This window comes from Arachis stenosperma, chromosome 6, assembly GCF_014773155.1.
Source record: "Arachis stenosperma cultivar V10309 chromosome 6, arast.V10309.gnm1.PFL2, whole genome shotgun sequence".
Classification (NCBI taxonomy): Eukaryota; Viridiplantae; Streptophyta; class Magnoliopsida; order Fabales; family Fabaceae; genus Arachis; species Arachis stenosperma.
This window is the reverse complement of record NC_080382.1, coordinates 109,819,716-109,891,804: the sequence shown is the minus strand read 5'-3', so window position 1 is coordinate 109,891,804 and position 72,089 is coordinate 109,819,716. Positions and strand designations below refer to the sequence as shown.

General features: G+C 36.0%; 2 protein-coding genes across 3 annotated transcripts; both read left to right on the top strand.

The window, feature by feature from the left end:
- Window positions 1-43,978: 43,978 nt before the first annotated feature.
- On the top strand, window positions 43,979-48,357 carry LOC130934397 (uncharacterized). Its single transcript, XM_057863973.1, has 3 exons — window positions 43,979-44,192; window positions 44,452-44,585; window positions 48,293-48,357. Exons 1-3 carry the CDS (start codon window positions 43,979-43,981, stop codon window positions 48,332-48,334), a joined length of 390 nt encoding a protein of 129 aa, XP_057719956.1. The 3' UTR covers window positions 48,335-48,357.
- Window positions 48,358-65,501: 17,144 nt separating this feature from the next.
- LOC130936116 (uncharacterized) lies at window positions 65,502-71,077 on the top strand. 2 transcript variants are annotated; one of them, XM_057866113.1, is made up of 4 exons: window positions 65,502-66,185; window positions 67,932-68,303; window positions 68,874-69,386; window positions 70,362-71,077. In XM_057866113.1, exons 2-4 carry the CDS (start codon window positions 68,034-68,036, stop codon window positions 70,596-70,598), a joined length of 1,020 nt encoding a protein of 339 aa, XP_057722096.1. In that variant the 5' UTR covers window positions 65,502-66,185; window positions 67,932-68,033; the 3' UTR covers window positions 70,599-71,077. The 2 variants fall into 2 exon arrangements, with proteins under 2 accessions (XP_057722096.1, XP_057722097.1); XM_057866114.1 differs by lacking the exon at window positions 70,362-71,077 and adding an exon at window positions 69,956-70,319.
- Window positions 71,078-72,089: the final 1,012 nt, after the last annotated feature.

Sequence of the window (72,089 nt, the reverse complement as noted above, 5' to 3'; positions counted from 1 at the left end):
ATACTTATGTAAATCAATAGTGGGAATTTCAGATAGGCGTATGGAGATGCTGTGCTCCTCTTGAATCTCTACTTTCTTATTACATTCATCCAATCCTTCTTACTCCTTTCCATGGCAAGCTGTATGTAGGGCATCACCGTCGTCAATGGCTACTTTTCATCCTCTCGGGAAAATGGTCCTATGCGCTGTCACTGCATGGCTAATCGTCTGGAGGCATCACCCTTGTCGATGGCTACATCCCATCCTCTCAGTGAAAATGGTCCAAATGCTCTGTCACAGCACGGCTAATCATCTGTCGGTTCTCAATCAGGTTGGAATAGAATCTCTTGATTCTTTTGCGTCTGTCACTAACGCCCAGCCTTTAGGAGTTTGAAGCTTGTCACAGTCATTCAATTCCGGAATCCTACTCAGAATACCACAGACAAGGTTAGACTTTCCGAATTCCCATGAATGCCGCCATCAATTCTAGCTTATACCACGAAGATTCTATTGGGGAATCTAAGAGATATGCGCCCGGCCTAAAGTAGAACGGAAGTGGTTGTCAGTCACGCGCGTTCATAGGTGAGAATGATGATGAGTGTCACAGATCATCACATTCATCAAGTTGAAGTGCAACGTATATCTTGGAATAAGAATAAAAGAGAATTGAATAGAAAGTAATGGTAATTGTATTGAAACTTGAGGTACAGCAGAGCTCCACACCCTTAATCTATGGTGTGCAGAAACTCCACCGTTGAAAATACATAAGCGAAAGGTTCAGGCATGGCCGAATGGCCAGCCCCCATGGTCTAAGGACTAGGCGTCCAGAGATCTCTAATACACTAGTAAAAAGTCCTATTTATAATAAACTAACTACTAGGGTTTACATGAGTAAGTAATTGATGCATAAATTCACTTCTGGGGCCCACTTGGTGTATGCTTGGGCTGAGCCTGATCTATCCACGAGCTGGGGCTTTTATTGGACTTGAACGCCGAGTTATAGCGTGTTTCTAGCGTTCAACTCCGGGTTGTGACGTGTTTCTAGCGTTTGACTCCAGACAGCAGCATGTACTTGGCGTTGAGCGCCACTTTACGTCGTCAATTCCCGAATAAAGTATGGACTATTATATATTTCTGGAAAGCTCTGGATGTCTACTTTCCAACGCTGTTGAGAGCGCGTCATTTTGAGTTCTGTAGCTCCAGAAAATCCATTTTGAGTGCAGGGAGATCAGATTCCAACAGCATCAGCAGTCCTTTTGTCAGCCTTTTTCAGAATTTTGCTCAAGTCCCTCAATTTCAGCCAGAAATTACCTGAAATCACAGAAAAACACACAAACTCATAGTAAAGTCCAAAAATGTGAATTTAACATAAAAACTAATGAAAACATCCCTAAAAGTAGCTTGAACTTACTAAAAACTTCCTAAAAACAATGCCAAAAAGCGTATAAATTATCCGCTCATCACTGCACCTACTCCCGACTTCTATGGGAGAAGCATCTCTATCCCTGCCATTGGAGCAAACAACTTTGAGCTTAAGCCTCAATTAGTTTCTCTAATGCAATAGAATTGCAAGTTCCATGGACTTCCATTGGAAGATCCTCATCAGTTTTTAGCTTAATTCTTGCAAATCTGTGACACTGTCAAGACCAATGGGGTTGACCCTGAGGTCTACAGACTTATGCTATTCCCTTTTGCTGTAAGAGAAAAAGCTAGGATATGGTTGGACTCACAACCTAAAGAAAGCCTGAACTCTTGGAAAAAGCTAGTCAATGCCTTCTTGGCAAAGTTCTTTCCACCTCAAAAATTGAGTAAGCTTAGAGTGGAAGTCCAAACCTTCATACAGAAGGAAGGTGAATCCCTCTATGAAGCTTGGGAAAGATACAAACAATTGATCAGAAAGTGTTCCTCTGACATGCTTTCTGAATGGAGCATCATAGGTATCTTCTATGATGGTCTGTCTGAACTGTCCAAGATGTCATTGGACAGCTCTGCTGGAGGATCTCTTCATCTGAAGAAGACGCCTGCAGAAGCTCAAGAACTCATTGAAATGGTTGCAAATAACCAATTCATGTACACTTCTGAAAGGAATCCTGTGAACAATGGGACGAATCAGAAGAAAGAAGTTCTTGAGATTGATACTCTGAATGCCTTATTGGCTCAGAACAAAATATTGACTCAGCAAGTCAATATGATTTATCAAAGTCTGTCTGGAATGCAAGCTGCACCAGGCAGTACTAAGGACGCTTCATCTGAAGAAGAAGCTTATGATCCTGAGAACCTTTCAATGGAAGAGGTGAATTACATGGGAGAATCCTATGGAAACACCTATAATCCTTCATGGAGAAATCATCCAAATCTCTCATGGAAGGATCAACAGAGACCTCAACAAGGTTTCAACAACAATAATGGTGGAAGAAACAGGTTTGGCAATGGCAAGCCTTTTCTATCATCTTCTCAGCAACAAACAGAGAATTCTAAGCAGAGTCACTCTGACTTAGCAACCATGGTCTCTGATCTAATCAAAACCACTCAAAGTTTCATGACTGAAACAAGGTCCTCCATTAGAAACTTGGAGGCACAAGTGGGTCAGCTGAGTAAGAAAGTTACTGAACTCTCTCCTAGTACTCTTCCAAGCAATACAGAAGAGAATCCAAAAGGAGAGTGCAAGGCCATCAACATGGCCGAATTTGGAGAGGACGAAGAGGCAGTGATCGCCAATGAGGAAGACCTCAATGGACGTCCACTGGCCTCCATTGAGTTCCCTAATGAGGAACCATGGGAATCTGAGGCTCACACTGAGACCATAGAAATTCCATTGGAATTACTTCTGCCATTCATAAGCTCTGATGAGTATTCTTCCTCTGAAGAGGATGAAGATGTCACTGAAGAGCAAGTTGCTAAGTACATTGGAGCAATCATGAAGCTAAATGACAAGTTATTTGGTAATGAGACTTGGGAGGATGAACCCCCTTTGCTCACCAAAGAACTGGATGACTTGACTAGGCAGAGATTACCTCAAAAGAGACAGGACCCTGGGAAGTTCTCAATACCTTGTACCATAGGCACCATGAGCTTTGAGAAGACTCTGTGTGACCTAGGGTCAAGCATAAACCTCATGCCTCTCTCTGTAATGGAGAAGCTAGGGATCTTTGAGGTGCAAGCTGCAAGAATCTCACTAGAGATGGCAGACAATTCAAGAAAACAAGCTTATGGACTTGTAGAGGATGTTCTGGTAAAGGTTGAAGACCATTACATTCCTGCTAATTTCATAGTCCTAGAGACTGGAAAGTGCATGGATGAATCCATCATCCTTGGCAGACCCTTCCTAGCCACAGCAAAGGCTGTGATTGATGTTGACAGAGGAGAATTGATCATTCAAGTGAATAAAGAATCATTTGTGTTTAAGGCTCAAGGATATCCCTCTGTAACCATGGAGAGGAAGCATGAAGAGCTTCTCCCAAAACAGAGTCAAACAGAGCCCCCACAGTCAAACTCTAAGTTTGGTGTTGGGAGGCCACAACCAACTTCTAAGTTTGGTGTTGAACCCCCACATTTAAACTCTAAGTTTGGTGTTGGGAGGTTCCAACATTGCTCTGAGTATCTGTGAGACTCCTTGAGAGCCCACTGTCAAGCTACTAACATTAAAGAAGCGCTTGTTGGGAGGCAACCCAATGTTATATTTATCTATTTTCCTTTGTTATTTTATGTTTTTTTTTATAGGTTGATGATCATGGGAAGTCACAAAATCAATTGAAAAAGCAAAAAAATAGCATGAAAAACAGAAAGAAAAACAACACACCCTGGAGGAAAATCTGATGGCGTTTAAACGCCAGTGAAGATAGCAAAATGGGCGTTTAACGCCCAGTCTGGCACCATTCTGGGCGTTTAACGCCAGAAAGGGGCACCAGACTGGCGTTTAACGCCAGGAATGGGCACCAAGCTGGTGTTAAACACCAGAAATGGGCACCAGCCCGGCGTTTAACGCCAGGATTGGCAGAAGGAGCATTTTTGCTCGCCACTTGGTGCAGGGATGAATTATCCTTGACACCTCAAGATCTGTGGACCCCACAAGATCCCCACCCACCCCACAACTCTCTCTCTTCTTTACCCATTCAGCAATCACCTCAACAACTCTTCCCCAAAAACCCCTCACCTATCAAATCCCACCATTCTCTTCACCACTCACATCCATCCTTCATAAAACCCCACCTACCTCACCATTCAAATTCAAACCACTTTCCCTCCCAAACCCACCCATAATGGCCGAACCCTACCCCTCTCTCCACCCCTATATAAACCCATCTTCACTCCTTCATTTTCACACAACCCACACACTACTTCTCCCCCTTGGCCGAAAAATAAAGCCACATCCATCTACTCTTCTTCTACTCTCTTCTTTCTTCTTTTGCTCGAGGACGAGCAAACTTTCTAAGTTTGGTGTGGTAAAAGCATTGCTTTTTGTTTTTTCATAACTATTTATGGCATCTAAGGCCGAAGAAACCTCTAAAAAGAGGAAAGGGAAGGCAAAAGCTTCCACCTCCGAGTCATGGGAGATGGAGAGATTCATCTCAAGGGTGCATCAAGAACACTTCCATGAAGTTGTGGCCATGAAGAAGGTGATCTCCGAGGTCCCTTTCAAACTCAAAAAGAGTGAATATCCGGAGATCCGACATGAGATCCAAAGAAGAGGTTGGGAAGTTCTTACCAACCCCATTCAACAAGTCAGAATTTTAATGGTTCAAGAGTTCTATGCCAATGCATGGATCACTAAGAACCATGATCAAAGTGTGAACCCGGACCCAAAGAATTGGCTTACAATGGTTCAGGGAAAATGCTTAGATTTTAGTCCGGAAAATATAAGGTTGGCATTCAACTTGCCCATGATACAAGGAGATGAACACCCCTACACTAGAAGGGTCAACTTTGATCAAAGGTTGGACCAAGTCCTCATAGACATTTGTGAAGAGGGCGCTCAATGGAAGAGAGATTCAAGAGGGAAGCCGGTTCAACTGAGAAGGCATGACCTCAATCCCGTGGCTAGGGGATGGTTGGAGTCTATCCAACGCTCAATCATTCCCACTAGCAACCGGTCCGAAGTTACTATAGACCGAGATATCATGATTCATAGCATCATGATTGGAGAGGAAGTAGAAGTTCATGAGGTTATATCCCAAGAACTTTATAAGGTGGCAGACAAGTCCTCTACCTTGGCAATGTTAGCCTTCCCTCATCTCATTTGTCACCTCTGTAATTCAGTTGGAGTTAACATAGAGGAAGACATCCTCATTGATGAGGACAAGCCCATCACTAAGAAAAGGATGGAGCAAACAAGAGATCCCACTCATCATGAAATCCCTGAGATGCCTCAAGGGATGCACTTTCCTCCACAAAACTTTTGGGAGCAAATCAATACCTCCCTAGGAGAATTGAGTTCCAACATGGGACAACTAAGGGTGGAGCACCAAGAACATTCCATCCTCCTCCATGAAATTAGAGAAGATCAAAGAATCATGAGAGAGGAGCAACAAAGGCAAGGAAAAGGCATTGAGGAGCTCAAGCACTCCATAAGATCTTCAAGAAGAAGAACAAGCTGCCATCACTAAGGTGGACCCGTTCTTTAATTTCCTTGTTCTTTGTTTTTCTGTTTTTCAAATTTTTATGCTTATGTTTATCTATATTTGTGTCTTATTACATGATCATTAGTGTCTTAGTGTCTATGCCTTAAAGTTATGAATGTCCTATGAATCCATCACCTTTCTTAAATGAAAAATGTTCTTAATTAAAAAAGAGAAGAATTGCATGAATTTTGAATTTTATAATAGATTAATTATTTTGATGTGGTGGCAATACTTTGACTTCTGAATGTATGCTTGAACAGTGCATATATCTTTTGAATTTGTTGTTCATGAATGTTGGCTCTTGAAAGAATGATAAAAAAGGAGACATCTTACTGAGGATCTGAAAAATCATAAAAATGATTCTTGAAGCAAGAAAAAGCAGTGAATACAAAAAAAAGAGAGATTATGTGCGGAAAAAAAAAAAGAGACAAAGCAAGCAGAAAAAGCCAATAGCTCTTTAAACCAAAAGGCAAGGGTAAAAATAAAGTCGTGATCCAAGGCAAAAAGAGTGTGCTTAAGAACCCTGGACACCTCTAATTGGGGACTCTAGCAAAGCTGAGTCACAATCTGAAAAGGTTCACCCAGTTATGTGTCTGTGGCATGTATGTATCCAGTGGTAATACTGGAAAACAGCGTGCTTTGGGCCACGGCCAAGACTCATAAAGTAGCTGTGTTCAAGAATCATCATACTTAACTAGGAGAATCAATAACACTATCTGGATTCTGAATTCCTATAGAAGCCAATCATTCTGAATTTCAAAGGATAAAGTGAGATGTCAAAACTGTTCACAAGCAAAAAGCTAAAAGCGCCGCTCATCTAATTAATACTGATCTTCATAGATGTTTTTGGAATTCATTGCATATTCTCTTCTTTTTATCTTATTTGATTTTCAATTGCTTGGGGACAAGCAACAATTTAAGTTTGGTGTTGTGATGAGCGGATAATTTATACGCTTTTTGGCATTGTTTTTAGTATATTTTTAGTATGTTTTAGTTAGTTTTTATTATATTTTTATTAGTTTTTATTTAAAATTAAATTTTCTGGACTTTACTATGAATTTGTGTGTTTTTCTATGATTTCAGATATTTTCTGGCTGAAATTGAGGGACCTGAGCAAAAATCTATTCAGAGGCTGTAAAGGACTGCAGATGCTGTTGGATTCTGACCTTCCTGCACTCGAAGTGGATTTTCTGGAGCTACAGAAGCCCAATTGGTGCGTTCTTAATTGCGTTAGAAAGTAGACATCCTGGGCTTTCCAGCAATATATAACAGTCTATACTTTTTCCGAGATTTGATGGCTCAAACAGGCGTTCCAAGTCAGCTCAAGAATTCTGGCGTTAAACGCCGGAACTGGCACAAGAATGGGAGTTAAACGCCCAAACTGGCACAAAAGCTGGCGTTTAACTCCAAGAAAAGTCTCTACACATGAAAGCTTCAATGCTCAGCCCAAGCACACACCAAGTGGGCCCAGAAGTAGATTTTTATGTCATTTACTCATCTTTGTAAACCCTAAGCTACTAGTTCTCTACAAATAGGACCTTTTGCTATTGTATTTTCATCTTGGGATCACTTTAGATCTTTTGATCATCTTTGGACCTCTAGTTTTTAGATCATGGGGGCTGGCCATTCGGCCATGCCTAGACCTTGTTCTTATGTATTTTCAACGGTGGAGTTTCTACACACCATAGATTAAGGTGTGGAGCTCTGCTGTACCTCGAGTATTAATGCAATTACTATTGTTCTTCTATTTAATTCAGCTTGTTCTTGTTCTAAGATATTCATTCGCACCTAAGAACATGATGAATGTGATGATTATGTGACGCTCATCATCTTTCTCACTTATGAACGCGTGCCTGACAACCACTTCCGTTCTACAAGCAAACAAGGCTTGAATGTTTATCTCTTGGATTCCTTAATCAGAATCTTCGTGGTATAAGCTAGAATTGATGGCGGCATTCTTGAGAATCCGGAAAGTCTAAACCTTGTCTGTGGTATTCCGAGTAGGATTCAAGGATTGAATGACTGTGACGAGCTTCAAACTCACGATTGTGGGGCGTTAGTGACAGACGCAAAAGAATCACTGGATTCTATTCCGACATGATCGAGAACCGACAGCTGAATAGCCGTACTGTGACAGAGCGCGTTGAACATTTTCACTGAGAGGACGGGACTGTAGCCATTGACAACGGTGATGCCCAACATACAGCTTGTCATGGAAAGGAGTAAGAAGGATTGGATGAAGACAGTAGGAAAGCAAAGAGACGGAAGGGATAAAGCATCTCCATACGCTTATTTGAAATTCTCACCAATGAATTACATAAGTATCTCTATCTTTATTTTATGTTTTATTTATCTTTTAATCATTAATCCTCCATAACTATTTGAATCTGCTTGACTGAGATTTACAAGATGACCATAGCTTGCTTCATACCAACAATCTCCGTGGGATCGACCCTTACTCGCGTAAGGTTTATTACTTGGACTTCCCAGTGCACTTGCTGGTTAGTTGTGCGAAGTTGTGATAAAGAGTTGAGATTGCAATTGAGCGTACCATGTTGATGGCGCCATTGATGATCACAATTTCGTGCACCAACCAGCACATAATCACAAAACTCACTAGTTGGCTTCACACTACTTATTTGGTAATGTTTGCACAATCTATCTCCAACTCGTTGCATAGATTCTAAATCCATGTCATTGCCTTTATAAACACGTTGCAATGTTGAGAGCTGAGGAAACAACATCCATTGGAATGCTGAATGCACTGCATCATGACGAAACCTAAATCCCCTCTTACATATATCAACAATTTTCTACCCATACTCTACCAGGGCCTTTGCATGCTTAATCCATCTTTTCAATATCGATACCTCAGGAATGACACTCAGATTCTTGTATTTCATGACAAAGGATCCAAAAATATTATTAGGGGGCCAAAAATATATATAATATTAAAGTAAGAGTTTTGAAAATAAATTATATAATGTAAAATGCATTACAAAAATATATTGATAGAGAATATATTTTAAAATTTAAAAAATATATGTGTACCCTTTACTAGCAAAGTAGTACACTAATTGATGACACATCATCTTAAGCAATTTTTAAGATTCTTTTTCAATTGTTTTCTTAGATTTTAATCAAATTTCTTATGTTTTCTAGTGAAATTTCATAAATAATCAAGTATTTAGAATTGTGTTAGTATTATTTTTGTATTTTTAGGAGTTTTTAACTCAAAATAACCAAGAATTAAGGCCTTTTTAGCAAGAAAACGCAAAATTGGTTCAAAGACGGTCCAACCAGGCCTAAGAGGCATCGAACCGAACACTTAACCTTCTAGCATGGATGCCCGACGGCTTCCCCTCAAGCTAGCACACACACCTGGCAGTTGCACCACAAGCCCAGCGTCCCCTCCTCTCCAAGCGGACACAAGTCCGGCGGCCCACCTTGCAAGCCCGGCGTCCCTCCTCCAAATTGATGCAAGCCCGGAGTCCATCTAGTCCTGGAGATTATTTGGGCCTATGCCCATGGCTTCCACAAACCTCAACTCCCAGGATGCAACATTTATTAAGGCCCAAGTTCAATTATACAAATAATTAAAAGTCTTAATCACATCCGAAAATTGAAGATTCAAGATTCAAAAAGATTAAAAGCCTTAATTCTAACAACCAAATCTTTATATTTCCAAAAGATAAGATTAGGATTAGTATTGAATTTGAATTTTAGATAGAACTTAAGATATAAATAAGTGAAACTTATTCACAGAGAGGATCATCATCCATCAGATCACAAATCTCTCTCATCATTAGGATTAGTTTTTTTTATCATGAGTCACTAAACCTCCCCGTTGAAGGTTAGGAGCTCTGTTTTGTTTTAAAATTAATAATGTAAGTGTTTTCTTTATTTTAATTCATGCTTCTTTACTTTTTCAAGATTGAGTTTTGTTCTTCATCAATAAGGGTTAGAACTATTCGGAAATATTATAAACCTGTCTTGAATTCTGATTTTATATTTGGAAAAATTAATTTCGGAATTGGCTTAAAACTCATCTTACAATCTTTACTTATCTAGAGCTAGTTCGAATAAGTGACATATAATTTGGCTAGTAACAGTTCTTGAGGATTGTATGGCTTAAAATTAAAACCGTTCTTTACCTCTTCTCTTGATTAGTTGACCAAGAGATTGGCGATTAATTGGGTTTAGAGAAATTAAATCACCAAAGGATTGGAGTTTAGTTTAAATGATTTGCTATGAAATGATTTTTGCATGCATTAAATAAGAAAGCATAAGCATTGTTCTTCCAAGAATCAAACATCTTCGAGGCCTTCAACATTCTCATATATTGATTTTCTTTCAACTTCAAGCATTCTCCTGATTCTCTTCTTCTGTTTCTTCTTTTCTTCAAGATCCACAATCTAAAATCTAAGGTTTGATCGATCTAATTAGATATTTAATTAGACGTTGCTTGTCTCGATCCGTTAATTCTTGTCGAAACAATATCCATTCACCGTGGTATTACTTGAACGATCCGATGCACTTTCTGCTATCCATGAGCAATAATTTTTGCTCATCACTGATGATTTTTCATATCATAAAGTTCAATAGAATTTTTGTCAAATTTTTATTTTTCATTTTATTTTTGAGTCTATTATTCACAGTATTTATAGCTAATAAAAACTTTCAGTTGTAGCAGTTGAAATAGAGAGAGTTAATACCAAGTGAATCAAACAATCAATCAAAGGCAACCCTTGACATAACTCAAAAAGTGTGCACAATTTACTCAATTCAGCATCATTAGGAACATCAAGTTCATAATGTTGAGCTTGCCCTCTAATATAAAATTTCTCTTAGTAACTAAAGTCATTTGGATAAAATTATTTTACTAATTCACGTACATTATCAACATTGAAGAATTTATTATTATCTTTGGGATTTAAAGTTAAACTTAAAGCAAGTAAATTCCACCATACCATCATTGAATCTTCTATTAAATTCTTGCAATTGTATGTTAATTGTAACAAGAAATAAATTAACATGATAATAATGCTACACTAAAATCTGGTCAATAATTTTGCATATTAACCTTTTCTAAGAATATGCAATTGAAAATTAAAAATAATATAAATTCAAATAATTTTAAACTCATGATCACATGGAATAAACAATGTCTAAGCATTTTTCATGAGTTAGACACCAATAATAATGCTTTCTCTCACCGTTAATTTTAGCTAAAAAGGAAATAAAAAAAGAGAGAATACATACCAAGATGGGTTCAACTACTCATGTCATATGAGATGATGACATAAGGCATCGTTTGGTTGATGTCCATGTCTATTAAAGACATGGACACACCAATACATATACATTATTTGTTTTATGAGACATAAATTAAAGAGATATACATTCACCCATAGATATCCATAAAAAACATGTTTTTTGTATTTTTCAAGAAAGCTGAGACACAAATATTTTGTTTGGGACACAAATCAAAATATAATTTTGGATAACTTTACCTCTATTAATTTTTCAAAATCCCAAAACAACCATAAAACTGCATCACCATATTTCTTTTCTTCTCCCCTTTGTTGCTTCTCTCTCTCAACTCTTCCTTTCCCAAATCTGTTACATCTCATCCTTTACTATCCCAAATTCTTTCAGTTGCTACGGATGCGAAGAACATTGTGTTTACTCCCAAGATCGATGACTCTTTCTCTGAATCTATATTTCTCATTCTCTCGTTTTAGAACTACCGTCTCCAACGACGTTGCATTCACCACCTACATTTCTTTCATATTTGTCTTCGTTTCTAGTGTTTGTCATCGCAGATCTGATACCGCCATAATCACAGGCTCGAAGAAGGTTGCTCGTTGCCCATTGCTACGCGAATAACAAAGATCCTAATACGTCAATGATCTTCATCTTTGTTTTCTGTTTTAATTTTATGTTTTTAACCCCTATATTTAATCTTGTTTAAACTTGTTATAGGATTTTGTAGATACAATTATTTTAAATTTTGGTTTTGTAATTTTTTTTTCTGAAAAAAATTGTTCTTGACATTAGTGGGAGGAAGCAGATATGATAATGCTTTTTAATTGAGGGTGAAATAGATAAAGGAAAAATATTCATATTCTGTCTATCATGATTACAAAACACAATTGATTTTTGTTGTGTGTCTATGTATGTGTTTGTATCTTTGTGTCTATGTCCTTGTATATATGTCTTATATGATAAACCAACGCAACCTAAAGTAACAAGAAAAAATTTTTACTGCACTACAACAAATATGGCCTTTAGCAACGCCAAATTTTGCAACGCCTTAAAACCATTCTCTTAGATAGTTTTAGACAACGATTTTTTGTAGTGTTACTGTTGAATTCAATTTGTCATCATTTTATAGCAACAAATTAAAACCGTTCTCTTTGACTATTTTAAAGAACGGTTTTATAACCGTTACCATGAATTATTTTTAAGCAACGTTTTTTTTTTGTTGTTTAAAGAATTGGATAAAAGAAACGTATTAAAACTGTTGCCGAAATGCTATACTTTAAAACCGTTCTATTAGATGGTCTTAGACAACGGTTTTTACAGTGTTGCTCTTGAAGTACATTTTTTCATTACACTATAGTAACAAAATAAAACCGTTCTCTTTGACTATTTTAAAGAACGATTTTACAATCATTACAATAATTGTTTATGAAACAACCATTTTCTAATATTATTTAAATAATTATACAAATTAAACAATACCAATAAAAATAATTTAAGATAATTATATAAATTTAAACTATTTTTCTATAAATACTGAATTTATAAAATACTCAAAAACTATTATTATAAATAAATAACAAATATTATTTTTAAAAAATAAATTTATAATATTTATTATTATTATTATAAATATATAAAAAATATTATATTTTGAAAACATAAAGTTAAAAAAATTATAATAAATATTATTTATTTTTTATAAATATATAACAAATATTAATATAAAAAAATAAAATTAAAATAATTTTAGAATAAATATATTATATATCTATTGTTAATTTTCTCACTAAGCATATAAGAAACCAGAACAGATTCAGAGACGCGCGCTCTTCCTCTTCTCTTCGAAACCAAGGGCGAAGAACGCTACTCTTCTTCCCTCCACCGCCCTAACCCACGCCTTCAATATCACAGACGTCATCGAACCGCAGCTCACCAGGAAGCCCGAAATCGCACCATCATCGCAAGTCACCAGGATGCCCTAAATCGAAACTCACAATCATCGCACCATCATCGTCGCTGCATCCTTCCCAAAATCGTCGCTGCCTCCTCCTTCCCGACATCACTGAGTCTCTCCTCTCCGTGGTGTCGCTGCTTCTCCCCTCTCCACGGCTTCAGTGCTTCTCCGTTCTTCGCAGCGTCCTTGCGTCTTCTGCTTCGCTGCTTCTCCCCTATTCTGCTTCGCTGCTTCTACTTTACTGGGTTGTGCTTCGCTGCTTCTGCTTTGCTGCTGCTGCTTCACTGCATCGGCCGTTTGTGGGTTGTCATCTGTGGTAAGTGTTCTTCTTCTCTGATTTTCTATTGCTTAGTTAGGGCTGATTGGCTGTTGGGTATTTTCTGTGGTATTTTCTGTTGCTTAGTTAGGGCTTGATTGGCTGTTGGGTATTCTTTGAAAGTGGTGATGTTTGTGAACATGAGCAAGAAAGGTGTTGAATGTTGACTGAGTTTTTGTTCTGGTTTGAATGTTATTCTGAGTTTCTGTTAGTACTGTACAGGAGGATGTGACACATGCCTAGTGCTTTAAATTTGTTTTTAATTAATTGAAGTATTCAATAGCTTAATCGTGTTCATGAGATTGGTTCAGTTGGTTCTAACAGGTTTTTCTACTCTTACATAAAAGAAGCAGAATTTTTAACAAACTCAATTGTGAGAAAATCTTATTAGAGTCAACTGAATCAATTCCATGAATACAGTTAAGTGGTTGATTACTCTAATTAATTATTGAAAACAAATCTAAACTGTTAGTAATAGTTTCCTTCTTTCTATTGTGCTTAACTGCTTATCCATTTTTTTAGTACATAAATTTTCTTTTGGGATAACTGAGGCAACTCTATTGCCAACCAGTGTGTGGTTGTGACCCTGTTCGGGTAGCAATACAAGCAAATTTATATAATGTTAGGCAGTTGCAATTTTCAACACATACTGTGATCTGTATTGTTTGGGTGGGTGCTAAAAAGTCTTGTTTTCTTAAAAGACTGGATTTTGATAATTCTATTATTTATGTTTATGTTTTGTATCTTTGTTTATCTCTATCCAATGACTGTTTAGTAGGTTTGCATATAAAATCTATGGGTAATGACACCTCTGCTGTGCCACCATCTGCTATATGCATGCAATGCAGTTGAAGTATTTTCTTTTTCTTCTTTGATTCATTGTGCTATTAAATTATAGAGATATGCTTAGCAGCTTAGCCATGGTTTTTGTTTTAATTTATTAACCCAATTTTGGCTAGTTGGGTACTATTTGATTTTTTAGTTATATATCACTTTTGAAAATAAGATTTCTAAAAACTTATTTTAAAAATGAATTTTTTGTTACAAAATCTAGTTATGAATTACTTATATTTTTATTCTTTGTTGCTGTTGTAGTTCGTCTCTTTAAAACCAGAAAAAGAGAATCAAATAACGGGTCTCTCTGTAGCTGCGACTACCTTAGACATTGAGCTACACTACAGGTGAATCATTTAATATATTATCTTTTTAAATTTGTTTGAACATTTAATTGTTAATAATATTTAGTGATTAATTGATTACTGAAGCTTCTTTGCATAATTTGTTAGATACAAATTGTTAGTCTCATGATTGGTTGAGATGTTCTCTTTTCAACATGTGTAGTTGACTTCTAGAAATCCTTTAGAAGCAATAAGCTCTTGATTGAAAAAATCACTTATATTTAGTCTAAAACATATGTCCGTGTCTTTTATTTTAGTTGACAAAGTAATGGACAAAGGGTGGACTAGTTTACCAATACATACTGAGGGTTACCAACATGGTGTTAATTCATTTTTGGATTTTGTCTTTTCTAAAGGTAGACCACAAGGACAAGAAATTCTTTGTCCTTGTTCTATATGTAATAACTTTAGTTGGGGGCGAACGGATGAAGTTTATGATCATTTAATAAGTAAGGAATTTCAAAAAGGTTACATTGTGTGGGTTCATCACGGCAAAAGGATAAGTCACATGGATAGTGATTCCGATGAGGTTGAAGTCCATGAAGGATTTGTCGACGAAATTCATGGGCTGCTAAAACGAGACGTTTCGACATGTGCTTGAAGAAGATAAAGATGGTGATGGGCCAAACGAAGATGCAAACAAGTTTTATAACTTGCTTGAAGAAGGAAAACAAGAGTTATATCCTGGCTGTAAAAAAATTTCGACATTATCATTCGTTATCCGATTGTATTTGTTGAAGACTCTTAATGGTTGGAGCAACGCATCCTTTACTACTCTACTTGAATTACTGAAAGAAGCGATTCCTCATTTGAATATTCCTGATTCTTTCAATAAAATCAAGGCCATGGTAAAATATTAGGACTTGGTTATAATAAAATTTATGCTTGTCCCAACGATTGTGTTCTGTTCCGGGATACATATGAAGATGATGAATTTTGTCCAATTTATGGAGCTTCCAGGTACATAGAAAATGTTGAGGTAGATACAAAAGTTGATAAGTTGAAGAAAAAACCTGTGCCTGCTTACATTTTCTTAGTTTAATTAGTTTGTTCAGTTTTTGTTAAATTAGTCAGTTTAGTTATGCATGCTTAGTGGATTATAGGTGGTTAAGAAGTTTTATCTGAATTGTAGTGGATTTAGGTTGAACTTTTTTGTTGCTGCTGATGCCTTTTATGAATGGTTTTCTGTGCTATTTTAATTGACAAATGATGGTTGTTGCATTACTATTTCAAATTGTATAGTGTTGCTTCATCCTTGTTAATGGTTGAATTCATGCCTTGTTTTGATTGAGCAATGATGATGATGGCCTTATTATGCTAATGTTTATATTGTTGTTGATTGCCATTTTCGCTTGCTGCCATTTAATTCATATAAATTGATCCTAATTAGTGCTGATTTAATTTTAGTGCTAATTCAATAAGAGGGATGGTATATAATTAGTATTTTTGTATAGAGACAACAGTAAAGAAAACACGAGGACCTACACAATGCTTGAATATTCATGCAAGGCAGTTGGAAGATAGAGAAGAAATTACTCTAGATATTGAAGGAGAGGCAATTGGTCCTACTGATGAAGCTGTAAACAACTTGAGCAAATTTTTGGGCACAGTGGAAAGGAATTCAGATTTTTGTCCATTAATTTACACAAATTGAAAGGGGATTAAAGATAAAGAAGCCATTTGGGAATATGTTCAAGTGAGAATATTAGTCTTGTTTCTTTTAGAAACTATTTGAAAATGTACACATGTATTTTATTCTTACTAGCAAATAATATTTCTGTTTTATAGGCTAAATTCATTATTTCAACTGAAGGAAAAAGGATAATCCTTGCTCGTATCAATGACAACTGGATAAGGTATAAGACCACAATAAAGCAAACTCATTTTCTGCCATACAAATGTGTTAATGAGATGCTGAAAAATTGTCCTAAAAGCATACCTAAGAGTCATTTTCGCAAGTTAATTGCTTATTGGAGAACTGAGAAAGTTAAGGTAAGACATGTGAAACTTAGTGTAATTGTCTATGCAATTATATTATGTACACATATGAGTGAAATATGATGATTTTTTTATAATACTTGTTTCTTGTTATGTAGAAAATGTCTGCGCAGAATAAGAAAAATAGGGCACAACAGAAATTTAGGCATCAAAAGGGACCAATAAATTTTGCAAGAATACGTGCAAGATTGGTACAATTTTTTATTCTTTGTGAATTTGTATGTGTATGTGCCGTGTGCGTTTTAACTCTATATAAATGCTATTTGAATTGGACTTATAGGCTGCTTCTAAGAAAAATAATAAACCACCTACTCAAGCAGAAATGTTTGTTGAGACTTGCCAAAGCACAAAGGGAAAATATTAGATGAAGACACTCTGGAAGTTATTGTAAGTATTAGGAGTTGATTTGGTTAAAATAGGTTATGGATTTCTTGTGTCTTGGCAATTTGTCCATCACTTGTGGTTACTTTTATGCTTGCGTTGAGTTAAAGAATCTTGACATTATTCTTAATCTCTATTATTTGTTTCGATGTTGTCAAATGATATATGCTTTTATTCCAATTGTGTATTTACTCTTATTTTATTATTATTATTATTATTATTATTATTATTATTATTATTATTATTATTATTATTATTATTCACATTAATATAGGCACATTTGCAAGCTGAGAATAAAAAGTCTAAAGAATCAGTAATTAGAGCTTTTCAATCCATATTTGGGAAAGAGAAGGCAGGGAGAGTGTGATGTCACGGAAGAGTTACCACACCAACTTTGTTGAAGAAAAATGAAGAAATTGCCACCCTTAAGCAACAACATGCAACTGAGAAAGCAACATTAGAGGATAAGGTTTATGTGATGCAAAAAAAAGTAGATGAACTAAAATTGCTTGTTAAGATGATGCTGCAACAAAAAAGCTCAGGAGTGGACCTTGACATGTTAGCTGCTCAATTAGGAAGCACTTTAGGCAATTCGAACAATGATGCGCATGAAGAGGTATTATTTGTTGTTAAAGTTTCTATATGTTATCATATCTTAAATAATGGTTGATTATGATGATGTTGATGCAATTGTTTTGTGTATATAAATAGAAGAATGTTGTGATATATATGTTTGTCCTCTCTGTCTCAAATATTTTTATTTAACATTATTAGTATTAAAGATGTGTAGTTTTATATTTGATTTATTTTATTTTTTTTGTTTACAGAAAGACTATGTTGAAGGGGAAATCGAACTTGATTAAGGTCAAATTTTTAAAAGCAAATGTTACAGAGTAAAAGTCATGAACTTGTGGACATGATGACTATTTGCTACTTAGCTATTTCAACTCTCTTTTGTTATTATATTTTATGCAAACTTAGATGATATTGTGGATCTTACAACAATTTTTATAAGTTAAATTTGAAGGAAAATGTTCAATTATTTTTCTTTAGTGACTTGATTCAAATAGTTTAGATTATTTATTGACACTAAATAATTAAAAAAAAACTGAAATTAATTTCATTCACGAGAAAATTATTGTAAATAAAAAATTACATATTACAAAAAAATCGTTGTCAAAAGTTACAAAAGACAATGGTGTAAAAACAGTTGTCAAAGATGATTACATAATGGCAATGGTATTAAAACCGTTACCAAAACACGACTCCAACGGTAACACTTTAATCCGTTGTCTTAGATGACTATAAAATGACAATGGTATTAAAACCGTTGCCGAAAAATGACACCAACGGTAACGCTTTAAAACCGTTGTCTTAGATTACTATAAACTGGCAATGGTTTTAAAATCGTTGCCAAAACCCGGCACCAACGGTAACGGTTTAAAACTGTTGGCTATGTGAATAATAAAACCACAACAGTTTAAAACCGTTGCCTATCCAGTTACGGTATTAAACCGTTGGATCATTAGTAAGAACGGTTCTAAATCGTTGCTTATCGAGTAACGGAACAAAACCGTTGTTTAAAATTTTCCGTCAAAACCGTTGTCTATGCCAGTAACTGTGGCAAAAGTTTTTTTTGTTATCGTTGCTTTAGGTAAAAAACCGTTGCCTTAGAGCATTGGTAACGGCCGCATATACCACAGGTTAAAAACCGTTGCCAAAGCGTTGCCTAAAGTTTTAGGAACGATTATTTGATCTACGGCAACGGTTTTTTACCGTTGCGAAAACCCTTGTTTGTTGTAGTACTGGTTGATGGTCACGAAGCATTTGCCTTATTGTTCGATAGTTCTATATAAGATCAAAGAAGTAGGTATCTTTAGTTTATAATATTGAGGCCATGGATGCTAAAAATGAGGGGCTCTGACCGTTTGAAAAAAAAGTTTTAGCTCCTTAAATTAAATAACTAAACCCTAATTAAATCTTCATAGCATCTGATTTTTTTTTTTGTTTTCCTCTCTATCTCTCAATTCAGCTAGCTAGAGACTAATTCGTTGTGAATTTAAACTCTATTTAAAGATATACTGCTGACTAATAAATTATTGCATATACAAAATAGGTCTTATCATCGATTAATGTCATATACAACAACGCGATAAATTAAGTGTTTCTCTTTGAATGTACATGCCAGTCATTAAATCAAGTAAGATCCTCATGTGTTTGACATTTTTCTGTAAGTATCATAGGCCATGCTTTTATTTTTTACATGATTATGATTATAATTATGATTAGATTTTTTTTAAATAAATAAAATAAATATTTTATTTATCAAAATATACAATTTATAGTATTTTTATCAAAATGCATCTATCTCTTATCTCGTTTACAGTGTAAACGAAATAATACTACATGTATCTCGTTTACACTATAAACGAGATAAGGCTGATAAATGCCATTTTGATGGTTTATTTTGCATTGAATTTGGTGGAATTTATCAACTTGTCCCACATTTATTCACTAAAATAGCATGATTTTGTGAATTCTTCTTAAATTATGCTTAAGAGTGAAAACATGCTTTTTAGGCATTGATTTGTTAATTTTGATTCACTTTAATTTCATTCGATGCCTTGATGTGTTTGTTGAGTAGTGATCTCAGATTTAGAAGACAAATATGGATTGAATGAATGAGAAAAAAGCATGCAAAAGTGAAGAATTCATGAAAAAATTGAGTTTTGAGCATTTGACAACCATGCGTACGCACAAGCTTTCATGCATATGCACAATCGCAATTTTTACAGCCACGCATATGCACAAGCATTGATACATATGCACGATTACATTTTTACAACCATGCGTATGCATGATCAGGCATGCGTACGTGATGCACCACTATTTTGTGGTACATCTTGTGCTTAATTGAGTGGATTTTATGCACTAATCTCACACTTATTCATAGAAATCGCATGTTTTACATTTTCCTTCCTGATTTTGTGCTATGATTGAAAACATGCTCCTTTGGCCTTAAATTTTCTATGTTTAATCCTCTCTCACTACCATTCGATGCCTTGATATATGTGTTAAGTGATTTCAGAGTTTATAGGGTAGGAATGGCTTAGAGGATGGAAAGGAAGCATGCAAAAGTGGAAGGAATACAAGAAACTGAAGGAACTACTAAAGCTGTCCAGCCTGACCTCTTCACACTCAATCGATCATAACTTGAGCTAAATAGATCCAAATGAGATGGTTTCAATTGCGTTGGAAAGATAACATCCGGAGCTTCGTATCGATATATAATTTGCCATAGCTTCATCGAAGATAAGTGACGACCTGGCAAAAATCCGATCCACGCATGCGCGTACGCGTGACTTTGCCGCGTGCTGGACGTATCAGAAATCGCTGGGGGCGATTTCTGGGCTGTTTTTGACCCCGTTTTTGGCCCAGAAAACACAGATTAGAGGCTACAAAGTGGGAAAATGCATCCATTCATAAAAAATACATTCATTATTCACACAATGTTAGGTTTTAGATGTAGTTTTTCTAGAGAGAGGCTCTCTCATCTCTCTTAGTTTTTAGGATTTAGGATTTCTCTTAGGTTAGGTTTACTTCTTCTTCATTGCAGGTTCAATGTTCCTTTAATTTAGTTTCTCTTCTACTTTTATCTATTCTATGACTTTAGTTCGTTTATTTTCCCAATTTGATTTATGAACTCCATGTTATATTTGATTTTCTTTATTTAATGCAATTTGAGGTATTTCAGATTTATAATTGCTTTCTTCTATTTATGATATAAATAATTTGGATTTTTTCTCCCTTTGCTTTGGTTGAGTAATTGGTGACACTTGAGTTATCAAACTCAGCTGTTGATTGAAAATTGGAATTCGCTGATTAATTTGGATCCCTCTAAAGCTAGTCTTTCCATAGAAGTTGACTAGGACTTGAGGAATCAAATTGATTAGTCCACTTGACTTTCCTTTATTTAGTAAGGGTTAACTAAGTGGGAGCAATAAACAATTCTCATCACACCTGATAAGGATAACTAGGATGGAATTTCCAGTTCTCATACCTTGCCAAGAGTTTTTTTTTCTAATTAATAATTTATTTTCTTGCCAATTTATTTATCTTGTTCCCTATTTCAAAAAAACCCAAAATATACTTTTTTTCATAACCAATAATAAATCATACCTTCCTGCAATTCCTTGAGAGACGACCCGAGATTTAAATACATCGGTTATAAATTTTACTGGGTTTGCTTTAGTGACAAACAAGTTTTTGTACGAAAGGATTCTCTGTTGGTTTAGAAACTATACTTACAACGTGATTATTTTTGTAAAATTCTTTACCGGCAAAAGTCCTCTCGTCAAAATGGCGCCGTTGCCAGGGAACTACAAACGTGTTCCTTATGATTGGTTATTGTAAATATTTTTCTTTTGCTTGTTTATTTGTTTTTGTTTTTAATTTTCATTAGCTACTATGAATTCTCACCCCTATCGCTATGAGTTTGGTTCCAATGTTGATGTAGGGAATGGAAGCTATAATAAGAACAGGCATCAATGTTGGAATAATCAAAGATGGGAGGAGCCACAAGGATTTAATCAACCTTCTTGGCAACAACCCCCTCCAATGCACTATAACCAACAACCATTCTATGATGCATACCAAGACGATAGTTATGGTGGATCTTTTCGTGACAACCAACCTCCACCAAATTACTATTGTCAAGAGCCATTCCGAGGTGCGTACCAAGATGATAGATATGGTGGACCCCCTTATAGTTACCAACAATCCCCACTATATGCTTATGAACCACCCCCTCAACATAACTTTGAACCACCTTACTCACAAGCCCCTTGCCACCAAACACCCCCATAAGACCCTAATCCTTATCCACCATACCAACCACCATCTGAACCATACATAGAACCACCCCAATTCCAAAATAATTGCCCCCCCCCCCTTTGTCTTCCTCTAACGAGATGCTTCAATCTTTTGCACAAGGACAAAATACCATGAAAAGCGCACTTACTGGTCTGACCTCCATTATACAGGCCCTCATCTCCCAGATTGGATCATCGAATACCTCCAACAATCAACCATCAAGCTCTAGCACACTCCTATTTTAACCACATAATGATCCACCCATCCCATCACCACCCTCCATAGAAGAGCACCCACATCCATCAATCCAAGAGCAATATGATCCCAATGATGCTATTGACATAGAAAAAGAGAGAAGGGATCGTCTTTGCGAATCCATACTTCATAAAAAGCTAGAGAAGGACTTAAAGGTGAAGGTAGGAGAGACCTTTGCAGATGAAGGAGTAGTTGAAGGGATTTTCATAGAAAGGAAATCATCAAGGAGGAGTACGATTTTATGCTAAAACAACTAGACAAAGCTGCAATGGTTAAAGAGGAAGTGGTTGAGAACTTCAGAGATGCAGAACCTCCATGAAAAGGTCAAGTCATAGAGCCTCCCTCCAAGACGGTTGCATTTGATGTTGAGGAGGGTGTACAACCTCCAAGGCATGTCATGGTTGAAGACTTGGAAGATATTAATCAAGAGATGGAGATTAAAGAAGAAGAAGCACAACCTCCCATGCCCTTGGTGAGCAATGAAGAAGAAATTGAAGTGGAAGAAAGCTCCCAAGAGGAAGAGGTTAATATTGAAGAAGCTTGCAAAGAGGTGGAAGTTGTCAAGGAAGAGCACAAGGGAGTGGAGCTTGCAAGATTATCAGAAGCACCTCCCCCAAAGCCATTATCATCCAATACAACATTCAAGTGGGTAAAATTCCTATCCTTAACCTTTACTTTCCCACTTGAATATGGGCTACTAGAGACGGATGGTCAACTTAGAGCTCTTTGTGGCTTCAAGAGTAAAAGAAAAATGGTTAGTGGTAGGAGTTGTCATGCAAGGTTCAATATGGTTGTATGCTCTAAGTTGAGATGAAAAGGTTGGTGTAGAGCATGATTGAATGGGTCTAGGATGTTGTTTGGCCGCTTCAGTGAGAATTCAGACTGCTTGCCACTCGGATGGAACACTGATGATCAACATGAAGATGGGTGTAGAATCAAGATTTGGGATCCAGGAATATATGATGATCAGTTTTGGGAGCTCAAAGCTTGTGAAGAACTCCATCAAAGCTTGAGGAATTTACTTGGAATAGATAGAGCTTTATGGAAGTCCAAGCATTGGTGGAAATTTCAAGATGAGTTCAATCACAAGCCACCATGACAAGGAGCTCACCGAATGTCCAGCTTAAGGACTATAACTAAAAGTGCTAGGTGGGTTACAACCCACCATGGTATAATCGTTCCTTTTTATTCTTAATCTTATTTTATTTTATTTTTACTAGTGTTCATTCATAATTTCTGCATATTCACCTACATTCTGCATTTGCATCTGCATATTGCATAAAAAAAGTGGCAGAGAGTTGCGTGGGAGCAATGCAAAAAGTGTGCCAATCGCACAAGCATCACCACGCACATGCATCCCTCACGCGTGCGCGTCATTTTGAACATTTGGCACTTCAGCGTACGCGTCAATGACGCGCACGCGTGACCTAGGAAAATCGGCGTAAAGAGGTGTCAGGCCGAAAGTTGTGCTGGCCTGGTGCGAGCATTGTGCCCAAGGCACAAATTCACCCACGCGTACGCGTCTCTGACGCTTGCTTGCCATTTTCAAATTCTGACCACTCACGCCTACGCGTCAATGATGCGCACGCGTCATATGTTATTTTGGCACACACCCCAAGACAAACAGAGAGTTGTGCGCGCACAAGGATGCCTTCGCGCGAGTAGCACAAACACGATCACGCGTCCGCGTCACCTCCCTCTCTGCGCAATCCACTCATACGCGTGGACCACGCGTACGCGTCATGCGCACAACAGACACAGAACCCTGCGCAGCCCTGTTTTCTTATCTTATCTTTCTAAATCCTAATTTCTTTCTCTCTTCTTTCTTCTTCTTTTTATTTATTTCTTTTTGCATTATTCTAATTGGTGTTAGAAACCTAAATTGGGTGATTATGCTCCTATAATTGCTTGTGGATTATTAAGGAATTATTTGACAATTATTATTAATATTTTTGGGTTGCTTGCATGTTTTCAGTTTTAATTCTTTCCCTATCATATTAAACATGCATATTAAGTGTTTGTGAAAAAACCCGTATGGTATTTTGCATTTTTAATTGTTCTATTCCTCTACTCTAATGCATGTCTTTCACTAAACCTTTACAATCCTTTTTATTAATTGAAAATAATTATCAATACAAATGTGATTGTTAGTTTGTTACGAGTGATAATACATTTTAGTTATTGATGCTTAAGCTTTGCTACTCATGCCTTTGTCGGCATGCCAATGAACATCTTGCATCTAATTGACATAATCTGCACTTGCTATATTACCATTGATGAACTAATTGCATGTAGTCGCAACTATGTATTTAGCTCATTACCTTTAGCTTGGCAAGATTATCACTCGTACTGTCTCCTTCCTTGCTCTATCCCTTTGAACTCATACACCTTTCTTTTTCCCCTTTTCAGGATAGCCACCAAGAAGGGTAAGGAGAAAGCTGCTTCCAACCCACCGGCAAGGAGAGGAACAAAAAGAGCACCAGCTGAGAAACCACCACACCCATCCACTTGTACGTCTCTGCATGCACCGAGAACAGTGCAATCTTTAAGTGTGGGGAGGTCGATACCGACTTCCGTGGGTTAGCTACTTCCTTTTCAACACCAATTCTTACTCTTCTTTGTAGTTAGTTGTTGCATTTGCATGTTTGATTGCATGTTTGTTTGATTTTGTGCATATTTTACCACTACTTGGTTGAAGTAATATTTTCTTTTTCAAGAAAATTTTTAGAGTATTTCACTAATTTGAATTAAATTTTTAATAAACTTGTTTGAAGAATTTTACTTTGGAACATGGTTTAGAGCTCGAACACACAAACCAGTGAGATTTTGAGCCTATTTGATTGGTTGTATTTTATCAACCAATATTTTTTATGTGTGTTGTTCTCTCTAAAATTGTGATCTTTGTCTTGCTTAATTCTATATTTTCATTGTTTAATGTATGCATATACTTATATGATTGAGGCCTTGTTTCGCTTAGCTTACATACCCATATGGCCTTACCCTTTCACTATCCTTTGCAAACCAATTTTGAGCCTCTTTTACCCCTTTGTTCTTTACTTTAGCACATCACTAACTCTAAGCATAAAACAATAATGTCCTTAATTTGAATCCTTGATTAGTTTAGACTAGTAAAAGTGCTCATGAATTAAGTGTGGGGAAGTTGGGATGATTAAAATTTGGTTTGAGAATTGGGTGTTGTATATTCTTGAGAAAATGTGAAAAAGAATGTGAGAACATGTTTATGCATTCAATAATTTAATCATATGCATTGAGAAAAAAAAACAAAAAAAAAGAAAAATAGAAAAAAGATATATAATAAAAAAAAGAAAAAGAGCAAACAATAAAAAAAGGGGGACAAAATGCCCCAAAGTAAATGGTAATAGCAATGCATATGTACTGTACTCAAAGTTAAGGATGTATGATTGTATGATAAACATAGTTAATGGGCAGTTAGATCTTGAATTGTAATTACATGGATTGTCCTAAGTTAGGTGAGCATTTTAGGTTAATTAAGGATTCAGATTTTAGTCCACTTAACCAAATACAATCCTACCTTGACCTAACCCCATTACAACCCTTAAAAGACCTCTTGTTATGTGTATCTGTGCATTAAATTTTTGTTGATTGTTAGATGAAGAGAAAGCCTTAGAAAGCAAGATTAGTAGAGAATAGAGAAAATCGAACCTTAAACACTTGAGTGATTAGAGTGTATACACTTCCGGTGAGGGTTCGACACTCGATTCTTTGTTCCCGGCTTTCGTGAGCTATCTTCTTCTTGAAAGTCTATTTGTACTTCATTTTTATAATTTGAATTAGTGAAATTTAGTTCATATTTCTTCTTGAAGGATTTTTTTACTTTTAACCAAGTAGGTAGAAACATTTTGCATTTAGTTGCATTCATATAAATAGGTTGCATTTTATATATCCTACCATTCCTTTTCTCCTAAGCTTAGCATGAGGACATGCTAATGTTTAAGTGTGGGGAGATTTGATGCATCACTATTTTGTGGTACATCTTGTGCTTAATTGAGTGAATTTTATTCACTAATCTCACACTTATTCATAGAAATCGCATGTTTTACATTTTCCTTCCTGATTTTGTGCTATGATTGAAAACATACTCCTTTGGCATTAAATTTTCTATGTTTAATCCTCTCTCACTTTCGATACCTTGATATGTGTGTTAAGTGATTTCAGGATTTATAGGGTAGGAATGGCTTAGAGGATGGAAAGGAAGCATGCAAAAGTGGAAGGAATACAAGAAACTGAAGGAACTACTAAAGTTGTCCAGCCTGACCTCTTTGTACTCAATCGATCATAACTTAAGCTACAGAAATCCAAATGAGGTGGTTTTAGTTGCGTTGGAAAGCTAACATCCGGGGCTTCGCATCGATGTATAATTTGCCATAGCTGCTCTAAAGATAGGTGACGCACACGCGTAGATCACGCGCACGCGTGGATCACGCGCACACGTAACCTAGCAAAAATCCAATCCACGCTCACGCATGGACGATGGGTACACGTGACTTTGTCGCGTGCTGGATGTATTAGAAATCGCTGATGGTGATTTCTGAGCTGTTTTTGACCCAGTTTTTGGCCCAGAAAACATATATTAGAGGCTACAAAGTGGGGGAATGCATCCATTCATAAAACATACATTCATTATTCATACAATGTTAGGTTTTAGATGTAGTTTTTCTAGAGAGAGAGGCTCTCTCATCTCTCTTAATTTTTAGGATTTAGGATTTCTCTTAGGTTAGGTTTACTTCTTCTTCATTGCAGGTTCAATGTTCCTTTAATTTAGTTTCTCTTCTACTTTTATCTATTATATGACTTTAGTTCGTTTATTTTCCCAATTTGATTTATGAACTCCATGTTATATTTGATTTTCTTTATTTAATGCAATTTGAGATATTTCAGATTTATAATTGCTTTCTTCTATTTATGATATAAATAATTTGGATTTTTCCTCCCTTTGCTTTGGTTGAGTAATTGGTGACACTTGAGTTATCAAACTCAGCTGTTGATTGAAAATTGGAATTTGCTGATTAATTTGGATCCCTCTAAAGCTAGTCTTTCCATAGAAGTTGACTAGGACTTGAGGAATCAAATTGATTAGTCCACTTGACTTTCCTTTATTTAGTAAGGGTTAACTAAGTGGGAGCAATAAACAATTTTCATCACACCTAATAAGGATAACTAGGATGGGATTTCCAGTTCTCATACTTTGCCAAGAGTTTTTTTTTTTCTAATTAATAATTTATTCTCTTGCCAATTTATTTATCTTGTTCCCTATTTCAAAAAAACCCAAAATATACTTTTTTCATAACCAATAATAAATCATACCTCCCTGCAATTCCTTGAGAGACGACCCGGGATTTAAATACTTCGGTTATAAATTTTACTGGGTTTGCTTTAGTAACAAACAAGTTTTTTGTACGAAAGGATTCTCTGTTGGTTTAGGAACTATACTTACAACGTGATTATTTTTGTGAAATTCTTTATCGGCAAAAGTCCTCTCGTCAAAATGGTGCCGTTGCCGGGGAATTGCAAACGTGTGCCTTATTATTGGTTATTGTAAATATTTTTCTTTTGCTTGTTTATTTATTTTTATTTTCAACTTTCATTAGCTACTATGAATTCTCACTCCTGTCGCTATGAGTTTGGTTCCAATGTTGATGTAGGGAATGGAAGCTATAATGAGAACAGGCATCAAGGTTGGAATAATCAAAGATGGGAGGAGCCACAAGGATTTGATCAACCCTCTTGACAATAACCCCTTCCAATGCACTATAACCAACAACCATTCTATGATGCATACCAAGACGATAGTTATGGTGGATCTATTCGTGACAACCAACCTCCACCAAATTACTATTGTCAAGAGCATTTCCATCTTTCTGTTCCATTTTCTGCTTTCCAGGTTTTTCCATTTTTTCCCTTTTTAATTTCTGTTTAGTTTAATGTTGCTAATTAGTTAATTTTGTTCAGATTAGGTTTGTTAGAAATGCATGTTCTAGTTGATTTAGGTGGTTACCAATTTGAATTTAGTTCTAGTGGATTTAGGTCTGTTTTAATTACTGCTATGGTTCGGAATGGATTTATCTTTTCTTTGAATGTTACCTTGGATGATGATGGCTTTGATCCTTTTCGGAATTGAGCTATGACTGCTGCTATTGCTCAATCAATGTTTGCTTAGTTGCTTAATTCATATGAATTCATATGTGGTTTATGTGTGTCTAATTGTTATTGCATTCATATGGAACTTGAGTTGATTGAGTGAATTTGGGAAATATGCTAGTTTACTGCTGAACTGTTGCCAGAAATTATTTGGTTTGGTTTTAATTGTTCATTCTTAATGCAATTGATTAATTGAGTTGGTAATTCATGCCTTTTGTTTTCAAATGTGCTAAGCTCAATTTATTGATTTTCTGGCTATTTGCTTCACTATTTTGGTTGCTGAAAGCTGAGATTTCTGTTATTCACTATTTTGTTGCTATCTTATTTTGTTGCTCAAATAAGCTGCATTGTGTTATTTGGGCAACAAGGCTCTGTTTAACGAATTTTTATGTCAAATAGACCCTTGTTTGTTACATGATTTTTTATTGCCTCAAGAAATTCTTTGCAAGTTTTGGTCATGCTTATAACATTCTTTGCTTGTTTTCAATGTTGATTCACTTATATGCATTGGATAGTTTAAAGTAATTTTTCAAATTGGCCAAAATTTGGATTCTTTTGAGAATTAGAGCCTCTTTTGCATGAATTCACAAGGTTGAAGATTCTTAACCTATGTGACTGACTTGATTCATTTTCACCATGCTTAAACTACATTAAGTCACATAGAGCAGGAAATTTTCAATTCCTGTTTCAAACTTGTGACTTTCATGCTTCATGGCATTTTGGTGTTTGAATCTTCCTTAATTACCTTGTTCATCAATTTTAACTTTTTCAACACTATAATGTTTTAACTTATGCCAAGTGATTGTCACTAGTACTCACTTGATTACTATGCTCTACACATCTATTTGCATTACTCACTTTGGCATAAGGCATATTTTTATGAAGTTGAATGTGACTTGTTTGTTTTGGAAATTGTTGAAATTTTTAGAATTAAGGATCACTCTTCCTATGCACATAACCTTTAACTTTTCTTTTTCTTTTTCAACTAACTATTTTCTTTTTATACGTGTATAACAACCATGCTTCTTTCTTCTCTTTACTTTTGATAAACAAACAAGTTGAGTGGCTCTTATGTGTTTGATTGCTTTGAAAGTTGCTGCTATTTACTTTTACCTTGAATTTCATGCATGCTTTTATTCAATCTTATATTTCCGTTCACTTCATATATATGTTATTTTATGATTCAATTTTTTGCTTCTTACCTGTTTATTATATATTCCTACTTTGTGTGCCTTTATATCATGTTCATATCCCTATTTCCTTTGTGTTATTTTTCAGATGGCTGACGGAAAGGGCAAGGGTAAGGCCACAAAGTCCGAAAAAAGAAAACGGACCACATAGTCCACTGATACATTGGATGCTGCGTTTTATGAGAGAAAGATTAGTGGGAGTGACAGAGTTGCTCAGAATACACCTTCCACTGATCCATATAAGTTCAGCAGCCTATATTTCGAGCAGAAGTTCAACAAGTTCCTAAAGTGGAACTTGCATGTTGAGAAGAAATTCCAAATCCTGGATGAGCTTAGCGTGTACACCGATGACAAGATTCCTCAGCGGGGTTGGAGGTTCCTAGGTCGGAAACTTTCGATAGTAAATGCATTGTGGGTCTGAGAATTTTATGCTAACTACTACACTGGGGCCCTCGATGCAGTTCACCTGAGAGGCAAGAAGATTCTGATTACTGAAGAGGTCATTGAGCAGACCTTTTACTTTCTGCCTTGACCGAGTGGAAAAGATGCATATGAAGAGGCAAAAATTGAAAGGAAGATGAGGACTTTTGACTGGGACAGAGTGTTGGCTGTGATTGCCAAACCTGGGAGTCCCTGGATATTTGGATCTGAAAAGACGACTCCTTAGGGGATTTCTGTTCACTCTTTGACCGATGAGGCCCGTATTTGGCAGCAGATTCTGTCCAATTACGTGATGGGGAGCACCCATGAGACCAAGATTAGTTCTGATATGGCGGTCATGGTCTGGTGTGTCCTAGAAGGTAAACAAGTGTACCTTCCAAGGCATATCAGACGATATATGGGGCAGGCTCACTACATTGGCAACCTCGCCTTTTCGTGCATGATTACTCAGCTAGCCAGGGAGGTTGAGGTTATCTAGATGACCACAGATGAGAGACCGACAGTCACCGACCACAAGAGGGTAATTCCACATGGCGACTGGCCTGGACTTGAGCCTACACCTAGATGATAAGGCAGACAGCATCCAGCACCTTCTACAGAGGCAGGATCTTCAGCCTTATCTCCTTCAGCTTCAACACCTTCAGACTCAGCAGCACCACCATCATTCTTACAGCCACTCTACCGCTTGATCCCCTGGTTGACCGAGGACATAGCTCGTTCGGAGTGCTGCTCCAAACGACGCTATGAGCACTTGAGGAGGATCATGATCTCTGGCGGCACTGACATTCCACCTGAGTCTGATACTCCATTAGAGCATTCTGATGAGGACGAGGCCCAGCATGATGAGCCAGAGGAGGCCCGGGACCCACCAGTAGGAGATGGTAGAGGTGATGCTAGTGACGACTCTTTCCATTCTGCCTGATTCTGAGCACCGAGGACGGTGCTGCCTTTCAAGTGTGGGGAGGTCGTTTGACTTCGGCAATGTATTTTGGGTGACAACTTTCATTTTCGAACACTTTTAGTTTAGTTTTTCTTAGCTTTTTAGTTACTTTGTACATATTTTATCATTTTGAAAACTCTTTACTTAGTTTATTGCACTTTCTTAGTTTATTGCACCTTTTAACTTTACTTGTACATAACCTAGTATTATATTGTAGTGATGCATATTTTTATATTCTCTTTTAATTTTGACTTGTGCATATACCTTTTAACCTTTAGTTATGATTGTGATTTGGATTATGTGATAATTGCACCTAGTTGATTTCCTATACACTTGATGATTTAGTTTGATTGAAATTAGGAAATGAATTTAGGATTTTTGACTTTTTTTTATCCAATCACATTACATATATATATATATATATATATATATATATATAATAAATGTTAGTCAATTTAATGAAATTTTCAAGAAACTTCCTTTTATATAGGGCATTGAAATTCAAATTGATTTGAGTTGAAATCCTTCATAGAAACTTGCATGATTTATACATTGTGAAATATAGTTTTTGAGCAAAGAACACACAACCTAAGAGTTTTTTAGCCTAATTGTGTGGTTACATCATTTAACCACTTATTTTATTCTCGTGTGTTGCTCTTTTCTCTATGATTGCAATGTTTAGTTTGTTTAATTTTATATGTCCATTGTTTAATATATATTTATGTATTTATGTGATTGAGACCATCACTTCACTATAGCTTACTGATAAACCACTATTTTATGGTTTATATTGTGTTTAATTGAGTAGTTTTATCAAGCTTTTCACCCACTTATTCATATGATTTACATGATTTTTCAATTCCTTCCTAGTTTAGTTCTATGATTGAAAACTTGCTTCTTAGAGATCTTTTTATTGTGTATTTTAATTTCCTTTTATATCATTCGATGCCGTGATCCGTGTGTTAAGTGTTTCAGGCTTCATAGGGCAGGAATGGCTTAGAGAATGAAGAAGAAGCTTGCAAAAAGGGAAAGAGCACAAGAAATAAAAGAGACAACCAGCGAACAGCGACGCGCACGCATGGCTGACGCGTGTGCGCAAATCGAACAAAATCACAGCGACGATTGGAGTTCACGCAAACGACGCGAGTGCGTGCCTGACGCGTACGCGTGGAGGGGAAGTCGTTGACTGACGCGTACGCGTGACCTGCGTGATCTACATAAATTACAGAATATGCTGGAGACAGTTTTGGGCCGCGTTTTGACCCAGATTTTGGTCCAGAAACACAGATTAAAGTCAGGAAACATACAGAGACTCAGAACACCTCAGATCAGACTCATAATTCACTTTTCATAATTTAGATGTAGTTTTTAGAGAGAGATGTTCTCTCCTCTCTCTTCTCTCTTAGGATTAGGATTCCTCTTAAAGGATTTAGGAATATTTTTATCTTCTTCATCACAGGTTCAATGTTCTTTTTATTTATTTTCTCTTTTATTTGTTTATGAACTTTTCATGTTAGGATTTTCTTAATTAATATAATTTGAGGTATTTCAGACTCATGATTGCTTCTTTCTATTTATTATATAAATAATTTAGATTTTTCTCTTTTGGCTTTGGTTGATTAATTGGTAACTCTTGAGTTGTCAAACTCATCGTGATTGATAATTGTTATTCTTGCTGATTGATTTAGATTCCTATAACTCTAGTCTTTCCTTAAGGAGTTGACTAGGACTTTAGGTGTTAAATTAATTTGTCCACTTAACTTGCCTTCATAGTTAGAGGTTGACTTAGTGGGGGCAAAAATATAATTATCATCACCATTGATAAGGATAACTAGGATAGAACTTCCAGTTTTCATACCTTGCCAAGAGATTTTCTAATTATTAATTTATTTTTCTTATCAATTAAATTATTTGTTCAAACCTTTTCAAAACCCCAAAATATACCTTTGCATAACCAATAATAAATCATACTCCCCTGTAATTCCTTGAGAAGACGACCCGAGGCTTAAATACTTCGGTTATCAATTCCAAAGGGGTTTGTTACTTGTGACAACCAAATATTTGTAAGAAAGGTTGATTGCTTGGTTTAGAAACTATACTTGCAACGAGAATTTATTGTAACTTCTAAACCATCAATCTTCAGTTCTTCAAAATGGCGCCGTTGCCGGAGAATTGCAAACGTGTGCCTTATTATTGGTTATTGTAAACATTTTTAAAAAAAATTCAGATTTTTATTTTAAAATTTTTATCTTATCTTATCTTAGTTTTAAATTTCAAAATTCAAATCTTTTTCAAAAATCATATTTTTTTCAAAATCTTATCCTATCTTTTTCAAAAAAAACATATCTTTTTCAAAATATTTTCTTTTTGTTAGTTTTTGTTTTTATTTTTTCCTACTACTATGAACTCTCACCCCTTTGGCTATGAGTCTGGTTATAATTATGTTGCAGGAAGAGGAGATTATAATGACAACATGCACCATGGTTGGAACAATCAAAGATGGGAGGAGCCACAAGGATTTGATCAACCCTCATGGCAACAACCACCTCCAATGGACTATCAACAACCATTATGTGATGCATATCAAGGCAATGACTATGGTGAGCATTCTTTTGATTATCAACAACCACCACTATATGCCTATGAACCCCCTCTTCAACATGACTTTGGACCACCATACTCACAAGCCCCTTTCCACCATTCACCTCCATATGACCCTAACCCGTATCCATCATACCAACCACCTTATGAGCCAAATGAACTATACTTAGAACCACCCCAATTCCAATCCAATTACTCCCAAGAACCACCACCTCCATATGCACTATATCCATATCCATCAATCCAAGAGCCTTATGGTCCTACTTATGATACCCAAGCAGAACAAGAATCAAAGGATCGTCTCAAGGAAACAGTGGATCAATTTCATGCAACCCTTCATCAATTGGAGCAAGAGATAAATTAATTAGCTTCCCGACATTTGGATACTGAAGGAACCCCCATGGCCTCATGTGGAGAATCTAATGAAGAACGTAGCATGAAGGAGACACTAGAATATCCAGTAGACAATAAGGAGCATGACTTTGTACTGAAACAAGTGGACGAAGCCAGAATTATTAAAGAAGAAGAAGTGGTCAAAGACTTAGGAGATGCTGAGCCTCCATGGGAAATTCAAGTCATTGAGCCTCCTTCAAAGACGTTTGAAATTGATGTTGAGGAGGGTGTACAACCTCCAAAGCATATCATGGTTGAAGACTTTGAAGGGGACGATCAAGAGATGGATTCAATCATTAATGAATTCTTATCTATATTTGAATCCTCTCCCATTGGACTTGACATAGAGATTAAAGAAGAAGAAGCACAACCTCTCATGCCCTTGGTGAACAAGGAAGAAGAATTTAAATCAGAAGAAAGCTACCAAGAGGAAGAGGTTGAAATTGAAGAAGCTTGCAAAGAGGTGGAAGATGTCAAAGAAGAGCACAAGGGAGTGGAGCTTACACGTTCATTAGAAACACCTCCCCCTAAGTTGCCATCATCCTTCACAATATTCAAGTGGGTAAAATTCATATCTCTTATCTTTCTAATTCCACTTGAATATGGGCTACTGGAGACGGATGGTCAACTTAGAGCTCTTTGTGGCATTAAGAGTACGAGGAAGATGGTCAGTGGTAAGAATTGTCCTGCAAGGTTCAATATGGTCGGAAGCTTTCAGTTTAAACGCAAAGGTTGGTATAGAGCTCAACTGAATGGGTCTAGGGAGTTGTTTGGCTGCTTCAGTGAGAATTCAGACTGCTTGCCATCCAGATGGAACAATATTGCTCAACAAGAAGTCTGGTGCAAAAGCAGGGTTTGGGACCCCGGAATCCATTCTGGCAATCAACACTCTTGGGGCCTTGTCACTTGCTTTAACTTGCTTGAAGGCTTTTTGCGCCTAGTTTGGGATCCCGGAGGCTGTGGGAATTCCAAACACTGGTGGAGATTCTTGGATGAATACAAGCACAAGCCGCCATAACAAGAAGCTCACCAAAATGTCTAACTTAAGGACTTTAACTAAAAGTGCTAGGTGGGAGACAACCCACCATGGTATGATCGTTCCTCTTCCTTTTAGTCTGTTTTTGAATTTTGATTGAACCTGAAATTTTTGCATGACATTCATTGCATTTTGCATTCTGCATACTGCATAAAAAACAGAGAGACGCGATCGACGCGCACGCGTCGTTTGTATAGCGAAACTAAACAGAGAGTTGCACGAGAGACGCGCGGGAGTAGTGCGTGGCGCACAAGCCACACCACGCATACACGTGCCTCACGCGTACGCTCCCCCTGCAAAAAGTCCAACCCACGCGTAAGCGTCAGCGACGCGTCCGCGTGGGTGTGTGAATCGGCGTTATTGGAGTTTCGCACAGAAAGTTGTGCAGGAGTGCGGATGGCCTCGTGCGTTTTGCACGATCCCTAATCATGCGTGCGCGTGATGGACACCCTCGCGTCCCTCCCCTATACGCTCACCCACGCGTCCGCGTGTGTGACGCGTTCGCGCCGTTAGCGCCGTGCACCTTGCACGCAGCGCGCCGCCTAATCAGTTTCCTTTTTCTTCTCTTTTCTAATCCTATCTCTTTCTTATTTTCCTCCCTCCTCTCTTCTTCATTTTTCTTCTACCTTTTTCACTTTTCTTAATTTTCTTTTTAGCATAATTATTCATGGTCTCTTTTTCTTTCTTCTTCATGCATTTTTATGTTGGTGTTGGAACTTTATTTAGGTCTTTCACTGTTACTTGTGGATTATTATGGAGTTGTTTGACAATTTATATTATTTGTTTTTTTTGGAATGCTTGCATGTTCCAAATTCATTCTACCCCTATCATATTAAACATGCATACTAAGTGTTTGTGAAAAAACCCGTGTGGCATTATGCATTCTTCATTATTCTAACCTTCTGCTCTAATGCCTGTTTTTCACAAAACCCTTTCCAATATTTTATTAATTAAATATAATTGTCAATACAAACGTTATTGTTAGTTTCTCACGACTAATAATACATTAAGGCTTTTAATGCTTGATTTACGCTACTCATGCCTTTGCCAGCATGCTAATAAACATCTTGCATTTAATTGCCTCAATTTATCATGCTATGCTTCCATCGATGTCCTAATTTCATGGAATCGCGACCATGTGTTAACAACATTCTTCTTTATTTTGGCATGATTCTTACTCGTACTGCCCTCTCCCTTGCTCTATCCCTTTGACTTCATGTCCCTTTCCTTTCTCCCTTTTTCAGAATGGCCACCAAAAAGGGTAAAGAGAAAGCCTCTAACAAGCCACCGGCGAAGAGCGGAACGACAGGAGCACCAGCTGAGGAACCACAACACCCGCCCACCTGCACAGCTTTGCATGCACCGAGGACAGTACAATCTTTAAGTGTGGGGATGTCAATACCAATCTCTGTGGTTAGTCACCTTCTCCTTAACACCAATTGTTCTTTTTCATTGTTGCATTTGCATGTCTGATTGCATGTTTGTTTGATTTTGTGCATATATTACCATTACTTGGTTGAAGTAATATTTTCTTTTTCAAGAAACTTTTTATAGTATTTCACTAATTTAAATTAAAAACTTTTTGAAAAACTTGTTTGAAGAAATATTATTTTGGAACATGATTTAGAGCTTGAACACACAAAACCAGTGAGATTTTGAGCCTACTTGATTGGTTGCATATTACCAACCAATATTTTATTTTTGGTGTGTATTTTTCTCTCTAAAAGTGTGATCTTTGTCTTGCTTAATTCTATATTTCCATTATTTGATGTATGCATGCACTTATATGATTGAGGCCTTGTTTCACTGAGCTTACATACCCATATGGCCTTACCTTTCATTATCTTTTGCAAACCAATGTTGAGCCATTTTACCCCTTTGTTATTTACTTTAGCACATCATTAACTCTAAGCGAAAAACAATAATGTCCTTAATTTGAATCCTTGATTAGCTTAGACTAATGAAAGTGCTAATAAATTAAGTGTGGGGAAAGTGGGTTTGGAAATGTTTGGTTTGAGAATTGAGTATGTTAGACTTTGTGTGAAAATGTGAAAAATGTTAAGAACATGTTTATGCATTCAATACCTTAATCATATGCAAAAAAAAAAGTGAAAAAGAAAAGAAAAAGGAACAGAAAAATAAAAAGGGGACAAAATGCCCCAAAGTAAATGGTGAAATCAATGCATATGAGTTGTACTTAAATTTAGGATGCATGAATATGTGGTAAACATAGTTAATGGACAGTTAGATCTTGTATTGTGATTATATGGATTGTCTTAAGTTAGGTGGGAAAAGTTTATGTTAATTAAGGATTCAGATTTTAGTCCAATTGGCCAAATACAATCCTACCTTGACCCTAACCCATTACAACCCTTAAAAGACCTCTTGATTTGTGTATTGGTGCATTAAATTTTTGTTGATTGTTAGATAAAGAGCAAGCTATAGAAAGCAATATTAGTAGAGAATTGAGAGAATTGACCCTAGACACTTGAGAGTTAGAATGATATACACTATCAGTAAGGGTTTAGTGCTTAATTCTATGTTCCCTGCTTTCATGAGATATCTTCTTCTTGCAAGTTATTTGTATTGTATTTTGTGATTTGAATTAGTGAAATCCAGTTCATATTTGTTCTTGAAAGATTTATTTACTTTTTCACCGAGTAGGTAGAATCATTTTAGCATGTAGTTACATTCACATTCATAGGTTGCATTGCATGAGTCCTGCTTTTTCCTACTCATTTATTGTGTCTCCTTGAGCTTAGCATGAGGACATGCTAATGTTTAAGTGTGGGGAGGTTGATAAACCACTATTTTATGGTTTATATTGTGTTTAATTGAGTGGTTTTATCAAGCTTTTCACCTACTTATTCATATGATCTGCATGATTTTTCAATTCCTTCCTAGTTTAGTTCTATGATTAAAAACTTGCTTCTTAGAGATCTTTTTATTGTGTATTTTAATTTCCCTTTATACCATTCGATGCCGTGATACGTGTGTTAAGTGTTTTAGGCTTAATAGGGCAGGAATGGCTTAGAAAATGAAGAGGAAGCTTGCAAAAAGGAAAAGAGCACAAGAAATAAAAGAGACAACCAGCGAATAGCGACGCGCACGCATGGTTGACGCATGCGCACAAATCGGACAAAATCACAGCGACGCGTACGCGTGCTTGACGCGTACGCGTGGATTGGAGTTCGCACAAATGACGCGAGCACGTTCCTGACGCGTATGCGTGGAGGGGAAGTGGCTGAATGACGCGTACGCGTGAGTGACGCGTACGCGTGACTGACGCGTATGTGTGACCTGCGCGATCTGCAGAAATTACAGAATACGCTGGAGACAGTTTCGAGCCGCGTTTTGACCCAGATTTTGGCCCAAAAACACAGATTAAAGTCAGGGAACATGCATAGACTCAGAACACCTCAGATCAGACTCATAATTCACTTTTCATAATTTAGATGTAGTTTTTAGAGAGAGAGATTCTCTCATCTCTCTTCTCTCTTAGGATTAGGATTCCTCTTAAAGGATTTAGGAATATTTTTATCTTCTTCATTACAGGTTCAATGTTCTTTTTATTTATTTTCTCTTTTATTTGTTTATGAACTTTTCATGTTAGGATTTTCTTAATTAATATAATTTGAGGTATTTCAGACTCATGATTGCTTCTTTTTATTTATTATATAAATAATTTAGATTTTTCTCTTTTGGCTTTGGTTGATTAATTGGTAACTCTTGAGTTGTCAAACTCATCGTGATTGATAAATGTTATTCTTGCTGATTGATTTAGATTCCTATAACTCTAGTCTTTCCTTAAGGAGTTGACTAGGACTTTAAGTGTTAAATTAATTTGTCCACTTAACTGACCTTCATAGTTAGAGGTTGACTTAGTGGGGGCAAAAATATAATTCTCATCACCATTGAAAAGGATAACTAGGATAGAACTTCCAGTTTTCATACCTTGCCAAGAGATTTTCTAATTATTAATTTATTTTTCTTATCAATTAAATTATTTGTTCAAACCTTTTCAAAACCTCAAAATATACCTTTGCATAACCAATAATAAATCATATTTCCCTGCAATTCCTTGAGAAGACGACCCGATGTTTAAATACTTCGGTTATCAATTCCAAAGGGGTTTGTTATTTGTGACAACCAAACGTTTGTAAGAAAGGTTAATTGTTTGGTTTAGAAACTATACTTGCAACGAGAATTTATTGTAACTTCTAAACCATCAATCTTCAGTTCTTCACTTACTTAACCCAAATAGCCTACTATTTCATTTACCTTTGTTCATCACTTTGATCCTATTAATTTCCCTTTTGTTCTTGATTAAGCACATCACTAGCTATAAGCGGAAAAATAATAATGTCCCTAATTTGAATCTTTGATTAGTTTAAGTTAGTGAGATTATGTAATTTTAAGTGTGGAAAAAGCCGAAAAATATTGGTAGATAAAATTAGGTGTTTTATTCTTGTTGAAAAATCTTGGAAAGTTAGGTATGTACTCATGAATTAGTATGGAAACCATATGCATTGATATTTTGGTAAACATATTATGTTTTTGGTAAAAAATAAAAAAAAAAGAGAGAAAAAAAAGCAATAAGAAAGGGATAAAATGTCCCAAAGAAAAGTAATAAGAATCATGCATATGAGATGTGAATTGAAAAGAATACACGAGTGTGTAAAAAAGTAAAGAATAAGTAGTTAGATTTGCAATTGAATTGTATAGGTTGTTATATGTATTGGGTGAGAGTTTAAGTTAATCAAATATTCAAATTTCAAGCTCATTTAATTTGACCATATGCATCCTTACCTTTACCTTAGTCCCGTTACAACCTTGAAAAGTCCTCATGATATTTGCATATGTACATTAAATATTTGTTGCTTGATTAGATGAAGAACAAATCTTAGAAAGCATGATTAGAGGAGGATTGAGTGGATTGACCCTAAACACTTGAGCGACTAGAGTGCATATACACATCCGGTGAGGGTTCAATTACTCAATTCCATATTTCTACCTATGATCATTGTTTATCTTACAAGTTTGTAAATTCTTTTGGATGACTCAATTCAATTGTGAATTTGGTTTGGTTATGATTTTTTTGGCCCTTGATTGTGTATATATGTTTTCTTGAAATTTGATTTATTTTGACTAAACTTATATATAGATAGATGGTTAGTGTTAACTAGAATAGTTGCATTTAGGTAGATAGTTTGTATTTAGATATTTTGCATTGAATAATTGATACCCCTTTCTTGTCTTTCTTGAGTTTAGCATGAGGACATGTTATTGTTTAAGTGTGGGGAGATTGATAAATCACATTTTGATGGTTTATTTTGTATTGAATTTGGTGAATTTTATCAACTTGTCTCACTTTTATTCACTAAAGTAGCATAGTTTTGTGAATTCTTTCTAAATTGTGCTTAAGAGTGAAAGTATACTTTTTAGGCCTTAATTTGTTAATTTTGATTCACTTTAATTCCATTCGATGCCTTGATGTGTTTGTTGAGTGACATCAGGTTTAGAAGGAAAGTATGGATTGAAGGAATGAGAAAAAAGCATGCAAAAGTGAAGAATTCGTGAAAAAATTGAGTTTTGAGCATTTGACAACCATGCGTATGCACAAGCTTTCATGTGCGCGCACAATCGCAATTTTTACAGCCATGCGTATGCACAAGCATTGATGTGTATGCACGATTGCATTTTTACAACCATGCTACACATGGTCAAGCATGCGTACGCATGAACGCAATCACGTGACTCACTTAAGAAAACGTGGCTGGCGATTTCTAGACCTTTTCAAGCCCAATTCCAACTCACTTCTGAAGTATTTGAGGCCAAATTTAAGAAAGATCAAGGGAAGAGCAATTAGATTTAGTTTAGAATATATTTTAGATCATTTTTCTAGAGAGAGAAGCTCTTTCTTCTCTCTAGAATTTAGGGTAGATTAGTTAAATTTCTTTTTGAATTAGGTTTTGATACTTGTCTTGATTTGGTTCTCCTTGTAATTTCTTGTTATTACATCTTTATTCTCTTAGTTTCATTTGATATTTCCTTTATTTGGTCACTTTTATGTTTATTAACTCTTGTTGATTTAGATTTTTATTAAAGCAATTTGATGTTTTTATGTTTATGGTTGTTTAATTGAGTTGTTATTATTGTTATCTTATATGTGGTAGCTTTAGATTTTGTTATTATTGCAATTTCACCATGCTTTCATTTTTATGCTTTCTAAGTGTTTGATAAAATGCTTGGTTTGGTTTTAGAGTAGATTTTTATACTCTTGACTTGTGATTAAGAACTTAGGTTCCTTGATACTACTAGAAATAGGACTTTTTCGGACGAAAATTTCAAACGAAATTTATTCCGTCTGAATGACTTTTTCATTTCAGACAAATTTGAGACAAATGTTGAACAATTTTTAGTGGAGGCATTGGAATAATATATTCTGTCCTAAATTTGTCTAAATTTTGTCTCAAATTTTGGCGCCAATTTTTTTTTGGATGGCGCCAAAATTTTCATACATATTAGCAACATATTTCAGACAAAAGTTATAATTCGTCTGTATTCCATCTGAATAACTTTAGACAGATTTGGGACACATTTTGAAAAATGTTCATTCTATCCCAAATTTGTCTATAATTAGTCTTAAATGCTTTTACTATAACTAACCCTTAGAAATAGTCAAAATTTTTTCCCACAAATTTGGGACAAAAATAGCATCATTTGTAAATTCTGTATAAAGTGCATTAGTTTTCAAACGGATTTCATATGTTCATTGAAAAATTATAACATTTAGGATAAATATATTGTTTATATTTTAAATTTGTCTATAATTTATCCCAAATATTTTTACTATTCCAAAATAAAGTTTCTTTTTCCTAAAATAATCTTAATTATATATAACTTATAAAAGAGTACACTTTTTGTTTCTAAAACTCAATTCCAAAACTTCTTGATCAAAATATGAAATAATCATCGTATTGATTAATTTCTCATTTATTATTATACATGTTCATAGCCTAACCCAAAATACTAAGCCAGACCTATTAAGCTTAAAGGCCCACCAAGGACCTCGTTCTACCCGACTGCCTAAGAGGTCGGACACAGCAAAGGAGGTCCAATTTCACTTATCCAAACGAGTAACTGCTTCCACAAATCTCTCTTACTATCTCTATCTCACCTAAAAGATAGATCCCAACAAACTTCTAAAATAAAGGGAACATTCATCCACCAACAAAGGTAGAACTACTCCAAAAAGATAGTTATCAACTCTACTATAAATACCCTGACACTTCTCAAATATATTTATGTTCTAATCTACTAAAAACCTGCCTAAAGCCCTTTCTAACTTAAGCATCGGAGTCTCTTGCAAGTACCACTCCCACTTTCTTAAGAGGAACTTGGACGGCGGCACCTCGGTGCAAGAACAAGTCAGATGCTACCTCGCAAGGAGTTTAGACCTCACATTCAGGCCCAAATCATCGTTTCAGGTAACCCTCAAAATATTGGCTTTGTCGCCGGGGATCTGGAGCTCAACCCTTGATAATAGTGGATGGTCACACGACATCTGAGTCAGAACCAGAGCTCCACCGTGATGACCACATGCTTGCAATACCTCCACCTTGAGAAAGAACGGTTGTTCTCCACGGAAAAGGGACATCAGGAAACTCTCAGCCGCGGCGGATTCAGATAGAGGTTATAAGATCCATCCACCCGAAGATGAAGAATCTCCTCGTCCAACAAAGATATTAGGATTATCCACGGCCATCATGGACGGTTAGAGCAACTCGAACTAGAAGGTGAACGACAACGGAAAGCAGAACGGGAACTGCAAATGGAGGTACAACGACGAAAAGAGCTGGAAGGAAGCTCTTAAGGTTGGAAGCTGACCTCCAAAGGCGAAGTAATCGAACAGATCGGAAGGAAATCCCTCTTGGAGGTGAAGATCCATTAGTGGGAGAGATCATGCGAGTCAAGGTTCCAAGATCAATAATTTATATTATGAAAAAAATAACAATAGTAAATAAAATATATACTAATTTTAAACACGCATGGTAAAAATGATACAAAGTCAAATAAAATAATAATAAAGTTCTATAAAATAATATGTATCAATAAAAATGATTAAAAAATTTATATGAACAACAAACAATAAAAATTCTATTAAAAAATACAAAAATATACATAGGTGAACATAAAAACACTCTAAACAAAAATATCCATACTATGAACAAGAAAATAAATAAAAAATTGATAAAAAAATCAAAACTTAACAAAGAATACTAATAATGATATTAAAAAATTATTTGTTTGTAAAACATAACCATGAAAAAAATTTAAGAACTCTAATGATTGTTTTTAGTATCTCTTATTATAAATGAGATTAAATGATAAAATTGACTAAAAAATAACATTTTTAATTAATTTTTCAATTTAACAATTGAACGTAAACGCTACTACAATTTATTGCTTCTGATGAACGAAAGTTAAAATCCAGAATGATGTTTGTGTTTAGAGAAAAAAAAATTTTAAACAAAAAATTCTAGTATTCAACAAGATTGAGCGGGCTTCTTGTGTTTATAATGCTAAACCATACACATCTTAAATATTTTAAAAATTGAAATAAACTACTTTTTCATATAACAATTGAAAAAATGCTTAGTTTTAACATTATTACAGTAAAATTATATACCAGTTTTATTTGGTTTAAAATCAAATTGAACCATAAAAACTTATTTTTAACAAACTGATTTTTATAAAAGAAAAAAATGAACATTAATACACACAATGATAGTTACTAAAAAAAGAACTTACTTATGTAAAGTGACCTCTTTAACAAATTAATCCAAATACCACCTACAGCAAGATTATATATATATATATATAAAAGTGTAGTTTCGTATATGAATTTATCTATTGATTAATGATTGTGTCACGTAAGTAGAAACTATATAAACACCTTCAAGAATTTGGAAAAATAATTACTTATGATCTTAATTAAAACCTATTGATATTCATCATCAAATAGAACGTTTATGCACAATTAAACACCTTTTATATATATATTCCATATCTTCATGCTTTTTTAAATAATTATAAATATATTTTTTAAATATATTATAAATTTCTTTACCTAGCATTAATATTAAATTTAATTTTATTAAATATTTATTTTTTAAAATTATTATATAATAAATATTTAAAAATATAACTTAACATTCAAATAATTTAAATTAAATTTAAATTTAATTTTATTAAATATTTTTCTTTTAGGTACCAATGTTCCAAAACTTATCTTTTAAATACTAATGATATAAACTTTTTTTTTTTAATTTGTTGGTAAAGTTTAGATATAATTTAATTTTAAAATTTTAACATATGTACTTGTTTCAAAATCACTTCTTTACTGCGTCCAAAAGCCAAATTTTATTCATACCCGCCCTGTTGGTTTCAATTTTTATCTCCTTCTCAAAAACTGCTCTGTCTCCTTACGGTTTACAGAGAGCCTTCACTCACTCACACTGCACTCCTACCTGGGCCACCATCGATCTTCCGGGTCACAGTCCAGCCAACCTTCGCACTTGCAACTCAGGTGACCTCTACCCTTTTTTGTTCTTCGTGTTATCATAGTACAAAGAGTTTAGGAAAGAAACGAAGAATTATTTAAAAAAGTATTATTTTTATTATTCATATTTTTTTCTGTGATTACAAAGTTCTTACCAATATATAAACTAAGAGTACTCGTTATGGAATAATATCCTAATAAATTACATTAATTTTTTTCTAATCCTCTTTGATATTTTCTTGATTTTGTTCTCTAATTATGATATTCTAATACTTCGCGCTCATAGATTACAGAGCCCTAACTTGCTCACCTGCTCTGTCTTGTGGCCGCTGCGGCCCCGATGATCTTCCGGGTCGCACTCTAGCCAACCTCCGACCTCGCAACTCAGGTGACCATCACCCTCGTGGTTCGCGTTCACAGGTAATAGCTCTCACCCGCTCACACTGCTCTCCCTCCTGCATGTGGCCGCCTTCTCCGGTCTCGGACCTCGCACCGCCACCAGCCTCCAATCTTTGCCACTTTGCGTCTTTGTGCGACCTCTGTCAAATTCTAATTTTTTGTGAGTAGTGATGTGATTTTTGTTTGTTTATTTGTCAATTTGCTTGTTAATGATGGTTTTCGTTACCAGACTATGGCTTGGAGTTTTATCAATGGTCCTTTGGTCTTTCTAAGGATAAAATTAGAGTCCTATTAAAAAAGTTAGGGTTTGTTCTTAACTCTTTGGATATGAGTGATACTCTTTTCTATTTTGCATCTATTGGATGTCTTTTATTTCATTCTTGTTTCTCCTTTTCTATCACCATCTTAGTCATTATTTTCATTTGTATATACATTCTTTTAAAATTTTCACCATTTAAATTCTTTTTCTTGTTTGTCTTTACACTTTTGCAATAACATTTCATTGTCTTCATTTTAGTATTCATCGCAATTTTAGCCATTATTTGTTCATTCTAAAATTTTTCATATGTATGAAAGTTTAGCAAGGTAAAATTGGATTAATTAAATTTAGAATTATATATATGGAGTCTGAATGCTAATAGTTGAATAATTGGGGGAAAAATGGTAACATTAGCCGCATTAAGCCATAACCCAGGGCAATAGTGAACAACATGAAATCGCTTTTTAAGTTGCACTAGTGAAAACGAAAAACCCATAACAATCACACTGCATATCACAAAAATGGAAATACCCACAATTAAAATGATTATAATTGTGACAATATATTTACAGTTATAACGCAGCTACAATTTAAATTAGAATTGTGAATTTTATCAATGATGTCAGAATTCTGTTTGTTTAACAGTGAACACCATGTTTGAATCATAGGTTCAATGATACGTCTCACATTAATAAGCTTGCTGTGAAATAGCTGTAATTCAAATTCATGGAGTAGATGTATATTATGGTGTGGTGTGGATCAGGATCATAGCAACAGGAAATATTCTTTTCTTAATTAACTCTAATTACCATATAATTTTAGTATATTCAATTATTCATCATTTATTGTAATTTTGTTGCCAAATTAAGCTGAAGTAGTCAACAATGTTAAACCAGGCATATATACTTATCATTTGTTATCTTACAGATTTTTTAAGTGGATCACTTTTCAATTTTCATATGTTCTAAAGGTATGTGGACAATAAGACTTATATATACTTGAATATATGTGTGTATAAATTAGTATTATCTATTATCTATGGAATCCAAATTCAAGGATTACTAATTTTCATTATTAGCTAGCATTATATTCTCTAAATGTTTAGTTTTCATGTAGTAAATAGAAGTTTTGAAATAATAAAAAATTTCATTTTAAATTGTAGTTTCCCTTGGTGTGATCTTTTATCGATATATGAACTTGACCATCCCAAATTCATTGGCCGAGATATAATTGAACTTTTGATTATAATAAATTAATTAAAAAAACATAAATGTGACATGACCAAGTTTTGATTCTGATTTAATCCTCTTAGTTATATATGCCTTTGTCTCTTTTGTCTTTTCTTACTTAACCCTAGTTATTATATATTTTTACTTTTTTAGTATATTCATCATTTACTATAATTTCAATGCCAAATTAAGTTGAAGTAGTCAATAATGTTAAACCATGCATATATATTTATAAATATATATGTATGATTTAATATTTATTTAATAGATAATTATATTATTTGAAACAAAGTTGTGGTAAAAAAAAAAAAAAGTTGCTTTTGGTTTAGGTTTTTTCGGTTTAGATTTCTCTTTTAAAGTTGAGTTTCAAAAATTGCTCAAACACATCCAAAGACGATCTAAATATTGGCAAGAATTTCACATGTGAAAAAAAAAGACAGGAGCAAGAAATGATCAACGAATGGCAAAAGGTTAAGTTGAATGATACTAAGCACAAGTTAAAAGATCAAGAACGTCAACTAAAAGTTTAACAGAAAAGAATTGGTTCTACTGAAAAGACACTTCATACTTTATATAAAAAAGTTGAATCTCCCACTTCTTTTAACGTTGTCTGTTCCTGCGGAAGATGAGCTTGAGACAGGCTTTAATGACAATGCGGATGATAAAATGAGTGATTGATATATGGAGTATATGTTTTTTTTATTTAGATTAAAAAATTTTTAGGTGAATTAGTTAGTACATTTTAATTTATTCATGATTTGTGACATTTTTAAAGGCTTTCTTTTTTTATTTTAGTATAATTTTTTTTTAATTTTAGTTTGATTATATTTATGGATAAAAGTATTTTAATAATAAATATTTTTGTAATTCTTTTATGGTAATTAACTTTTTCATGACTTTATTATGTGTTTATAATTTCAATGATGTAATATGAAAATTTTGTTTATTATAATGGTCTTAATATAGAAAGCAGACCATATACAATTTATTTTCTAAAATATTTATATTAAATAATAAATTATTTTGTATGAGGATTGTTTGAAATATTACAGTAAATTTGTAGAAAATTTGTGCGAAAATAATTTTTGTTTTGTATCAGATTTGTTCAAATACGTAAACTATATTAAATTAAATCTGTTTGAAATTTAATCGATAAAAAATATTTGATTTGTCTAAAATTTATTCGAAAAATATCTGTTATATTTAACTAAATTCGTTAAAAATTTGTCTGAAATGAAATATATTTTTTGTTTGAAATTTGTCTAAAATGAAATATTTTTACATTTGAAATTTGTCTGAAATACATTACTTTTATGTTAGCTAATCTGTCTAAAATACATCATAATAGTTAAAAATCTAGTAGATAAATGTCTATTCGAAATTTGTCACAAAATCTTCTGAACAAAATTACGGACGAAATTTCAGACAAAAAATAAATTAGCAACAAGTGTTTTTGACACAAAAAAAATTCGTCTCTATTTTGTTCGAAACAAAAATTTTGTCTCAATTTTCGTCCGAAAAAATCCCTATTTCTAATAGAGTCATTATAATGTCCAGTGTGATTGATAGTTTAGGGTTGTTAGTTGGTTTTAGGATCAATTATGTCCACTTGACTTAACCCTCCGATGTTAGAGGATGACTAAGTGAAATTAACCCTTTGTAGTTACCATGTTGTGGTCAATGATCTATGAATTATGATAGGAAACCTTGACTCTTAATCCTTGCCATGAGTGTCTTTTAGCACTTATATTATCTTAGTTGTTAGCTTTACTTTCTTATTCATTAATCTAAAAACTCCAAAAATTCTCATAATCAATAGCCTGCATACTTCCCTGTAATTTCTTTGAGAGACGATGACCCGAGATTTAAATACTCTCGGTTATTATTGGTTTGCATTGTGACAAACAAAATTAAACTTTCATTGAGGGTTAATTGTTGGTTTGGATCTATACTTCAACGGAATTATTTTGTGAAAATTTCGAACCGACAATTTTTCTACGTCAAAAGGCACGAGATGACGTGGCCATATCACGTTTGTATATGTGGTGTGTAACACCCTTATCACTGTAAACGAGATACGTGTAATATTATCTCGTTTACATTGTAAACGAGCTAACACCGGAGAAGGCCTATATATATGCATTTCGTCCACAGCGGTTGTTTATAGTTTCTCACAACTATTTCTTCAACTTTTCTCTCACTTTTATCATTTTCTAATCAAAATTTTTAATTAATTCAAGATTATGGCGTGCGTCTATAATCACGATGCGGACATCAACTGACTGAACGCGACGTGACACATTACTGGGGTAGCTGATTTTGACGTTGCTGTTATTTTTTGTTTTATGTTTATGATAAAGCATAGATGCGTTGCCATACTTAGGGTACTTTTACAAAAGTAGTATGCAGTATATGTTAGGCGAATGAATATATTATTAGGAATAATTTAAATGATAGAATATGATGTTAGGCATAATTTGAAATGGATTTTGTTAGTTACATGTTTAGTTAGCTTTGTTTTTCTCTAATATAAGTTATTAAGCATATGTTTATTATTTTAGTTATTAATTAGGGTTATTGAAAATTTATAGTAAACTTAATTAACTAACAAGATGTTTATGTTTCTATTTACTAAATATTTAAGTAAATGGATTTTTTTTTAGTACTTAAATTAAGTTATTAAGTTGATGGTGCACTTGCTGTTAGTTATTTAAGTAAATGTTTTTGCTTAATCTAACTTATGAAGGAGATAGAAAATGAATGTTGTTATTAATTATTTAACAAAATCATTTTATTTAAAATAAATTATATAGATATTTATTAATTTAGTTATTAATCATTTAAGTAAATACTTTTATTTAAATGAATTTATAATGTTAATGTTTGTACTCATTTGTTAAAATAGTTTACTTATAATTCAAATTAATTTATTATGTAAACGATTGTTAGTAGAATTTTTTACTTTGAAATGTTTATAGCTTTATAGGTTTACAGATTTCTAATTCGGGTTTTTTATTGTTTACCAAAGGCCTCACCTATTTCTTTCCAAGAGAGTGAGTCACACACTCCCACTACTGGATGCCATTGTCCCCTACCTGTGGGAGGCTGGCTTTAGCAACGCGGTGCCACTCAGGAATTTTGTGTTTGACAAGTCTCTGATCATGGTATTTATGGAGCGCTGGCGTTCAGAGACTCACACCTTCCACCTGCCAAGGGGTGAGTGCACCGTCACCCTGCAGGATGTCGCATACCACCTTGGGCTACGTGATGAATCCACATTTTATGGTATTTATTTGCTCTAATTAGGTGGATTTCATTGACTTTTCTTACATTTATTCATTGAAATAGCATGCTTTTGTGAATTCTTTCCTAATTGTGCTTAATTGTAAAAACATGCTTTTTATGCTTAAATTGCCAATTTTAATTCACTTTTCTCTCATTCGATGTCTTGATATGTTTGTTTGAGTGATTTAAGATTTTGAAGGCAATAATGGCTTGAGAAAGTGGAAGGAAAGCATACAAAGTGGAAGAATTCAAGAAATGAAGGATTTGCAAAGTTGTCAATCGTAACCTCTTTGCACTAAATTGATCATAACTTGAGTTATAGAGATCCAAATGAGACGGTTCCAGTGACATTAGAAAGCTAACATCCGGGACTTCAAAACGATATACAATTTGCTATAGTGGACATAAGTTTAAGTGTGCATAAGCACACAATTTGTGCACATGCACAAGTCAGAAAATTAGCAAATGTGCGTACGCACACACCTGTGCACATGTGATCTTGACGTGCAGAAAATTACCGATTAAGAATTTTATATCGGAAACCAGCGTTGCAAGTACAGTCCTTAATCGATGAAAATTCCACGTATCAATTTAAAATGGGTTTGTCACAAAATTAAGAATAAAATACTGGGAGTACAATTCCCAAGTCATCTCTCAATGAGTTGCTGAAAGAGTGCTATTTATTGATTAGGAATTTTTCAAGAAATTTGGAGTTTGAGGAATGGGCAAATAAATGATTATAAATTAAAGAAGTGGAAATTGAAAATGGATTTTATGTAATTAAAATAAAAGTCTTGACTAGGAGAAGATTAATCGGAAGTTCTATCCTTGGATTTTCCCAAGAGTAATGGTGACAAGTTATTGTTTTTACTTAGTTAACCCTTACCGAATAAGGAAAAGTCAAGTAATTGAGCTAACTCTTATTCATAAGCCATAATCCTCTCCTTTGGGAAGAATTAGCATTAGTGACTAGAGAGACAGCCAACAACTTCCAACTACCAGTTAACTCTTGAGTATTTCAACTCAAGGGTCTCCTATTAATCAACTCCAAAGTCAAGTTGAGAACCTACTCTATTGACATGGATGCCATTTTAGCATGCATGTAAAAAGAGTAGGAGGAAGACATGATAATTAAACTTAATTGAAAATAATCAACAAATAAAGAAATTAAATAGAAAAATATCCTTACATTAATTAATTCCAAAATCGAAGGTATCCATATAACTCTAACCAAGATAAATGGGAAATAAAAGAGTAAAGGAATAGAAAACAAACTAGAATGATAGAAACTTCACGGAGGTAAAAACTCTTCTCAATATCCAACTCAAAAGCATAAAACTAGAAAATCTATAAATCTATGAAGAACCCTAGAGGAAGTGGTAAAGTCTCTCCAAAATTCAAAAAAACTAAAACTAAAACTAATGAATGAGAATGTGTGAATGTGTTCTGAGTCTCTGCTGTCCCTTGCCTCTAGTCTGTGTTTCTAGGCCAAAAACTGGGTCCAAACTCAGCCAAAAATCGCCTCCAGCATTTTCTGCAAATTCTGCACGTGGCGCATGTCACGCGTACGCGTCAGGTACGCGTACGCATCGATGGTCTTCTGTGCGCAGCACGCGTATGCATCAAGTACGCTTCCGCATTGTTGTGGTATGCGCCAAGTTGCGCGTACGCGTTAGGTACGTGTGCGCGTCGATTCTCGTTGGTCAGCTCCTTAGTTTCTTGTGTTCCTTCTATTTTTGCAAGCTTCCTTTCTCTCCTCTAAGCCATTCCTACCCTATAAAGCCTGAAAACACTTAACACACGAATCACGACATCGAATGGTATAAAAGGGAATTGAAAATACATAATTTAAGGGCTTAGGAAGCAAGTTTTTCATCATAGAACAAGATTGGGAAGGATTTGTAAAACCATGCAGTTTGTATGAATAAGTGTGCAAAAAACTGATAAAAGCCACTCAATTTAGCACAAGATAAACCATAAAATAGTGGTTTATCAGACCTCATTAAATACAAAACGCTAGCAGCGATTTTTGGGCTTCCAGAGCCCAATCCAACTCATTTCTAAAGCTATTTCAAGCCAAATTAAAGAAGAATGAAGGGGGAGCACTTAGGTTTAAATTTTTACATGTTTTTGTTTAGTTTTTCTAGAGAGAGAAGCTCCCCATTCTCTCTATAATTAGGGTTTTTAGTTTACTTTCTCTTTAATTTCAGCATTTAATTCTTGTTTTAATGTAGTTTCATTTATGTTTCTTGCTCTCTTGTCTTGATCATCTTCATTTCTTTTGTTAATTTCTCAATTTTGCCACTTTTATATTTATGAACACTGTTGTTACTTTTAATTTTATTTAATGTAATTTTGATGTTTTATGTTTCTTTAATGCTTATTTGAGTTGTTATTATCATTTTATTGCAATTGATAGTTATAGAATTTATTTTTATTGCAATTTATGATATTTTTTCTTTTATTCATGCTAGGTATTTAATAAAATGTCTCTTTTACCTTTTGTATAGTTTTTCACACTCTTGACTTGGAATTGAGTAATTAGGTGAACTTGAGTTATAGACGTCCATTTCACATTGTGTTAGGATTGTTAATTGGTTTGGTTTTCATTGACGCTAGTCTTTCACTAAGTAATTAGTGAGTTGACTAGGACTTATGGGTTGAGATCAATTATGCCCTTTTGACTTATCCTCGATGATAGGATAGACTAATTGGGATGAATTCTACGCAATTACCATGTTTGTGGTCCATGACTAGGATAGAAATCCTCAATTCCCAAATCCTTGCCAAGAGTCCCTTTTGCCACTTGATTTCCCTTTTTGCTGTACTTGCTTTGAGTTTTAATTTTCTCGCATGCTTATTTGCTTTGTGGCACTTTAATTTCTTGTCACTTGCTATCCTAAAACCCCCAAATTTCCCATAGCTAATAATTGAGCATTTCATTGTAATTCCTAGAGAAGACAACCCGGGACTTAAAACTCCCGGTTTATATTCGTTTTGAATTATGACATCTTTGAATTAAAATTTGATGTTGGTCAATTGTTGGGTTTGGACTATACTTGCAACAGAGATATTCTATCTTGAGAAATTCCAAACCTACTTTTGGCCTGATGAATGGATTTTTGACGGTTTAGAATTTCACTAATAAAATCTCGTTATAAAGTATAGTTTCTAAACCAACAATAACCCTTTCATACAAAAGATTGATTGTCACAAGTAACAAACCCCTAATTTTATAAACCAAAGTATTCAAACCTCGGGTCGTTCTCCCTAGGAATTACAATAAAGTGTCTTGTTATTGGTTATGAGTTATTTTGGGGTTTTGGATAAGAAGCATGAAAAGTAAATGGCAATGAAAATAAACTAACAACTATAAAAAGCTCTCGGCAAGATATGAGAACTAGAAGTCCTATCCTAGTTATCCTCCTCAATTGTGATGAGAATTGTTCATTGCTCCCACTTAGTTAACCTCTAACCATGGAGGTAAGTCAAGTGGATGAATCAAGTTGATTCCTCTAGTCCTAATTAACTCCTAGAGGAATAACTAGCTTTAGAGGCATTCAAATCAATTAGCAACTTCTAATTATCAATCAACAAAGGAATTAGATAACTCAAGTGTCACTAATTACTCTACCTAAGCCAAGAGGAGCAAAACCTACACTAAAATCCAACCAAGCATTTCATCAAACACTTGGAAGGCATAAAAGGAAAGCATAGTAAATCAACAACAAGAATGAAATCTAGCAACAATTATTGCAAAGAATTAACAACAACAATTCAAGGAAATCACAATTATCATGAATTACCTCAAATTGCATTATTGAAAGAAAACAAATGAACAACAATCTATCCAAAACAAAATGAAGAATTACAATTATTAAAGTGCATAACTAGAAAGGGGAAGAGGAGAAGATTAAGACTTGATGAAAGAGAAGTAAATTGAGGCAAGAATTAAACCTAGATCTAAGAAGAGAGATTAATCAAACCCTAATCCTAATCCTAGAGAGAAGTGAGAGCTTCTCTCTCTAAAATTCTAAACTAATCCTAAGTATACTATATGCTAGACTTAGATGATGCCTTCCCTTTAATCCTTCATCCTTTTATTCCTTTCTCCTAGCAATTGGCGCCCAAAATGGGTTCAGAAACCCTCTCAAATCGCCAGGCACGTGTTGCATTAATGAAGTCATGTGTTATCATCGACGCGTGCGCGCACGGTACGCGTGCGCGTCCCTGGCCGATTCTGCAAAGTGCACGCGAGCGCCTTGTGCGCGTGCGCATGCTTGGTCGAGATCAATTTCTTTGGCTTTTGTGCTTCCCTCCACTTGCATGCTTTCTTCCCTGCTCCCTTGATCCATGACTAGCCTATTTCAACCTGAGATTACTAGCAAACATATCAAGGCATCTTATGGAATCAAAGAGGAACTAGAATTCATCAAAATAAGGCTTAAGAAGCATGTTTTTACACTTAAGCACAAATACGGCAAAGATTACAAAACCATGCCAATTTATAGGTTAAATGCGAGAAAAGGTTATCAAAATACTCTAAATTCAATACAAGATAAACCCTAAAAATGGGGTTTATCAACCTCCCCACACTTAAACCTTAGCATGTCCTCATGCTAAAATAAGAAGGAACTAAGGGTTATGACATTTATTGAATGCAACTAAACTATGTGAGTCCTATCTAAATGCAATTATCTAAGCAAATGGAAATGCTTAGTTCAAACAAGTCAATTCCCAAGAGACATGTATAAGCATAGTAGCTAAGGCAATAGGAGTTAAGTCCAAACCACAATTGTATTGAATTATTAAGGAGAGTTCAAACTTGCAAGAATATAAATAATATGGGTGAACACATGTAATTGAACTTTTGAACCCTCACCGGATGTGTATCCGCTCTATTCACTCAAGTGTTTAAGGGTTAATCCACTCAATTCTCTTCTAATCATACTTTCCAAAATTTGATTTTCTTCTAACAATCAACATTTATTCGATGCATGCATACATTCATCATGAGGTCTTTCATTTAGGTTGTAATGGGGTTAGGGTCAAGGTAGGATCATTTATGGTTAAGTGGGCTAGGATTTGAATCTTTGATTAGCATAGACTCTCCCACCTAATTATATAATGACCTATACAAGTTCAAACTATTCTAACTACCCATTCTTCACTTTTTCTTACATATTCATGCATTCTATTCTTTAGTTCATAACACTTATGCATTGATTCCTTTTTATTGAACTTCACCTTGGGGCATTTTGTCCCCTTTTATTATGATTATTTTTTTCTCTTTTCATTTTTTTCTATATCCCCTTTCTTTCATTCTCACTTTATTTTTCTCTTCTTCTTTTTTTTTTCTTTTTATACTTTGTACAAGGACATCAATTGCATAAGGTCTTATACATTTAATCAATACAGGAATATGTTCCCAATTCCTAAATATGGAAGTGTACTCCCCTTTTTATCCCATCCAATGTTCCCAAGCCTCACCAACTTGAATAATAAACACTCTCACTAGCCTAGGCTAATCAAAGATCCAAACAAGGAATTTTCATTGGTTTTCCGCCTTGGGCTTGTGATGTGCTAAAATGAGAATAAGTTGGTTAAGCATAGGCTCAAAATTGGCTAACAATGGAGAGTAAAAGGTAGGCTAATTGGGTAAGTAGGCTAATGAAATAATGGCCTCAATCATACAAATGCATAAATACAAGAAATAACTGGATATATAGAATCAAGCAAATCAAGGATCATAATCATAGAAAGAGAAAAATTTCACACAAGAATAGAAAATAAGTGGTTATAAAATGTAACCACATCAATAAGCTCAAGTCTCACAAGCTTGTGTTCTTAATTCAATACATGCTTCACAAAGTATGAATTCAAGCAAGTTTCACCAAAAATTTTCTTTCAATCAATTGGGTTAATGCCTTATATTTAAATTTCTTGAAAAATCTCAATGTTTGACTAAGCATTGTTGTGATTGAAAAATGCAAAAATTTCCTTAGTTTACCCTTTTCTTTTCCGCTTAAAACCAATTTCTTATGCAAAAAGGGTGACTAAGTGTTTGCAATTCAAAGTATGATTTCTAATCACAACCACAAACTAAAAAGAAAGATATGCAAAAATGTATAAAGAAAAATCCGACTAAAAGTATGAAATCTATCATCTAAAACATCTAAAGATATCCATAAGCATCAAAATATCTAAAATCTAAAATAAGCAGTAAAGGTATCCAAAGTAAACTCAAAATGCATCAAAATATATACAAAAGATATGCAAAATAAGATAACTAGGAGAGTAGCCAAAAAGTTCACCGGTCCCCAAATAATGCTACCGGTGCCCTCCCCACACTTAAGATCAAGCATCGTCCTCGATGCTAAACTGGAGGATCAGTGAAAGGTACAACGGTAGGCTCTGGCTCTGGCTGTGGGACCGGCTCCGCATGAGTCCGATGTGTCTCTGTGGTGTCTGGGGCATCTGGAGGGGCATCCTGCTGAGTCGGTGCCTCCGCATCCTCCTCTTGATGATCCTGCTCATCGGAGGCCGGAGAGTCGGGAAGCGGGGGTAACTCAGCTCCCAGAGAAATGAGCGCCTGGTCCATCCGATCCAATCGACGTCTGACATGGAGTCTCTCGCGCTCTAAAAACCGGAATAGACGCTGGACCAGTAAGTAGGTGGGCTCAGGTGCTGCAGGTGGAACTGTCGATGAAGAGGGAGCTGTGGCTGTAGAGGAGGATGGTGCTGCTGTAGGGGCTGACTGTCCAGCTATCCCCACTACCGCTCTAGCCCTGGAACGGCGTCTAGCTGGCGGCCTCTCATGTACCCAACCACCCCAAGGAATAGTAACCTCTCTGTCATCTGCATCAGGGGGTGGTGGTAACACATCATCATCTAACCAAGGGACCTCGGCTAGGGCGGCCATACTCGTGACCAAAGTAGGAAATGGAAGTAGGCCACGAATATGCGCCCGCCACATGCACTGCCAGATAAGTCGAGGAAAATAGACATCCTTCCCCTCCATGACACACCCAATCAGCAGAAGCATCTCCATAGGGATCTCAGAGAAGTGAGTGGTAGGCAAGACGTAGTGGGCAAAGATCATCTGCCAAGTCCTAGCCTCTCTAGTCAAGTGAGCAAATAGCATCCCCTTAGGCTTGGTATTGTTTGCATCCATAACCCATGTGGCATCTGGTAAGCCAATCACGCTCCTAAGTGCCTCATAATCAAAGGTCATGCTGTGTATGGCCAACTCAGCCTGCTGATGGGCGCAAGTGCCATCAGGAATATGTCGGCACTGCAAAGCCTCCTCAATGGCAGTCTCAGTAATCATGATCTCTCTACCCCTCAACTGAACCGAATCCAAAGTCGGACGGAAGAAGTTGCAATAAAATTCCTTCACCCAGGATATGTTGATATCCCCCAAATCTCAGTCAACAAAGTCGATACCCAACTCAAGGATCCGACTAGTAATGGACCGTCGGACATCATTGGGGAGAACAAGCTTCTTCTCGGTATTCAATTTTGTTGTCCGATACTTGGAAAGTCGAAGCTCACAGTAGAGATTGGGGAACTTGGTCGGGTCAGTAGAAGGTAACAGCTGGTTTTCTTTTTCTTCGTCATTTAGAGGATTCTTAGCATAATTCTTGTAGATGGAGGGAATAGAGGGGGTAGAGTGTTTTCTCTTCTTGGAAGAGGTGGCTATAGCCTTTCCCTTATCTGACATCCTGAAAAAGAAATATAATAGAATATAAGCAATAAAGCATGTAGCACAAAGCAAAGAAAGCATATTCAAGATGTAAGAAAAAGTAGTGAAAACTTGGTGTTCAAATAAGCATAGATGGAAACATAAACCAAGAAATCAACACAACTACAAAGTATACAATTTTAAAGAATAGGCATGTTCATCATCACAACTCAAAGAAATAGTTAATGCATTGCGTAGGGAGAAATGAAGTGAGTAAACTAAACAAGTGAGTGAGTGAGATGTTAGTGTTATGATGAAAGAAAGCTTGCCAACAAAAATACACAAAATGCATACAATGTAATGGTCACTTAAGTCAACAACTCATATTCATTAAGCAATGAAATCATCATACCTCTGAAAGAATGGTTAAAGAAGGTTAAATGGGAGTAGAAGTTAAATGTGGATTAGAGGCATGATGACATTTAGGTTCAACGAAAATAGGAGTTGTTGCTCATGTTCACAATATCCAAGGCCAATCCCGGAAGTCAAAAGTAACGAGAATTAGCCCAAAAGTACAATAAAGACCAAAATGAAATGAATTTTCTTGAAATTGAGCAGCATCCCGGCTTAAAATCGGACGTTCCCGGATAGCAACATAGCACAAATTAGCATGATTACAATATCAACTAAACACAGCAGCAAAAAGATAGCATACAGGCAACACAGATTGCATATAGAGCAGCTCAAAATTGGCACTTAACAGACAAATCAACAAACAGAAAATAAACACAAACGGAGCACTTATCAAGCCTAGAATCCTCTATCCAGCCCTAGCTACCTAACAGCAGATATTTCTAACTAATCCTAACATGCAAACTGAATTCAAATTAACTAATAGAAAATTACAAAAAGCTAACAAAATTGAACAGTTAAAAATAAGAACCTGGAAGCGGGGAAAGAACGGTGAACGGAAAAGAAAATTGGGCTTGACCAAAAATGGACGGGGGAATAACTGTGAACGCAGAGGCAGAGGCCCACGCCGCCGTGGACGGTGAAGGTGAAGATGGCCGGCCGCGGGGTGGCGGCGACGGCGGTTGCTGCGGCGGAAAGGTGGGATGAACTGGATGAGTGAGAGGGAGAGAGAGAGAGAGAGAGAGAGAGAGAGAGAGAGAGAAAGAGAGAGAGAAGAGGGGTTGGGTTGTGATGAGAGAGAGAAAGAGGCTGGCCGTCTGGTGGTGGCTGCCGGTGCTGCTGCCGCGGCGGTTATGGGAGAGAAGAAGAAGAAGAATGGCAATTGGGGAAGAGAAGGGAGTGCGCGGCTGCGCAACACTCTTTGCGTCTTAGGGTTATCCCTTTTTTTGAATCGACGCGGGTGCGCACCTTGCGCGTCCGCGTACATTGAGGAAAATAGAGATCCACGCGTGAGCGTGCAGTGCGCTCTAGCGTGGATTGGCAGATTATGCAAGGGCGCGTGCGCGTACAGTGTGCGCACGCGTACATGGGGTTGGGCCTGAGGCTTAGAGTGGGCTTGACGCACGCCCAACTCTCGGGGCAAAGGCCTAGAGTGGCGGCATCACGTAAGGGCGCGCGCGCGTACAGCGCGCGTCCGCGCATGATGGTAATTTGCTATAAGGCGCGCTAGCGCGATGCGTGCGCTCGCGTCTGTTTTTCTTTGGGCATATGGGCGCGCACGCGGCAGGTGCGCGTCCGCGCAGATCGAGTTGGGCTAGGGGCTTAAAGTTGGCCCAGATCCGGCTCAACTCTCTGGGGCTTGGCTCAAAAATTTTGCAGCAACAGATCGACGCGGACGCGGCAGGTGCGCGTTCGCGTGAACTTTCATGTTCTCATAATCTGCGCGCACGCACGTAGTGCGCGTCGGCGTGGGTCATGTTGGGCTCAGGGCAGAGTGTTTACCCAAGAGAGGCCCAACTCTCTGGAATTTGGGTGATGATGCATCTGCACAAGGACGCGTGCGCGTACATTGTGCGCGCGCGTCCATCCCTCCTTTTCTTTTCTCTCTCTTTTTTTTTTGAGAAAAAATTATGCTCAAATACTCCCCATACTGTTCACAACTCCTTGTGCATCTACTACAAAACACAAAAGTGCAATTCACAAAAATGCAATGTGATATTATTCATCTACTACTAAACACAACATACATGTGACTAAGCTAACAATTAAGTTGTATAAACAAATTTATGTGAAACATCTACCTACAATGGTACTCAAATCACTTATTAAGCAAATTTAAAAGAGAGTGGAAAGAGTTTACCATGGTGGGGTGTCTCCCACCTAGCACTTTTAGTTTAAGTCCTTAAGTTGGACATTTTGAGGTGCTTATTGTCATGGTGGCTTATGTTTGTACTCATCCTTTAATCTCCAAGGATCCATGCTTCTCAATTGGTTGACAGAATTTCCAACCATCTTCACCAAGCTTGGGTAAAGTTCAGCCCAAGATATGAGTTCCCATAATCGGTCTTCACATACCAAACCGGGATCCCATATCTTATCTTCACACCCATCCGTTAGTTGAGTTTCATGATTTTGTCGTACGGGTGGTTGACATAAGGGTGATTGACACATAGAATTCTCTTTATTCTACCGATGCTTCCTTCTAAGCCCATATACGGTGATTTTCGTACCATCCTCATTCATACACCTTAGAGTCTTGGCCTTTATGATTTTTATACCGAAATTCCAACCACTACACAACTCCTTCCTATTCTTAATTCCACAAAGAGCTCTAAGTTGACCATCATTTTCAATTAAACCATATTCAAGTGAGAAAGTGAAGTTTAAGGGTGAGCGTTTTACCCACTTGAATGGTCACTTAGGGAGGGAGATGATGAGCGGATAATTTGTACGCTTTTTGGCATTGTTTTTAGTATGTTTTTAGTATACTTGGCTTAGTTTTTAGTATATTTTTATTAGTTTTTAGTCAAAATTCACTTTTCTGGACTTTACTATGAGTTTGTGTGTTTTTCTATGATTTCAGGTATTTTCTGGCTGAAATTGAGGGACCTGAGCAAAAATCTGATTCAGAGACTGAAAAGGACTGCAGATGCTGTTGGATTCTGACCTCCCTGCATTCGAAGTGGATTTTCTGGAGCTACAGAAGCCCAATTGGCGCGCTCTCAACGGCGTTGGAAAGTAGACATCCTGGGCTTTCCAGCAATATATGATAGTCCATACTTTGCCCAAGATTTGATGGCCCAAACTGGCGTTCAAAGTCACCTTCAAATTTCCCAGCGTTAAACGCCGGAACTGGCACCAAAATGGGAGTTAAACGCCCAAACTGGCATAAAAGCTGGCGTTTAACTCCAAGAAGAGTCTCTACACGAAAATGCTTCATTGCTCAGCCCAAGCACACACCAAGTGGGCCCGGAAGTGGATTTTTATGTCATTTACTCATCTTTGTAACCCTTAGGCTACTAGTTTTCTATAAGTAGGACCTTTTACTATTGTATTTGAATCTTCTGATCTTTGGAATCTTTTGTTCTTGAGATCTTTTGATCACTTTGGGAGGCTGGCCATTCGGCCATGCCTAGACCTTGTTCTTATGTATTTTCAACGGTGGAGTTTCTACACACCATAGATTAAGGTGTGGAGCTCTGCTGTACCTCGAGTATTAATGCAATTACTATTGTTCTTCTATTCAATTCCGCTTGTTCTTTGTCCAAGATATCACTTGTTCTTCAACTTGATGAATGTGATGATCCGTGACACTCATCATCATTCTCACCTATGAACGTGTGACTGACAACCACCTCTGTTCTACCTTAGATTGGGTGAATATCTCTTGGATTCCTGATACACGATGCATGGTTGATCGCCTGACAACCGAGTGCTTGCCTGACAAACGAGCCAGCCATTCCGTGAGATCAGAGTCTTCGTGGTATAGGCAAGAACTGATGGCGGCATTCAAGAGAATCCGGAAGGTCTAACCTTGTCTGTGGTATTCTGAGTAGGATTCAATGATTGAATGACTGTGACGTGCTTCAAACTCCTGAAGGCGGGGCGTTAGTGACAGACGCAAAAGAATCACTGGATTCTATTCCGGCCTGATCGAGAACCGACAGATGGATAGCCGTGCCGTGACAGGGTGCGTTGAACATTTCCACTGAGAGGATGGGAGGTAGCCACTGACAACGGTGAAACCCTTGCATAAGCTTGCCATGGAAAGGAGTAAGAAGGATTGGATGAAGACAGTAGGAAAGCAGAGAGACGGAAGGGACCAAGCGTCTACATACGCTTATCTGAAATTCCTACCAATGAATTACATAAGTACCTCTATCTTTATCTTTATGCTTTATTCGTATATCACCCTACCCATTTGAGTCTGCCTGACTAAGATTTACAAGGTGACCATAGCTTGCTTCATACCAACAATCTCCGTGGGATCGACCCTTACTCGCGTAAGGTTTATTACTTGGACGACCCAGTGCACTTGCTGGTTAGTTGTGCGAAGTTGTGCTTATGTCATGGTATTGAACACCAAGTTTTTGGATTCATTACCGGGGATTATTTGAGTTGTGAAAAGTATTGATCACAATTTCGCATACCAGGAGACCTCCCCACACTTAGACAATGCAAGGTCTACTTCTTTAGGCTCTTCTTTGGTTGTTTCCATCTTTTCACAAACTTCTTCAGTTTTAACCTTATCCCCTTTTTCACTTGGCTTGGTGTTGTCTTCAAGAACTTCATCTTGGCCAATGGGAGGTGATTTAATTTGGGATAGGAATTCACTGATGAATGAATCCATCTCTTGATCAACCTCTTCATAGTCTTCAATCTCAATATACACCATGCCATTTCCGTTTTCCTTGGGAGGTTGTGCACACTCTTTTATAATTTTAACTTCATGCCCAAGGGGAGAGGATTCCCTTGTAGAGAGAAATTCATCCATCATTGAATCCATCTCTTGATAAGCTTCTTCCAAATCTCCAACGATGGTATGCCTTGGAGGTTGCGCACCCTCCTTAACATCAATATCAAGCTTCTCGGAAGAGCGCTCCATGATGCTACATTCCCATGGACTTTCAACATCTCCCAAATCTTCAACCACTTCTTCCTTTCCTTCAATGATCATAGGCTCTCCCAATTGTTCCAATGCGAAACTTGGTTTCTCCTTCTCTACCGAATTGTCCAATTTCTCCTTCATACTTTGCTCTTCTTTTGACTTTTCACATGTCGTCATGGAGATACCTTGAGTATTCAAACATTGGTGGGCTAAAGTGTGCACCACCTTGGTCAAATTGGTCACAAACTCAAGTGTATCCCGCTTCATGGCTTCTTGTCCTTGGAGTAACAAAGTGAGAGGATCGTCTATTGGGGCTTGGGGTGAGTAGGAGGGGTCATTATTTTGGGAAGATGGTTTATGGTAGGAAAGTGGTTCTTCTTGGTGAAATTGGGGAGGTGGTGTGCATCGAGGTGGTTCTTGGTAGTAGTGATCTTGGAATTGTAGTCCCGTGAATGGCTCATATGGTTCAAAAGTTGGATGGTGTGGTGAATATGGATTGGGTTCATATGGAAGTGTTTGGTGAAAATAGGCTTGTGAGTATGGTTGAGTTATGTTGAGGATATGGTTCATAGACATATGGTGGTGTTCTTGAAAGTCACAAGGTGATTCACCATAGCCATTGATTGATATCATAGAATGGCGCTTGTTCATAGTGCATTGGTGGAGGTTGTTGCCATGAAGATTGATCATATGCATATGGTTCCTCCCACCTTTGATTGTCCCATTCTTGATGCACATCTTCATTATAGTCCTCATTTCCTACAACATGTTGATAACCAAACTCATAGCCAAGGTGAGAATTCATGATAGCAAGAGGAAAATGAAAACAAAATCAAAGAAGAAGCAAGATAATTAAATCCTAAAACTAGTAAGAGCTAACAAAAGCAAACATATTCACACTATTCACATATATACAAAACCAATAACATAACACCATTGCAATTCCCCGGCAACGGCGCCATTTTGATGTTTTGGATAAGAAGCATGAAAAGTAAATGGCAATGAAAATAAACTAACAACTATAAAAGGCTCTCGGCAAGATATGAGAACTAGAAGTCCTATCCTAGTTATCCTCCTCAATTATGATGAGAATTGTTCATTGCTCCCACTTAGTTAACCTCTAACCATGGAGGTAAGTCAAGTGGATGAATCAAGTTGATTCCTCTAGTCCTAATTAACTCCTAGAGGAATAACTAGCTTTAGAGGCATTCAAATCAATTAGCAACTTCTAATTATCAATCAACAAAGGAATTAGATAACGCAAGTGTCACTAATTACTCTACCTAAGCCAAGAGGAGCAAAACCTACACTAAAATCCAACCAAGCATTTCATCAAACACTTGGAAGGCATAAAAGGAAAGCATAGCAAATCAACAACAAGAATGAAATCTAGCAACAATTATTGCAAAGAATTAACAACAACAATTCAAGGAAATCACAATTATCATGAATTACCTCAAATTGCATTATTGAAAGAAAACAATGAACAACAATCTATCCAAACAAAATGAAGAATTACAATTATTAAAGTGCATAACTAGAAAGGGAAGAGGAGAAGATTAAGACTTGATGAAAGAGAAGTAAATTGAGGCAAGAATTAAACCTAGATCTAAGAAGAGATTAATCAAACCCTAATCCTAATCCTAGAGAGAAGTGAGAGCTTCTCTCTAAAATTCTAAACTAATCCTAAGTATACTATATGCTAGACTTAGATGATGCCTTCCCTTTAATCCTTCATCCTTTTATTCCTTTCTCCTAGCAATTGGCGCCCAAAATGGGTTCAGAAACCCTCTCAAATCGCCAGGCACGTGTTGCATTAATGAAGTCATGTGCTATCATCGACGCGTGCGCGTCCCTGGCCGATTCTGCAATGTGCGCGCGAGCGCCTTGTGCGCGTGCGCGTGCTTGGTCGAGATCAATTTCTTTGGTTTTTGTGCTTCCCTCCACTTGCATGCTTTCTTTCCTGCTCCCTTGATCCATGACTAGCCTATTTCAACCTGAGATTACTAGCAAACATATCAAGGCATCTTATGGAATCAAAGAGGAACTAGAATTCATCAAAATAAGGCTTAAGAAGCATGTTTTTACACTTAAGCACAAATACGGGAGATATTACAAAACCATGCCAATTCATAGGTTAAATGCGAGAAAAGGTTATCAAAATACTCTAAATTCAATACAAGATAAACCCTAAAAATGGGGTTTATCATGGCCTTCCATCAAGTTTTTGGCGTCGTTGCTGGAGATTTGCAATGGTGTTACATTGTTGGCTATTGTTTTTTTTTTTGACAGAAAGAAACGTTTCTCAATTATAAGAAAGCCAAACGGCACTTACAAATTTCAAAGAAATATCAATTCTACATAGATAACAAGAAGACAGATATCTTATGTATTGAACTAAAATCTGATAGCAAGCCCAACATTCGATTCCTAAAAATCTTAAAAAGAAGAAACAGAGATCAAACAGAATCTCTTTTGTTTCTAAATCTACACATATGTGCTGCAAGCCAATAAGATACATCTTCTTCTTCTCCATATAAATCTGAATATTTTTTTAATCTGAAAGTTTTTCTGTAAACTAAACCATTTCTTCATCGAGTTTTCCTTCAAGATCTGAAAAGATCTGTATCATCAGAACACCACCAGCAACCATAACAGGAACTAAAACGCCACCACAAACAAGGGGGAAAACCCACAGATGGGTTATACAAACAGGAACACAGAGCTAAGCTCAGGTCCGAAGGAAATTATTTTAGATCTAGATCTGGATCTCAAATCTAGATCTCTAAAAGAAAAACAGAAAACAGAAATTAAAGCAAGAACTAGGAAGGCAAAGAGAAAAGAGAGGAGAAGTTGAAGAGGTGACGGAGCAGAATGGGTGGAGGTGAATGGAGAACAGAATCAGAGGAGAAGGAGAAAGGAGGAGGAAGAAGGGGAGGCGGAGGAGACGAAAAGGGAGAAAAGTTAAGAAAATAGGAGCAAAGGAGAAGAGGTAGGAGAAGATAGGAGTATCGGAGGGCCACCGCAGCCCAGATTGAGGCGGCGGCGGCGGCGGCACTCAAAAGAAGTTTTAGAGTTTACCTTAACGGGAGAGAGAGAGAGAGAGAGAGTAGTGTACTTTTAGTAGAACTGTTATAATTATTCTTCCTCCTTTTTGTTGGCTATTGTTAATATGTAAATATATGAATAATTTGTTTTTAATTGGTTGTTTATTTTTGTTTGTAAATATGCTTGTTTTAATAAATTTTTGTTTAAATTGTATTTTTGACTTGAATTACATGTTTAAAATTTTTAATTAATTAACTGTCTAGAACGCTTGCACACCCAGTGAATAATGAATATACATACTTCTTCTAAAACATGCCTGTCATGCGTACACGTGTACGCGTCGTATCAAATTTTTCACCAATTTTACATACGCACTCGCTTGCCTTACCCTCCTCTGTTGGGAGCACCCCCACGTTAAGTTCGTCCGCACAACCCCCTAGGTGCGAGCTCTAAGAACCTTCGCGCTTCAGTTCCCACCACCACCATTACCCACCAACGAACCAACCGCCGCCCCTTTTTCCCTTTTCTTCTTTCTCTTCCCTCATCTCTTCTCTTTCCCCTTGCCCAACTCTCCTCTCCTCTGCCACTGAACAGACGCCGCGCCCCTCAGTGCCGGCGTTGCCATCCGACCTCCGCGTAACCACCGTCGGTGACCACCGAGCGCCGCCCCTCACCTCTTCTCTTCTTCCTTCTCTCTTTCTTCGTCTTCTCCCTTTCGACGCCTCACCTCCGCCAACCACCGCTCGCGCCAGTGCCGCCGTTGAAGCCCAGCCGTCCATCCCTGTTCTGCCTCAGCTCTCTCACTGAACAGAACAGAAGCTCCAGCCCCTCTGTGCGACCCTGTCCCCTCCTCCAGCGCAGAACCGAACCAAAACCACCAACCTTCTTCTCCTTTCTCCGCGAGCCCAGGACCGCAGCGCCGCCAGCAACCCTAATCGCCGCTGCCCTGCTTCCGCCGCGCCTCTCTTTCCCCTGTTCTCCATCCCTTGCAGCGAGCTTCCTGTCACCGGCTACCATACGTCCGACGTCCACCGCTGCTGCAACCCCTATATCCCTTTCCCTTCTGCTCTGTTCTGTTCTGTTTCTGCCTTTCCAGGTTCCATTCTCTATTCTGTTTTCTATTCCCTTTTCTGTTTTCTGTTAGCTTAGTTTAATTTTTGTTGATTAAGTTAGTTAGAAATGCATGTTAGTTGATTAGGTTGTTAGAGAATCTGGCGTGGATAGTGAATTTAGGTCTTGTTTTGTTTACTGCTGCTGTTTGGGAATGGTTAATTCTTCTTTGTTTGTGCTGGTGATTTGCCCCTGTGCTTAATTGATTTGTTGATGCTGCTGGCTGTTCTTTGGAATATACAAATTCTGGATCGTGTTTGCAATGATGACAATTTTGCTTAATGTATGAATTTAAGTTGTTTTTTCTGCTGTTTTGTTCCAATTTGAACTCAATCACTTGATTCAGGATGCTTAATTGTCTGAATTCATGTTGAATACTTGTGATTGGTTGTTAAATTCAAGGAGCAGAATGCTGCCTGGTTGTTAATTGTTGCTTTTTCTTGTTGGTGGCTGGTTTTGAAACAAACAATTCCTAGATATGGCTGTTGCAGTGATGATGATTTTGATAAATTTCTGAATTTGAGTTGTTATTGCTGCTGGATTGTTCATTATTGCTGTTTTGAGGCTGTATCTTGGGCCATTATTTGCTCATTGCTGCTGAGTCCTTATTTCAAATTGAACTTCATTCTTGGATTGAGCAATGTGTAATTGTTTGAATTTTTATTACTTGTAATTGATTGCTGAATTCAATGAAGGAATGCTGCTGGATTGTTCCTTGTTGCTGTTTGGTGCTGTGTTTTTAGGCCATTATTTTTCTGTTAATTGTCCAACAAAAAGAATGCTGCTGTTGCTAGCATATTGTTGTTTCTTTTAGGCCATTACTTTTGTTCATTGTTCAAAGAAAGAATGCTGCTTGATGCTGTTGGTTTGGTTTAAATTGTTATTGATGCTATGTTGCTGTTTCATTGATTTACTTTTGTGCTAAACTGGCTTGTTTGATGCTGCTGCATAGTTGTATTACTGCCTTATTCTTGTTGAAGGCTTTTGCTGGAGTGAACAAATTCTGAACTGTTTGTGCAGTAATGATAACTTTGAGTAATTTCTGAGTCTAGGTTGTCACTACTACTATTTTTGTTCCAATTTGAACCTAGTCGTTAGATTCATTTATGTGTAAGTGTTTGAATTCAGATTGCTTACTTATTGACTGGTTCATGGCTGTTGGAGTGATGCTGCTTTTCTTGAATTTGAATTAAATTGTCCATTGCTCCATTTCAATTTTCCAGTCTGTTCTTGCTTCAAGATTGATTGCCGCTGAAGTTTTCTTTCAATTTTGCACTTGAATGTTTGAATTCAGCTTGCCTGCTTGTTAAATAGTTCAGTGTTTTGGTGCTGTATTCTTTGTTCTTGCTGTATTTTGGCTCACTTTCTGATTTCCTATGAAGCCATATATGATTTTTGTGTATTTAAGTCTTAATGCATTCATAGGAAATTTAAATTGATTGATTGAAATTGGGAAATAGGCCAATTTACTACTGAAATGCTGCCGGATTTTTCCTAAACCTATTTTATTAAATGATATTGTTTTACTTGGTGCAACAAGATTCTAATTGACGGAATTCTGTGTCAAAAAGAATCTTGTTTGCTTAAGGGTTCTGGAAATTTCCTCAAGAGTCTCCTTAAAGTCTTGGTCAATTCTTTAATCTCTTTGCTTGTGTTATCTTGTATGTTATTTTTAAGCATTGAACAATCCTTGATTGAGTTTCGATTTGACCATAAACTTGCCCTTCCGCAGTTCCACTCGCCACCTGACAGCTAACACTTCCCCTTCCACAGTTCCACTTCTCACTTCCCTCCCCTTATCTTCCTCTCTTCAATCTTCATTTTCCTCTCCAAAATGGCCACTGTCTTTAGAACCCCCATTCTCCGGCCACCTATCCTGCCGCCGCGCTCCTCCTCCTCTTCTGCCGCCGCCGCCACCAAGCCCTCATGCGTTGCCTTTCCCTCTTTCAGACAAACTGCTACCCGCAGAAGGACCACTTTGCCCCTCACCACTTTGCGGTTCCCTTCAATTCCTTCCCTGCGCTTCACGAAGTTCGCCCCTTCCGCTTTCAAAGGAGACACCGAGGCCTCGCCTCAAGTTCAAGAGCCTGAGGTTCAGCTTGAGGTGAGTTTCAATTTGGAATTAAATTTAAGTTCTTTTTTTTTTGTTTCCTTTCAAATTTTGTGTGGTTGGGTGAAACTGGAACCCAGTTGAATTTCTGATTGCAAAATTTCTTGGTTTGAGAAGGACTGTACTGGAATGAGAGACTTTTATGTTGACTTACTTTGAAGTAGTGTGTATCATACTTTGCAATTTTGTGATGCTATATAAAATTGAGGCGATATTCAATGGTATATTGATAATATATGATAGTTTTATATTAATTGTTTATGATACCTGAGGAAAGCTATAATTTTGGACAGTTCCAGAATACAAATTTATTTTGGGCAAACTGTGACTCTGAAATTATGAACTTTAGATTGTGGTTGGATAGATTATTTTGAAAAAGGAAAACAAAAATATTCTGGTTTTGTTCTTTTAAGAAGCTTATCTAAGAATCACACACAATGCATACCTATCTTTGATATTTGCAACTTTGACTATCTCGGATAAAGAAAATGATGAGTCAAGAGTTTTTAGGATTAGTTGATTTTCCATGTTCTAGCTCAATTTTCTGGTGAACTCTTGTAACAGGATGGTGCTGTTGATGTAGAGGACAGTGCTGGCCATAATGAGGTTAGCGAGGCTGATGAAAGTGAGGAATCTTCACCCTTGCAAGAGTTACTGCAAACTTACAAAGAAGTGGTAGCTAATAATAATGAAGCCATAGTTGCTGAGCTGGAATCATATTTGAAGTCCATTGAAGATGAGAAAATAGGTCTTGAAAGGAAAATAGCTTCGATATCTGCAGAGTTATCAATAGAGAAGGATAGGATTCTAAGGATTAGTGCAGACTTTGACAATTTCTGGAAGAGAACCGAGAGAGATCGCCTTTCTCTGGTCACTAATGCACAGGGGGAAGTTATGGAGAGCTTGTTGCCTGTATTGGATAATTTTGAGAGAGCAAAAACTCAAATCAAGGTGGAGACAGAAGGAGAGGAGAAAATAAACAACAGCTATCAGAGCATATATAAACAGTTCATGGAAATTCTTACTGCACTTGGAGTTGAACCAGTTAAGACAGTTGGAAAACCCTTTGATCCATTGGTAAGTTGGTAATCAGTTTATTTTATTTTATTTTATTTTTATTTCCAGGATATCAAACAAATTTGACTTTTAAATTGAGAAGAAACTCTTATTATCATGTAGCTGATAATGTTTTGTCCAAAAATAGAACCCCTCCCACCCTCTTTTTTTTTTCTTTAGATTTTTAATAGTAGGATAGTTTTAAAACAGTTAGTATTTATTTAAGTTGTGTTAGTAGTTTAGTAAAAAATACCCATACACTTGCCAGTGTAATTGTCAATTTCATTTGGGAACACTTTGCTCTTATTCTGTCTGGTTTGTTGGTTTGAGATGAAAATGGAGTCCAAGGTATTTTAATAGCTTCCATTGTTTGAATTGCTTAAATTTTAGTAGGATGGAATGGTTAGTGATGGAATTATTTCCTTCCGATTCCATTGTTCAATATGATTTGTCTTCCTTGGATTATCACTGAGATTTTGAAGTCCTTTTCTCCTTATATGAAAATTATCTCAATGTTTTTAGAAGTATATTGTTGGCCCTATCCTTTCTTCTGCATTTTGGCATAATGATGTCATACATGATTGATGCAGGCACGGAAACCAGTTGGCTCGAAATTCAATCAACTTTTTCAAACACTTAATCAAGCTTATTCAGGTTTCATGAAGACCTGGATTCGTTTTTAACTCGGCAATTCTTGATTATTTTGAGCCAACTTGGTGAGTCTGAATCTGTATGACAAAATTGCCAAAAAAGGAGAGCATTGTAGCAAATTATGTATGTGAATCTCAACACATATTTTTAGAGAACTATTTTTAGCTGGCTGCTGTAAGATTATAGAACTTTGAAATCGCTTGCATCAGCCACTTCATTGAATGAAACGCAATGCGTTAGTCTCTTTGAATATTTCATGTAGTGATCTTCAGAGGTATGAAAGACTGATTGATATTCATGATAAATTTTTCTGATAAATTATAATTTGCAATTTACTTGTAAAAGCTACATGAAGCAATTATGCGCGAGGATTCAACTGAGTTTGAGGATGACATCATAATCCAAGAATTTAGGAAAGGTTTTAAACTTGGTGACCGACTTTTGCGACCATCAATGGTGAAGGTATCAGCTGGTCCGGGACCTGCAAAGCCTGAGCAAGCTCAGCAAGTGGAGCAAGTCGCAAGTGAAAATTTTGAGGCTCTTAAAGAAAACAATGGTAGCACAGAAACAGAGTCTTCTTGAAAGGTCAAAAGTCACCTTTTTGCCTGGATTCAGTTTTGTACAAGTATGTCGGTAAAATTTAGAGGAACATAATGTTGGATGTTACTCGAAGGAATGTTTCAGCCAATTTTTCTTTCAAAGAAAGTATTATCTGTGAGGTTTTGAATTGTGATTTCAGATTTCAGATTTTTCAGCTTTCATGGCCTTGGTAGAGATGACTAATTTTTTACGGAGTTACTGTTTTTCTGCAAGGATCCTGAGTAAGTCACAAATTTGCAACTGATGAAGTGCTTTATACCATTTGTTAGGAGTTTAATAGCGTGAACTTTCAAATCATTCGATTAAAGGTCATTATGATTTTTTGACAGTTTTTTCACCACATTACTGTTGCATATTTCAAAGCTAAAGAAATATTGCATGATGTAGTGGTATGAATTTGAATTCCTGTTAATATTGGGACGTTTTAATGATATGGAACGAGTGATGGTAATTATAAAATGTTTGTGTGTACCCCGGCGTGTGCCGGTGCGCCTATCTTTTTTATTTTAATTATCCGAGAAACTAAGAATCATATAATTAGTCAATTCTATATCATAATCGGGTTATATCCCATTCATATATCATAGTAGGAGGCGCAACAAAGAGGTTCGGTTGGAATAAGACGAAATCATTTTTATTACACCCTATTATTTGTTAAATTTAAATAATGAAACACCATATTAATCTATTGAATTGAATTCTAATTCTCTTCATTATTTGTCACTGATCTATAGTGCTTGTAACACAATTGCGGGCGAAGGATTGTATATAAGGCTGCGTTTGTTTTTAGAGATAGGACAGAACATGACATTGAAACGGAGACAATAGGATGAAGATATTAAAAATTATTTTTTGTGTATTGTGTTTGGATACGATGGATAAGACACTAATGTAATGTCTAGTATTATATTTGGATACACATAGACAAGACTAAAATATTATATGAAATGACTAAAATAACCTTGTGATTCTAAATTTTTTACATCAATACAAATTAATTTAATAAAAAATGAGAGTACGTAGGAGTACAGACGGAACTTGAAAAAATAAAGAGGCAAAAAATTTTAATAAAAAAATATATTAGTATTTATATTAAAATAAAATTTATAAATATAATTATTTTATTTTAAAATTTATTATTAATATGTAGAAATACATATGGTTAAGATTAACAAAAAAAATAAATTTGAGTTTGATTAATAAAAAATTTTGTTTAAGTTAATAAGCCAAATTAATTTTAAATAAAAAATAAATTTTAAAAAAAATCCATTTTTACATGAAAAAACAATTAATTTTTGCATATAAAAATCTATTTTTATTTAAAAAAACTAATTTTTTTATCTAAAAATTGATTTTTCTTTATAAAATTTTTTTTTAAATTATATAAAATCAATTACAATTTATAAATTATTTTTTAGTATTTTAAAAAATCAATTTTACTTTTGATAATATTTATCTTTCAAAAGTTTCAAG

Bases quoted from the DNA above. Each gene is read 5' to 3' on its own strand.
- LOC130936116 (XM_057866113.1), top strand. From the start codon at position 68,034: ATGGCCACTGTCTTTAGAACCCCCATTCTCCGGCCACCTATCCTGCCG. The intron at 68,304-68,873 runs GTGAGTTTCAAT...CTCTTGTAACAG, and splicing joins AGCCTGAGGTTCAGCTTGAG to GATGGTGCTGTTGATGTAGA. The intron at 69,387-70,361 runs GTAAGTTGGTAA...TACTTGTAAAAG, and splicing joins GAAAACCCTTTGATCCATTG to CTACATGAAGCAATTATGCG.
- LOC130934397 (XM_057863973.1), top strand. From the start codon at position 43,979: ATGTACTTGTTTCAAAATCACTTCTTTACTGCGTCCAAAAGCCAAATT. The intron at 44,193-44,451 runs GTGACCTCTACC...TCGCGCTCATAG, and splicing joins CCTTCGCACTTGCAACTCAG to ATTACAGAGCCCTAACTTGC. The intron at 44,586-48,292 runs GTAATAGCTCTC...AATTAATTCAAG, and splicing joins CTCGTGGTTCGCGTTCACAG to ATTATGGCGTGCGTCTATAA.